The sequence below is a fragment of the Chlorocebus sabaeus genome, chromosome 6 (assembly GCF_047675955.1).
Source record: "Chlorocebus sabaeus isolate Y175 chromosome 6, mChlSab1.0.hap1, whole genome shotgun sequence".
Taxonomy (NCBI): domain Eukaryota; kingdom Metazoa; phylum Chordata; class Mammalia; order Primates; family Cercopithecidae; genus Chlorocebus; species Chlorocebus sabaeus.
Genome location: NC_132909.1, coordinates 59,358,463 through 59,414,119, shown reverse-complemented (window position 1 = coordinate 59,414,119; position 55,657 = coordinate 59,358,463). Strand labels below are relative to the sequence as shown.

At 57.8% G+C, this 55,657-nt stretch overlaps 3 protein-coding genes across 6 annotated transcripts in view; all 3 read left to right on the top strand.

The window, feature by feature from the left end:
* The first annotated feature begins 1,311 nt into the window (after positions 1-1,311).
* On the top strand, positions 1,312-2,957 carry S1PR4 (sphingosine-1-phosphate receptor 4). The gene has a single exon (XM_007994755.3). It carries the CDS (start codon positions 1,418-1,420, stop codon positions 2,570-2,572), a length of 1,155 nt encoding a protein of 384 aa, XP_007992946.1. The 5' UTR covers positions 1,312-1,417; the 3' UTR covers positions 2,573-2,957.
* Positions 2,958-8,243: 5,286 nt separating this feature from the next.
* Positions 8,244-32,582, top strand: NCLN (nicalin). 2 transcript variants are annotated; one of them, XM_007994756.3, is made up of 15 exons: positions 8,244-8,569; positions 14,708-14,898; positions 15,445-15,589; positions 18,620-18,714; positions 21,248-21,328; positions 23,975-24,078; positions 26,202-26,290; positions 26,457-26,596; positions 26,949-27,127; positions 28,260-28,347; positions 29,098-29,136; positions 29,212-29,375; positions 30,166-30,219; positions 30,358-30,436; positions 30,597-32,582. In XM_007994756.3, the coding sequence occupies exons 1-15, from the start codon at positions 8,386-8,388 to the stop codon at positions 30,654-30,656; spliced, it is 1,692 nt and encodes a 563-aa protein (XP_007992947.1). In that variant the 5' UTR covers positions 8,244-8,385; the 3' UTR covers positions 30,657-32,582. The 2 variants fall into 2 exon arrangements, with proteins under 2 accessions (XP_007992947.1, XP_007992948.1); XM_007994757.3 differs by having other exon boundaries at positions 8,279-8,569; positions 29,215-29,375.
* A 13,652-nt stretch (positions 32,583-46,234) lies between these two features.
* Positions 46,235-55,657, top strand: part of CELF5 (CUGBP Elav-like family member 5) — a 75,278-nt gene continuing 65,855 nt past the window's right edge. For 2 of the 3 annotated variants that reach the window (XM_037994569.2, XM_037994571.2), the window contains exon 1: positions 46,282-46,569. In XM_037994569.2, coding sequence (XP_037850497.1) covers positions 46,311-46,569 — 259 coding nt within the window. In that variant the 5' untranslated portion in view covers positions 46,282-46,310. Of the gene's footprint in view, positions 46,570-55,657 lie in introns of all 3 variants that reach the window. The other variant, XM_037994568.2, reaches the window with a different exon arrangement.

Here is a 55,657-nt window from a genome sequence, read left to right as displayed (position 1 = left end):
TATGTCTCCACTTAGACCCACAGCCACCTCACCTCAGGCTGAGTCACGATGAGCCGGCTTCAGCAAGGCCATGGGGGTGGGGCCAGTAAGTCCCTACTTTTCCTATGCACCTCAATCCAGGTGGGGACTGCCCTGGGAGGCCACAGCTCTGCTCCCAGCAGGGTGAGCTCAGGGGCAGGAGAGGCAACCATGCATCCCAAAGTGGGGGCCTGGCCCTGAGACCCTACCAGCTTGTCCCTGGGGCTCCCTCTCCCTGGAGGTACATGTCCTCCCATGGGCGGAAAGTGGGCCTCGGGCTGCCTCTCTGGGCCTCAGTTTCCCCTCCTGTGATGCATCAGGCTCCCTGGGCCTCAGTTTCCCCTTCTGTAACACATCAGGCTCTCTTGGCCTCAGTTTCCCCTTCTGTAACGCATCAGGCTCCCTGGGCCTCAGTTTCCCCTTCTGTAATGCGTCAGGCTCTCTCGGCCTCAGTTTCCCCTTCTGTAATGCATCAGGCTCTCTGGGCCCCAGTTTCCCCTTCTGTAACGCATCGGGCTCCCTGGGCCTCAGTTTCCCCTTCTGTAGCACATCGGGCTCCCTGGGCCCCAGTTTTCCCTTCTGTAACGCATCGGGCTCTCTGGGCCCCAGTTTCCCCTTCTGTAACGCATCGGGCTCTCTGGGCCTCAGTTTCCCCTTCTGTAACGCATCGGGCTCTCTGGGCCCCAGTTTTCCCTTCTGTAACGTATCGGGCTCCCTGGGCCTCAGTTTCCCCTTCTGTAACGCATCGGGTTCCCTGGGCCTCAGTTTCCCCTTCTGTAACGCATCGGGTTCCCTGGGCCTCAGTTTCCCCTTCTGTAACACATCGGGCTCTCTGGGCCTCAGTTTCCCCTTCTGTAACGCATCAGGGCCGATAGTGTATAATGCATCAGGCCCTGTTGAGGGGATCAAGTCGGATGAGTCGGTGCTCGAGGCCATGCAGGCACTTGACATTTATTAAGCACCTGCTGTATGCTAAGCCTGCTTGGAGCATCTGGGGAGACCTCAGTGGAGCAGACGAGTCTCAGGGGTGATCAGGGTTGGCGGGGAGGAGTCGTCCGGCTGCAGAGGGGTGGCCCATCCTGAGTGGAGACCCATTTCCCCTCTGTGACTGACAGCTCTGGGGCTCCCTGCGGGTCTCTGGCTTTCGAGGACAGGAAGAGGGCAGCCAGGGTAGAGGTCGGGGTGGGGGGGTCTCACAGCTGGGGCGGCCCCAGCAGGTTGGCTCCAGGATCCTGGGTGGGGGCCGACCGTTGGGGTGCCCCTCCCTGTCCTCGGCCTTACCTCCACCCTGGAGGGTACCTTGAACATAACAGGAAATTTCAAATAACAGGAAACCAAGACCAGTAAGTTGGGCGGCTCCACCCTGCCTCGGGGCCTCAGTCAGCCCCCGGGGGAGGCCATGAATGCCACGGGGACCCCGGTGGCCCCCGAGTCCTGCCAACAGCTGGCGGCTGGCGGGCACAGCCGGCTCATCGTGATGCACTACAACCACTCGGGCCGGCTGGCCGGGCGCGGGGGGCCGGAGGACGGCGGCCTGGGGGCCCTGCGGGGGCTGTCGGTGGCCGCCAGCTGCCTGGTGGTGCTGGAGAACTTGCTGGTGCTGGTGGCCATCATAAGCCACATGCGGTCGCGACGCTGGGTCTACTATTGCCTGGTGAACATCACACTGAGCGACCTGCTCACGGGCGCGGCCTACCTGGCCAACGTGCTGCTGTCGGGGGCCCGCACCTTCCGCCTGGCGCCCGCCCAGTGGTTCCTACGGGAGGGCCTGCTCTTCACCGCCCTGGCCGCCTCCACCTTCAGCCTGCTGTTCACCGCCGGGGAGCGCTTTGCCACCATGGTGCGGCCGGTGGCCGAGAGCGGGGCCACCAAGACCGGCCGTGTCTACAGCTTCATCGGCCTCTGCTGGCTGCTGGCCACGTTGCTGGGAATGCTGCCTTTGCTGGGCTGGAACTGCCTGTGCGCCTTTGACCGCTGCTCCAGCCTTCTGCCCCTCTACTCCAAGCGCTACATCCTCTTCTGCCTGGTGATCTTCGCCGGCGTCCTGGCTACCATCATGGGCCTCTACGGGGCCATCTTCCGCCTGGTGCAGGCCAGTGGGCAGAAGGCCCCACGCCCGGCTGCCCGCCGCAAGGCCCGCCGCCTGCTGAAGACGGTTCTGATGATCCTGCTGGCCTTCGTGGTGTGCTGGGGTCCGCTCTTCGGGCTGCTGCTGGCCGACGTCTTTGGCTCCAACCTCTGGGCCCAGGAGTACCTGCGGGGCATGGACTGGATCCTGGCCCTGGCTGTCCTCAACTCGGCAGTCAACCCCATCATCTACTCCTTCCGAAGCAGGGAGGTGTGCAGAGCCGTGCTGAGCTTCCTTTGCTGCGGGTGTCTCCGGCTGGGCGTGCGAGGTCCCGGGGACTGCCTAGCCCGGGCCGTCGAGGCTCACTCTGGAACTTCCACCACCGACAGCTCTCTGAGGCCGAGGGACAGCTTTCGGGGCTCCCGGTCACTCAGCTTTCGGATGCGGGAGCCCCTGTCCAGCATCTCCAGCGTGCGGAGCATCTGAGACTGCAGCCTTGCGTGCGGACGGTGCAGCCACCGGGTACGTGCCAGGCAGGCCCTCCTGGGGTGCAGGAAGCCGTGTACACGGAGCCTTGCTTGGATGGGGAGCGGAGAACGGGACAGGCCCCCGTGGTCTTCCCGGTGGCCTCTTGGGCCTTCTGACGCCAAATGGACTTCCCGTGGTCACTGTGGACAAGGAGGCAACTGCCCCACCTCCCTGTAGGAGCAGAGAGTGCCCTGGTGTGGGGGCGAGCGGGTTCCCCACACCCCCGCTTCTGTGTGATTCTTGGGAAGTCCCGGCCCCTCTCCGGGCCTCCGTAGGGCTGCCAGGCTGCAAGGGGTGGACTGTGGGATGCATGCCCTGGCAACATTGAAGTTCGATCATGGTATGTGATGTGGCAGCCTCTTATTCCCCGGTGTGTGCATGTGCGCGGACCGTGGCTCAGGGGGGCTGTGGATCTAGGGGCAGCTAGGTGTGTCTTGGCTAGAGAGGGCCACGGGCCAGCGCCCTGGAGGCGTGGCTGTGAGGGTGGAGGGTGTGCGTGTGTGAACAACCTCTGGGCGTTGCAGGAAGTGGGGGTAACAGTGACAGTTAACCCCACCTCTTCTTGTTCACTTCCCTTTTAGAAATGGCAGGGCCCCTGCACCGGCTCTGGCCTCTGCATCTTTTGGGAACCCAGTCTGGGGGCCGGCAGAGGCAGCCGCCTTGGCTTCCTGGCCTGGGGGATCTTCCCTCACGTCCCCTTCAGCACCAACGGCCTCAGCTTTCCCGGTCTGTAAAATGGTTTAATCACTGAAGCCGAAGCACAAGGTTGCCGGTTTGCACTCAGCACCAGCCACAGAGGCTGACGGCTGCGTGTCCCGTGAAACTCCAGTGGAGACGTGCCAGCTCCACACCATTCGGTACAGGAGACACCAGCCCCACGGGGCTACAGTGCAAGCAGAGAACTGAATTTCGCAGTGTAGGTTGTGTTGAATTTGAATCTGTTTGTATTTCGGTAGCCCCTTGGGGTGGGTAGCCGCAGTTTCAGTGCAGATGTGAATCCGGAAGCTTCCAGCACTTGCAGCTCAGAGACAGTTCTCGCCCACCTCCTCCCAGGACCAAGCCAGCCCCGTCCTGTCCAGTGTCTGGACAGAGGCAGTCAGAATCCACCGCACCCGCCTCCTGGGCTCAGGCAGCTCTGCTTTAAGTCATGATTTCTCCACTGCACGATGGGGAATGTGGTGTGTAGGGGCCATTTACCCACGAATACAGCAGCCATGAGGCACACGTGGCTATTAAAAATTCATGGAACTTGCTGGGCGTGGTGGCTCATGCCTGTAATCACAGCACTTTGGGAGGCTGAGACAGGAGGATTGCTTGAACGCAGGAGTTCGAGGCCAGCCTGGGCAACATGGTGAAACCACATCTCTACAGAAAAATCCTCCAAAATTAAAAAAAAATTAGCCGAGCATGGTGGTGCGCGCCTGTGGTTCCAGCTACTCGAGAGGCTGAGGTGGGAGGATCACTTGAGCCCAGGAGGTCGAGGCTGCAGGGAGCCGTGATCGTGCTACTGCCCTCCAGCCTAGGTGACAGAGACCCTGTCTCTAAAAAATAAAATAAAATAAAAAAGAAAGAAAATTCATTGAAATTAAATGAAATTTAGGCCGGGCGTGGTGGCTCACGCCTTTAATCCCAGCACTTTGGGAGGGCGAGGTGGGTGGATCACGAGGTCAGGAGTTCAAGACCAGCCTGGCCAAGATGGCGAAACCCTGTCTCTACTAAAAATACACAAAAATTAACTGGGCGCGGTGGCAGGCGCCTGTAATCCCAGCTACTCGGGAGGCTGAGGCAGGAGAATCGCTTGAACTCGGAGGGCGGAGGTTGCAGTAGGCCAAGATTGCGCCACTGCACTCCAGCCTAGGTGACAAAGTGAGACTCTGTCTCAAAAAACAAAACAAAAACAAAACCAAAAGAAAAAAAAAGAAATTAAATGAAAGTTAAAAATTTAGTCTGTCAGTGTATCGATTTGCTAGGGCAGCCATGACAGTCTCATAGATGGGGACGCTTGAAAAGCAGACATTTCTGCTGTCATAATTCTGGGAGCCGGAAGTCTGAGATGAAGGTGTGAGTAGGGCTGGGTCCTCCTGAGGCTGACGGGGATCTGCCCAGGCCTCTCCTAGGTCCTGCTGGTGGCATGCATCCTTGATGTTCCTTGGCTTAGAGAAGCGTCACCCCCATCTCTGCCTCCATCTCCACGAGGTGTCCTCCCTGGGTCTGTGTCCAAACTCCCCCAACTCCTTCAACCTTTTTTATTTTAAGAGACGAGGTTCTTAAGTTGCCCAGGCTGGTCTCAAACTCCTGGGTTCAAGTGATCCTCCCACCTCAGCCTTCTGACTAGCTGAGACTACAGGAGTCTACCACCAAGCCCGGCTCATTTTTCTATTTTTAAATTTATTTATTTATGTATTATTATTATTATTATTTGAGATGGACTCTCGCTGTGTCGCCCAGGCTGGAGTGCAGTGGCGCAATCTCAGCTCACCACAACCTCCACCTCCCGGGTTCAAGTGATTCTCCTGCCTCAGCCTCCCGAGGAGCTGGGATTACAGGCAGGTACCACCATGCCTGGCTAGTTTTTGTATTTTTAGTGGAGATGGGGTTTTGCCATGTTGGCCAGGCTGGTCTCGAACTCCTGACTCAGCTGATCTGCCTGCCTCAGCCTCCCAAAGTGCTGGGATTACAGGCGTGAGCACCACGCCCGGCCAATTTCCCCATTTTTCTAAGGCCACCAGCCATATGGGATTAAGGGCCCACCCTGCTCCAATATGACCTCATCTTAACTAATGCCATCTGCCACAACCCTATCTTCCAAATAACATCCTATGCTGAGGTCCTGGGGGTCATGATGTGATCATGTAGATTTTGAGGAGACAGTTCTTTATTTTCTTTTCTATTTTAGAGACAGGGTCTTGCTCTGTCGCCCAGGCTGGAGCGCAGTGGTGTGATCATAGCTCACTGCAGCCTTAGTCTCCCAGGCTCAAGTGATCCTTCTGCCTTGGGTTTCCGAGTAGCTGCAACTACAGGTGCACACCACTGCACCTGGCTAATTTTTATATTTTTTGTAGAGATGGGGCTGGGCGCCGTGGCTCACCCCTGTAATCCCAGCACTTTGGGAGGCCGAGGCAGGTGGATCACCTGAGGTCAGGAGTTTGAGACCAGCCTGGCCAACATGGTGAAACCCCGTCTCTGCTAAAAATACAAAAATAAGCCAGGTGTGGTGGTGCATGCCTGTAATCCCAGCTACTTGGGGGGCTGAGGCAGGAGAATCGCTTGAACCTGGGAGGCGGAGGTTGCAGTGAGCTGAGTTTGTGCCACTGCACTTCAGTCTGGGTGACACAGCAAGACTCCATCTCAAAAAAAAAAAAAAAAAAGAGGGACAGGGTCTTGCTATGTTTCCCAGACTGGTCTCGATCTCCTGGGCTCAAGTGATCATCCTGCCTCAGCCTCCCAAAGTGTTGGGACTACAGGCATGAGCTACTATGGCTGGCCAATTGCAGACAGATGGAACTGTGGCCGGCCATTTCACCAGTGAAGTCCCAAACACCCCTCTGCAGGCATGATGAGCCAGGGTAGTTCTTATCTTTTCCTGATTCCTGTTCTCTGAGTGTGTGGTGGGGACCACAGCAGGCAAGGTGGGGTGTTGGTGGAATTTGGAATGAGTGGAGTCTGGGCAGGCCCGGAGCTCTCTGTCTGCCTTCTGGTCCCATGTTGGCTGACCCTGTTGCCCCTTCTGCCCTGCTTTGGCTGAGCTGAATTATTTCTTGGTCCTTCCCATCTGGGGGCTTTTCGCTTAACCTTTGTTGCCCCTGATAGAGTGGCCTTGTTAGCACACACCTACCCTCATTCGTCACTCAACTTCTGCCTGCTCATTCTTTGTACCTTAGTTTTAGTGTCACCTCCTCCAGGAAACCTTCTTTGATTTCTCCTCCCTAGGTCTCCTCTAGGCTCCCACAGCTACCTGCATTCCCTGCATGACAGTTCTGCTTTTACTGGGCACAGCTTCCCCTCGTTCTTCACTTGACTGCCCCTGCTCATCTTTTGAGTTTCAGCTTAAGTGTCACCTCCTCCAGGAAGCCTCCCTGATTTCCTCTCCTCCCTAGGCCTCCTCTGGGCTTCCCCCAGCTGCCTGTGTGTCCTCTATCCCAGTTCCCATCGCCCCTGGTCACACAATCCATCTCCTCCTTCAGACTTCAAGCTCTGTGTTGGTGGATATTGTGACTTTGCCGGGGTCCTGGCTGTGTCCCCAGCACCCACCACACGGCCTGGCACACAGTAGGTGCTCAGTGATCCAGCAGCACGCTCAGAAACTCCCTTTCCAGCCGGGCGCAGCAGCCCACTCCTGTAATCTGCAGCTACTCGGGAGGCTGAGGCACAGGAATCGCTTGAACCCGGAAGGCGGAGGTTGCAGTGAGCTGAGATCGAGCCACTGCACTCCAGCTTGGTGACAGAGACTACATCTCAAAAATAAATAAATAAATAAATAAATAAATAAATAAACAGAATTATCACACGGTGCTAGAGGGGAGAGTGCTTGATTCTTCATCATTACATGTGAGGAAACAGAGGCTCTGAGAGGTGAAGCGACTTGCCTAAAGCCACACAGCTGGGAAACGGAGGAGTTGGGATTTGAGCCCAGGCTCTTAATCAGCACAAATGCCACTTCTCACTTGGGACAGAAAGGAAACCCTGACTCCTTAGGCAGCTGTACGGAGTCTGGGATGATAATGTGCTGAGAGCCAGAGCTACTGTCTGCTGCACCCTGGGGCTCAGTCTGCCCATCTGTACAAAGGGACATTCCTTAACTACTTCCAGCCCTGAGACACTGGGTTCTCAGGGTTGGCAGCTTAGAAAAAGACCAACATGGAACACCCAGAAATTAACTTTAAATTTCTGATGAGTAACAAATACTTTTTTAGTATAAGTATACCCCAAATATAAATAAAGATAAATATAAACAGCTGCCACCGATCCCTGCACAAACCACAGGCTCCAGACTACAAGTCCCACAACGCACTGCGGCCTCCCTTAGGAACTGACTATCATGACTTTTTATTTTTCATTCATTCATTCAAAAATGGTATAGGCCACCCGCCGTGCGCCAGGTCTTGTACTCGGTGCCGAGGATACATCATATGCACAAAACAGACAAAAGTCTTTGCCCTCGTGGAGTTTGACATCTACATCCTTGGGAGTCCTAAGTGATTTTTGTTTTTCTCAGCAATTTCTGCCAGGAAGACTACAATTCCCGTGACTCTTTGTGTTTGTTTGATGGGACTACAACTCCCAGAAGACCTAGCGCGCCAGAAGGCACTTCCTTTTCCCTTTAGTCCCAACTTCCTTCCAGGTCGGAAGGTTACGTCCTGTACGCACCTTTCGCCCCTCACCCCAATTCCCCCCACGCCAAAGACAGGGTTAAGATAGTGATATCGCGAAATAGTTTTTAAAAGCATTTTATTGCATTTTTGACTTGGAGTTTATGTGAAACCTCAGCAGTATTAGCCGAACAGCCTGCTGCACTCTCCGGGAGTCCCAGAGTGGGCCTACAACTCCCATGGGGCGCCTCGAGCGCCGGATGGACTACAATTCCTGACAGGCAGCGCGGCTGGCGGGGTGGTTCGCGGCGGTGCCCGCAGGACCTCAGTGCTAGTGCGGGCTGCCCGGCGCGGCGCCCGCAGGACCCCGGCGGCTACCCATGCCGAGGTGAGTCCGCGGGAGCTGCCGCCGCCGCCGTCCCGTCCCCGCTGCCGCCCCGCGCGGCCCCGCCGCCGGCCAGGATGCTGGAGGAAGCGGGCGAGGTGCTGGAGAACATGCTGAAGGCGTCGTGCCTGCCGCTTGGCTTCATCGTCTTCCTGCCCGCCGTGCTACTGCTGGTGGCGCCGCCGCTGCCCGCCGCCGACGCCGCGCACGAGTTCACCGTGTACCGCATGCAGCAGTACGATTTGCAGGGCCAGCCCTACGGTGCGTGTCCCCGGCCCACCCTCGGGGCTCCCCGGGCTTCCCGGCCACGCCACTCCGGCCCGGCCAGCCCCAGGCAGATCCCTAGCTCCAGCTTGGGCCGCCCGACCCATGCTCAGGCCCCAGGCGAGGCAGAGCCCTGACGCCCTGGACCCCCGGCTGCCCAGGAACCCCGGCTCTCCTTGCCCAGCGCCCAGGAAACCCCGGCGCTGGCTCCCACAGTCCCCGGCCTCTGCCCAGGGCTCCCTGTCCCAGAACTCGTGGCCGGGCCAAGCGTCTCGCGCACCTGGAGCACCAGGTCTCTCTCCTGTCCCCAGCCGGGCCTGCGTCTACCTGCCTTGCCGAATTTCTCCCTCCTGGGCCCCCTCGGCCCCCTCGGCTTCCCGTTCCGGGCTCACTTGAGCAGACGCTCCCGTCCTGACCTCCAGCGCCCAGGGCCCTGTTCTGGAGACCATCTGGTTGGTCTCCGGATCCCCTGGGTCGCGTCCGTGTTCCCAGGCCTCCCGCCTTTAGCTGACTGTGTTTGGAGTTGAAGGTCCTCGCACTGATTTCTGCCAGGCTGAGCCATCCGACCCGGTGGTCCAGCATTCCCCACTCCCTCCCACGGCCCTGGGTGCCAAGTGCATTTTGTCCAGTGCCCAAATTCAACCCCGCTCTGAGTGTTCTCGCTCTGGTCACCGGTCCCCACGTCAAGGGCCTATTTTTCCCAGACACCTGACGCTCTCAGGGTTCGTAAGTCAGGTTTCAGAATCTGGTAGCCCAGCTTCCCTGGCCTCCTCCTACGTCCCCAGTTCAGTCCACTCGCCTGGGGTTCCCTTTGACCCTCTTTCTGTCCCGCCTTTGATGCACACCCACCCCCTCAGCTCAGCCTCCTCACCCCCGCTTCGCAGAACCCCACTTGTTCCGTCTTTCCAGGATTTCCTTATCCTCTTCCAAATTCGCACCCGCAGAGCCCACCTTGCTCTTGGATTCTGCAGGTCTCCTACTCAACAGCCCCGCCCCCTCTCGTCGTGGCCCTGACCCCAGTGTCCAGACCATTCCACATTCCCTTGTCTTTTCCTGGCTATAGCTGTCCCTGGCATTCCAGAACCTTCTGGTCCCTGGTTTTTCTTTTCAGCCTGGCTCCTCAGGTCCCTGGAAGTCAAGGCCTGGCCTGGCCTGTCCTGTAAAGGAGTCCCGTCCACGTATTCTCCCGGCCCCCTTAGTTCCGAGCTCAGATTCTCCTGGACTGGTCCCTCTTGTCACATCTCAGACTCAGCCTGAGGTGCGGGGACCCCAGCCTCTGCAGCCCTTGGGGAGCCCATCTCTGGAGATGGAACCAGACTTTGGCCTTAGGTCCCGTTTTTCCCGAGAGTTACGATGTTTTCATTTAGAGCCGTTGTTGTCAACCCAGGGGACGCTGGGTGGTGTTTGGGGACATCTGTGGTTGTCACGACTGCGGGTGCTCCTGGTATGGAGTGAGTGGAGGCCAGGGATGCCGCTCAACTCCCTGTAGTGCCCAGGATGGTCCCACCCCAGAGAACGATCCGGTCCTAATGTCCACAGTGTCCAGGGGAAGTGCCCTTGGGACAGAGTGGTGGTGTAAACCCAAGGCCCCAGGCTCTGGAGGGGCTGGAGTGGAAGGCCAGGGGCTCCTAATGCAGTGACCCCGTTTTTCTGTGATGGTTGGGATTTTCCCGGGAGAAGGGTCGTGACCGGGACCATCCTGTAGAACCGCCTGCATCTTTACTGCCTGGCACAGGAGCCAACAGCCAGAGGAGGCTGCTGAGCCCCCGACACGTGGCCTGTGCAACTGAGGGGCAGAATTTCCAGTGCTGCTTAAGGGTGATAAACCCAAGTAGCCACACGTGGCTGCGGCTCTCGTAGCAGCTCTCGTGGGGTTTCCAGGGCAGTCTGTAGTCCAAAGATCCCACTCCTGGAGCTCGAGATACCCTGTTTCTCCAGGCCCTTCTGAGGCCCTGTTCACACTCCTGGCGTCTCCTGCCTGGGCCCCAGCTTACCTGGCCTCCCTCCAGCACCCCGGGCAGGTGGGATCTGGTGGCTCCTACACTGTTCCTGGGTGGGTGTGGGCCCCCTTTCTCTCCCCGCGCGCCCGCCCAGGGAATGCATGTTGGCCGTTGAGTGAGCAGGTGTCCCGCCGTTCCGCAGCGGGACGGACCCCCTCTCCAGCCTCCTGGAGTCCCTTCCATTTCCTTGTGTGGCCTGTTCTCCGCAACCTCCAGACGTTCACCCCATTTCCTTCCCCGTTTCTCTTGGCCCCTTTTTGGCGGCGCCTCCCTCCCTTTCCCCTGCAGTCCTTTCTCTCTTTCCTCGATTCCCGGGGGCCTTTGCCCACAATCCTGGGTTTTCTTCCGAGTCTTCCTTTTCATTGGCCTCTTCTCCCCTGTACTCTCCTCCCTGGCCCCCAGCTTTTCTCTCTCCTGGTGAGGAAGCTGGGCCCAGCTTTCCCTGTATCTGGCATTCGCCCAGCTGGTCCGTGGGCTCTAGGGGTGAGTGGAGGAGCCCGTGGGACTGTCGCCCTGCCTCAGCCTCCGTGCTCCTCATCTGTGCCCTGGGAACCACAGCCCAGCAGGGTAGGCAAGGCCCGGCCAGCACACCTCTCTGTGTCGCTGTGGCCGCTCCTGAGAGACTGAGGGTGGTTTGGACCGAAGCCCTGCTGAGGACAGGCCCTTGAGATGCCCTGGCGTGCTGCGTTTGAGGCCACCCTCCACCACCATCTTCCCAGTGTGCTTTCACCCCTGGGCCCCCCACCGGGAGGAGCTGCAACCCTTACTGGCTGGATTCCTGTCCCAGTGTCCTTCCTGCTGCTGTTGAGAGACGCAGGGTGGGGCGGTGCCCTTTGTGGTTGGGTGTGATCCGGGTCTCATTGGCCAGGTGCGCAGCGCCCCTCTCCTGTGAGTGGACTCTGGCCCTGCTGGGTGAAGGCTTTCTCGGCTCTGCTGCCGTTCACAGCAGGTGGGGCTCGTTGAGCTCATGGCCCATGTGAGGTGGGAACCTTAGCACTCCTTGGAGTGCCCAGCTCCCAGGATCCGTCAAGTCCATCAGACTTGCCAGAACTCTTTCATCTGGCAGCCAGCTAACTGCAGCCTGCAGGTCATGTCTGGCCCTCTGCCTATTGTTAATAAAGTTTTATTGGCATGCAGTCATACCCATCCATTGGCATCTTGTCTCTGGCTGCTTTCACGCAGAAACAGCTGAGCTCAGTGATTGTGCCAGAGCCCTGTGGCCTGAGAGGGGAAAGGTTGGCCGTCTGGCCCTTGATAGAGAGATAGGTGCCCAGGCCACTGTTCAGGTGCAGTCCTGTCACGCGAACTGGTGACTTTTCTCAGGATGCCCGGTGCCCTCCGTGGCGTCCACCACAAGTGGCCTCTGACCATTCAGACACAGGTCTGAGGGAGTTGGTGCTGGTTTCACCTCCACAGAGGGCCGTGTCCACACTAGGTTGTGGCCACATGGCCCGACCCTGGCCCTTGAGGGAGGCTGGGGCCACCCAAGGCCATCTCTGCTCCTGGGGAGATGGGCCTTGGTCACAGAGAGCCCTTGGCATTGGGCCCCAAGCGAGCGGAGGCTGGGATCCGGAGGGCAGCATGGCCTTGGCTGGTGCTGACACGAGGCAGGGCCCAGATGGGTGGGGTTTCATCCTAAAGGGGAGGCCGTGGCCTTCAGGGAGCTCAGGGTGCTGGCGTCCATCCCCATTCCTTTGACTTGCCGCTGCTCCTTCCCTTTTCCGGCCTCACTCGCTCCCTAAAGCGTGTCCTGTGTCCCGCTTGTAGGAGCTCAAGGCCCGGAGAACTGGGGGTGCCTGCCAGTGGGCCTCATCCCCTGGCCTCAAAGAGGTGGCATTCGAGCCGCCCCGGGAGGCCAGGGCACGTGGGGACAGGTGGGGTGCAGGGGAGGGGTGCTCCCAGCACTGCAGGAGCCCCAAGGACTCCCTCAAGGTCTTTGCTGCCACCTCCCTGAGGGGCTTCCCAGGGGAAGAGGAAAGGCCCCCAGCAGGCCTGGTGACATCAGACTCTGAGAGGGGAACAGGGGTGAGGCTGCCGGGCCTGGGGGGCGTTGCCCTCTGTGGCTCTTGCATCCCAGGCCTTGGAGGTGGTTCTCTGTGCCCACCTCCTTGTGCTGCACCCGTGACCCTGCCCATTCCCACCTGGGATCTGTGTCCCTTCCGTGTCCCGCCTGTCCCCCCCCCCCCCCCACACCCAGCTCAGCCCGTCGGATGCCCCGTTGGAGCAGGCTGCTTCCCTCCCGCTGCTTCCCTGACAGCACATTGCTGGACAGCAGAGCTGGGGACTCATGCACGGCCTGGCCCCAGGCCCAAGGCTCAGCGCAGGCCCCGGGAAGAGCTGCGTCTGTGGGGAGATGAGAGAATGAGGGTCCCCCAGCATCCAGCATCCACCTTCAGAGTGGGGCTGGCTCCTACAGGGACGCCGGAGTTGGCTCTGGGCATCGGGATTTTGAGTGCTTCCTGCATGGGTCTCACATGGGAGGCCCCGCTGGCCCGCCCCTGGCCCCCCGTGTCAGGCCTGCACCCGGCCCACCTGCGTCAGATCTGCTTCCGTGCTTTGCATGGCGTCGGGTTGGCCTGTGCGGCGCTGAGACGTTTTAGATCATTGCTTGTCTTTTAACATTTGGGCGATGTGACGTAAGAATCGGGATTTCCGGCTTCCCGTGTGGTCCACTGAGGCCCATGTCCCAGCTGAACACGGGTGGCCCCTTTAGAGGGGCCGGCGCTCTCCAGGGTCCTTCCAGGGCCACTCAGGTGGCTGTTGCGGAGTGTGGCGGACAGCACGTAGATCGTCGCGGTGCTGAGACTTGCAGGGGTGAAGGGGCAGGAAGTGGGGGGTGCACGTGCAGCTCAGGTGCCCAGAGCAGGGACCCCTGAGCTGTGTCTTGTTGGGTGGAGGACGTTTTGCTGAGAGAGGAGGGAAGAGCAGTCCCAGGAAGCAAACGGCAGCAGCAAAACCAGGAGCCCTGGCGAGTTTCCAGAGCGGCGACCGTGGGGACCACCGCCGCAGAAATGAAGAAGCCCGTGAGGGAGTGACAGCCCCAGGCTCTCAGCCACGGCCCGGCCTTCCGGGGAAGCCCCACCTCGCCCCAGGCACACCACAGCCCGAGCTGCTGAGCCTCCTGCCGCCCCCAGCCCCTGGTCTTGTAGAAAGCTTGAATGTCTAGGACCTGGTAGAGTAGACCCAGAGCAGGCGAGCCCGAGAGGGGCTCTGTTCCAGTCTTGTGGCTCAGCGCAGGGGTTTAACCTGGGGCCCATGAACGGGCTTCAGGGGAGCAGTCCCCAGCCGGGACCCCCTGTAACAAGAGTCGAATCCGGCCCACCCTGGGCCTATGTAATAGGGTGTTATTGGCACGTAGCTCCACCTGTTGTACATGGCTGCACCCACCCTGCCGTTTTAGAGCTGGGTGGTCGAGACACAGACCAGAAATACTCACTCCCTGGTCTGTTGCCGAAGAGGTTTGCCGAGCCCTGGTCTAGGATCCTGCGTGGACTTCGGTATGGGGGTGGGGAAGTGTGGGTTTCTCCCGGGAGAGGGGCTCTGTTTTCATTATGTTCTCAAAGGGGACTGGGCGTGGTGGCTCATGCCTGTCATCCCAGCACTTTGGGAAGCCAAGGCGGGCGAATCACCTGAGGTCAGAAGTTCGAGACCAGCCTGGTCAATGTGGCAAAACCCTGTCTGTACTAAAAATACAAAAATTAGCCTGGCATGGTGGCAGGTGCCTGTAATCCCAGCTACTCAAGAGGCTGAGGCAGGAGAGTCCATTGAACCTGGGAGCTGGGGGCTGCAGTGAGCCAAGATTGTGCTGCTGCACTCCAGCCTGGGCACCAGAGTGAGACCCTGTCTCAAGAACAGAACCAAAAAACAAAGATTCTCAAGAGGTCTGAAAATCCCAGAGTGTCCCAGGGTTAGCATGGCACTGAGCCCGTGGGCATGGGCCTGGCACACGTTCACAACCCCCGTCACCCGGTGTGCGGGGTGCAGGCTGGGGGGACCCTGGGAGCTTCTCGAGTCAGGGGTCTTCCAGGTTCTGGGCTGGGGCTGGGGCTGCTGGGTGGGTCCCTGGCCTGGATCTGTCCCCTTCCGTTGGCCTGGCCACCTGCTGAGGCTCATGACCCCGCCCCTGTCCCCACAGGCACGCGGAACGCGGTGCTGAACACGGAGGCGCGCACGATGGCGGCGGAGGTGCTGAGCCGCCGCTGTGTCCTCATGCGGCTACTGGACTTCTCCTACGAGCAGTACCAGAAGGCCCTGCGACAGTCGGCGGGTGCCGTGGTCATCATCCTGCCCAGGGCCATGGCCGCCGTGCCCCAGGACGTCGTCCGGGTGAGGGTCTGCCCTGCCCCGTCCGGCTCGGGTCCACAGCTGGGGCAGGAGTCGGAGGCAACTGTGTGAGCCTAGGCAGGTCGCTTCGCCTCTCTGAGCCCTTTGGAAAGTAGGATGGACTGTTCCCCTGCACCGTTGATCTCCCCGGGGGCGATTCTGTCTTCAGAGGATGCTGGGTGATGACCGGAGGTGTTCAGGGAGGGCCGCTCCTGGTGTGGAGTGGGTGGAGGCCAGGGATGCTGCTCAGCACCCTGCAGTGCCCAGGACGGCCCCACCGCGGAGAGGGGTCTGGCCCCAGGGTCCACAGGGCTGTGCAAGAGACCCTGCCTTGAGTGAACAGGAGCTGGTAGAATCCAGCAGGTGCCCTGGGTGAAGATGCTTTTGCAGATAAGAAGCGGCGGGTGGGATTGGGGGAAGCCCTGGTTTCCTGTGAGTGTCCTGTGGTTCATGCCGTGCTCTGAGGACCTGCCTGCCCTCCAGGGACCCCCTGCTACCTTGCCACCCCTGCCACGCCAGCAGCCCCCTAAGCGTGCGTCTGCTCCACAGCAATTCATGGAGATCGAGCCCGAGATGCTGGCCATGGAGACCATCGTCCCCGTGTATTTTGCCGTGGAGGACGAGGCCCTGCTGTCCATCTACGAGCAGACCCAGGCCGCCTCTGCCTCCCAGGGCTCCGCCTCTGCTGCTGAAGGTGGGTTCCGGGCTGCAGGGACGGAGGCTGTGGGCGTGGGGAGGCGTCCCCATCCCAAGGGCTACGGTTACCCTGGGCTGTTTCCACCCTCAGTGTGTGGCATCCCTTCGCCGGGGTTAACAGTGGAGGTTCCTGGGCCCTGCATGGACCTGCTGCATTACCACCTCTGGGCTGGGACCTGGGACTCTGCATTTTTGCAGCCGCCTGTCCCCGACCCAGCTGCTGACTCTGTGCACATGAAAGACCAGAACCACGCACTCGGGGAGCCTTTCCCATCCTCAGGGCCTCGGGGTTTATGAAAGACATGGGGCATCTCTTCAGTTCTCTACCTACCGAGGACATTCTCAGCATCACATCTCGAGTGGGCGGTGGGGGTGTGCCGGCGGTGTTCTTGCGGAGAAGGGGCACACACCTTTCTTTCCTCCAGCCCTGTGAACGGGGGCGCTAGCAGCGAGTTAGGAGCAGGAGCCCACAGCTCTGTGGTGGGACCTGTGGTGGGGAAGGATGGGAGTGGCCACTGTGGAGAGTGAGGAGAAAGAGGAACTGGAGGAGGCAGCTGAGGGGCCTGCCCAGGGCAGTCGTCAGCTACTGGGGTAGCAGGGTTGAGAAGGGAGGCCCCAGAGCCCAGGGTGGCAGAGAACAGGGCACGATAGGCAGGTGTTTGCCGGCCCAGCCCCAACAAAAGCCGTTTGGTGCTGTGGTTTCAAGTTATGAAAAAGGAGGCCGAGGCAGGTGGATCACCTGAGGTCAGGAGTTCGAAACCAGCCTGGCCAACATGGCGAAACCTTGTCTCTACTAAAAAAATACAGAAAGTTAGCCTGGCGTGGTGGCGACCACCTGTAATTCCAGCAACTTGGGAGCCTGAGGCAGGAGAATCACTGGAACCTGGAAGGCGAAGGTTGTGGTGAGCTGAGATCATGCCATTGTACTCCAGTCTGGGCAACAAGAGCAAAACTCCATCTTAAAAAAAAAAAAAAGAAAGATTCATCCTACACAGCCAGATCAGTGGGATTCTAGATCCAGAGTTGGCTAATGCTGGCCCAGGGGCCACCTGTTTTTGTCGATAAAGTTTTATTGGTACTGGGCCACGTTCATTTATGCACAGTCCAGGGTGGCATTCCCAGCAGCAGAGCTGAGTTGCTGCGGCTGCAACAGAGACCATCCGGCCAGCAAAGCCAAAGGTGTTATCTGGCCCTTTTCAGAAACCGTTCTCAACCCCTGGTCTAGGTTAAAAGTCTTGACAATGGCCATTTTTGTTGTGGCAACAGAAGATTATAGTTCTGTAAAATCTTCAGTATCCAGTTAGAGAAGAAGGAAAGAGGAATCTTTTTCTTTTTTTTTTTTGAGATGGAGTCTCGCTCCTTTGCCCAGGCTGGAGTGCAGTGGCGCGATCTTGGCTCACTGCAACCTGAAGGAGGAATCTACTTGGTGGAGTATTATGCAGCTGGTAAAAATGATGTTGAGGGCTGGGCATAGTGGCTCACGCCTGTTGTTCCAGCACTTATGGAAGCTGAGGCAGGAGGATCGATTGAGGCCAGGAGTCCAAGATTAGCCTGGGCAGTATAGCAAGACCTCTGTCTGTACAGAAAATTTAAAAAATTAGCCAGGTGTGGTAGTGCTTGCCTGTAGTCCCAGCTGCTCAGGAGGCTGAGGTGGGAAGATCCCTTGAACCTGGGAGGAGGAGGTTGCAGTGAGTTGAGATCGCACCATTGCACTCCAGCCTGGGTGACAGTGCGAAACTCCGACTTGAAAAAAATATATATATATTTTACAGAGAGTTCCCAGGAGCACACTTGCCCCAGTGATCATATCTCTCTTTTTTTGAGACGGAGTCTTGCTCCATCACCCAGGCTGGAGTGCAGTGGCGCGATCTCGGCTCACTGCAAGCTCCGCCTCCCGGGTTCACGCCATTCTCCTGCCTCAGCCTCCCAAGTACCTGGGACTACAGGTGCCCGCCACCAGGCCCGGCTAATTTTTTTTTTTTTTTTTTTGAGACGGAGTCTCGCTCTTTCACCCAGGCTGGAGTGCAGTGGCCGGATCTCAGCTCACTGCAAGCTCCGCCTCCCGGGTTTATGCCATTCTCCTGCCTCAGCCTCCCGAGTAGCTGGGACTACGGGCGCCCGCCACCTCGCCCGGCTAGTTTTTTTGTACTTTTTAGTAGAGACGGGGTTTCACCATGTTAGCCAGGATGGTCTTGATCTCCTGACCTCGTGATCCGCCCGTCTCGGCCTCCCAAAGTGCTGGGATTACAGGCTTGAGCCACCGCGCCCGGCCTAATTTTTTGTATTTTTAGTAGAGATGGGGTTTCACCATGTTAGCCAGGATGGTCTTGATCTCCTTACCTTGTGATCTGCCCGCCTCGGCCTCCCAAAGTGCTGGGATTACAGACATGAGCCACCGCACCCGGCCAATCATATTTTACATACCCACGACAGTTACGTTTTCATTTTTGTTGTATTTTTTTTTATTATCCGTTATTTTATTTCAAAAGATTGTGTTTTTAGGCCAGGCGCAGTGGCCTATACCTGTAATCCTAGCACTTTGGGAGGCTGAGACGGGGATTGCTTGATCCTGGGAGGTAGAGGCTGCAGTGAGCCATGATTGCATCACTGTACTCCAGCCTGGGTGACAGCATGAGACCCTATCTCAAAAAGAAAAAGAAAGTTGTGTTTTTAAAACGCTTTAAAGCACAGAAGTGCAGACTCAAAAAGTTGTGTGAACTCACAGGCATTATCGGGCAGGCCCTGACCCTAAGTCCCTAAGTGAACAGCTGTTACTGAGGGTCCAGGAGGAAACGATCAGAACGGCATGGAGGAGAAATTCCCCAGCAGGACGTTCCAGAAAGGAGATGTGAATCATTTTGAGAGAAGGTTGTGCTAGGGGCAGCACGGGTGTCACATGTATCGAAATCTGCTGATCACGTCCCCACACCCGGCTGGTTGACTCCACCCGAACCCCCAACCTGTGGTGTTGGTACTGGGGACGCCCCCTGGCTGGGCCGAGGCTGACGTGCCCTCTCCCTCTCCCCAGTACTGCTGCGTACGGCCACTGCCAACGGCTTCCAGATGGTCACCAGCGGGGTACAGAGCAAGGCCGTGAGTGACTGGCTCATAGCCAGCGTGGAGGTGAGTGCCACCCGCCCCGGAGTTGGCCCCGCGTCCCCAGGGGTCCCTGCCATCCGCCTGGCTCCCCGGCTGAGCCATACTACAGGGGAGCCTCTGATGGGAAACTGGCGTCAGATCTCTCCCCTGCCTGGGCAAAAACCTCCTGTGGCTCCGTTGGCAGCTGAAGGAACCCAAACTTCTCACGTGGCTGGGGAGTCACTCTGTGGAGTGCCCAGGCCCCTGCCAGCCCCCGGTCCATCTCCTTCCTTCCGTCGTGGCCCCCACACACTAAGCCGCCTCCTCCCACCCCAGAGCCTTTGCACCAGCTGCCCCTCCCAGGAAGCCCCCTCCAGGCTGCAGCGTCGCCAGCCTCCCCTCGTCACAGAACCTCACCCGTCAGCCCAGACACCGCGTCCTCACACACCCTTCCGAGCACCCCCTGGTGTCAGCAGAGCGAGAGAGGGTGGGGAGCTGCCGGTGTGGAAGCAGCCGCTCAGATCATCGAGGCAGATCCAGAGGGTGAAGCCTATGTCGCTGCTGCTGCAGCACCAGCAGGGGCCTTAAAACCCGAGAAAGGCCGGACGGGTGGCTCAAGCCTGTAATCCCAGCACTTGGGGAGGCCGAGACAGGTGGATCACAAGGTCAGGAGATCGAGACCATCCCGGCTAACACGGTGAAACCCCGTCTCTACTAAAAAATACAAAAAACTAGCCGGGCGTGGTGGCGGGCGCCTGTAGTCCCAGCTACTCGGGAGGCTGAGGCAGGAGAATGGCGTGAACCCGGGAGGCGGAGCTTGCAGTGAGCTGAGATCCGGCCACTGCACTCCAGCCTGGGTGACAGAGCAAGACTCCATCTCAAAAAAAAAAAAATGAGAAAGCGCCGACTCCCCCAGCATTTCCCCACAGGACGGCGCCGGTGAGGGGCGCAGATGAGTCCACACAGATGTGGAGTTGTCTCATGGTTGGGGGAGCCCTGAACAAGACACGCCTGCTGTTTTAGGGACCCAGGCCTGGGGGGTGGGGGGTGCCGAGTGGAAAAGCACTGGTTTAGGCGGGGGTGGGGAAAGCGTCCTGGAGGCCCTGGATCCCCATACACAGGCCTTGGCGGAGGAGCCCTGGGGCTTGTCGAGGGCGGCTGTTTTGTTTGGTCTGTTGGATTGTACTGTGGGCCCGGGAGGCAGGTCCTGTTCACAGTGCCAGTTAGTCCCCGAGGAGACCCCGTGGCCTGGCCTGCATCACACTCCACAGTGGCATGGGGGCTGGGCTCCAGATCCCATGGGGCCATGTCGACTCCCTTTCCCCTGGCTGTGCCCTTTCTCCTATGAGCAGAGCCTTCTTGGCCACTGGGCTTGGAGTTCAGCCTTTGAAGGATTTCCAAGTGGAAAAGCATGTTGCAAAAACGGCAGGTAGACTCCCACAGCCAGATGGGGAGTCCCCAGGCCACCGCCGGCCCTCTACCTGCTTTTGTAAATAAAGTTTTTGCTTGTTTGTTTTTGTTTTTTGAGACAGAGTCTCTCTCTGTCACCCAGGCTGGAATGCAGTGGTGCGATCTCTGCTGACTGCAACCTCTGCCTCCTGGGTTCAAGTGATTTTCTTGCCTCAGCCTCCTGAGTAGCTGCGATTATTGTCATGTGCCACCACGCCCAGCTAATTTTTTGTAATTCTTTCTTTTTTTTTTTTTTTTTTTTAATGAGATGGAGTTTCGCTCCTGTTGCCCAGGCTGGAGTGTAGTGGCGCAATCTCGGCTCACTGCAAGCTCTGCCTCCTGGTTTCAAGTGATTCTCCTGCCTCAGCCTCCTGAGTAGCTGGGATTACAGGTGCCCACTACCACGCCCGGCTAATTTTTGTATTTTTGGTAGAGGGAATTTCACCATGCTGGCCAGGCTGGTCTGGAACTCCTGACCTCAGGTGATCTGCCCGCCTTGGCCTCCCAAAGTGTTGGGATTACATGCGTGAGCCACCGCGCCCAGCTGTGTAAATAAAGTTTTATGGCTCACAGCCAAACCGATGCATGTGCAGACCACCCATGGCAGTTTCTTTCTTTTTTTTTTTTTGAGTCGGAGTCTCATTCTGTTGCCCAGGCTGGAGTGCAGTGGCCGGATCTCAGCTCACTGCAAGCTCCGCCTCCCGGGTTTACACCATTCTCCTGCCTCAGCCTCCCGAGTAGCTGGGACTACACGCGCCCGCCACCTCGCCCAGCTAGTTTTTTGTATTTTTTAGTAGAGATGGGGTTTCACCATGTTAGCCAGGATGGTCTTGAACTCCTGACCTTGTGATCTGCCTGCCTCGGCCTCCCAACCCGATTTTTAAAGATTTCAACCTGAGGGCCAGAGCAGGGGTGGGTCTCTGTTCCCGGCTCCACCTCCTCCCTGGAGGAGCTCCCTGGGACTCCCAGAGTCAGAGGCTGGCACCTCCTGTGGGCCTCAGTGCTGAGGCCGATGCTGGCACCCAGTGGACGGGCCCCACGTGGTCCAGAGGGGAGGGGTCTCCAAGCCCCACACTTGGGTCACCTGCCCCAGGAGCAGCCAGGCCATTCCCCCGCTGTCTTTCCACAGGGGCGGCTGACGGGGCTGGGTGGAGAGGACCTTCCCACCATCGTCATCGTGGCCCACTACGACGCCTTCGGAGTGGCCCCCGTACGTATGTGTGTCCCCATCCCCCCCACCCCACAGGGTTTAGACTCCGGCTCCAGGCAGTGCCGAGGCAAAGCGCCTGTGGGGCATGGCGGTCGGGGTCAGTGGTTCACCCTGTGACGGCCTTTGCCAGTCATCCCGGTCCCCACAAGGGCCTTAGGGTGGGTGTCGTAGGACTGAAACAGGCCCGGCTCTTGCCCCGGGGTCCCAGGTCTCAGGGTGCGGCGGTGGCTGTGTCAGAGGCTGAGCCCGGAGAGTCTGAGTCAGGCCAGCGCTGGGTACCATGGCTCCGCACGAGGCCTCCTTGTGGCTGTGGTTTGTCCCAGCGAGAGGCCACAGAGCGGGGAGCAGAATCCACGAAGGGAAAGGCGTGTGCAGCGGGTTGGGGAGGCCAGGCCCGGCTTCCAGGCCTCCCCGTGTGTCCCGTGGGACATGCCTCATCCCCAGCAGTGAGCTGGGACGACAGCCCAAAGCACCGTCACCAGCAAGGCTCCCAGAGACCCAGCACCTGGTTGCTATGGGGGCTGGTTCTGTGGGCCCCGCTGCCTGGCCCATGCCGGGATTCCAGACTCCAGAGGGAAGCAGGGCCTGTGCGTGAACCATGGTGTTTGCAGGAACAGCTTTGGCCCCAGACAGAGCCTGTCCTGTCAGCGGGGGTCAAGGGCGCTGGTGCAGGTTCCTGGTCTCAGGCCTGCGGCACAAACTCTTCTGCTCAGCGCGGGTTGGGTGGGAGCGGGGTCGGGGCGTGAACCACTGTGTCAGCCAGCACCCTGCCTCCTTTTTTTGTTTTTTTTTTTTTTAAATTTAGACAGAGTCTTGCTCTGTTGCCCAGACTGGAGTGCAGTGTCGTCGTCTCGGCTCACTGCAAGCTCCGCCTCCCGGGTTTAAGCGATTCTCCTGCCTCAGTCTCCTGAGTAGATGGGACTATGGGTGCCTGCCACCATGCCCAGCTAATTTTTTGTATATTTAGTAGAGATGGAGTTTCACCATGTTAGCCAGGACGGTCTCGATCTTCTGACCTCATGATCTGCCTGCCTCAGCCTCCCAAAGTGCTGGGATTACAGGCGTGAGCCACCACACCCGGCCCTGCCTCCTTCTTCGAACACAAATCAGCTGAACCAGGCAGAATGCAGAGGGTCAGGGCAGATCTGCTACCTGGCTGTGTTCTGAACCCGTTGGAGGGCCAGGCCCCCAGCCTTGAGAATGCGTGGTCCTGCTGGGGCCCACACAGAAACTCAAGCTGCTCAGGGCAGTGCCTCTTGAACTCCTGACCTCAGGCGATCCACTCGCCTCAGCCTCCTAACCTGCTGGGATTACAGGCGTGACCCACCGCGCCCGCTGCCTTTCTCTGTCCTCATTGTCCCCTGTGAAGCTTTTTTTCTTTTAAATTTTATTTAATTAATTTATTTATTTATTTATTATTTATTTATTTATTTTTTTTTTTGAGACAGAGTCTCGCTCTGTCACCCAGGCTGGAGTGCAGTGGCGCGATCTCGGCTCACTGCAACCTTCGCCTTCTGGGTTCAAGCGATTCTCCTTCCTCAGCCTCCCGAGTAGCTGGGACTACAGGTGCCTGCCACCATACCTGGCTCATTTTTTGTATTTTTAGTAGAGATGGGGTTTCAGCATGTTGGCCAGGATGGTCTCGAACTCCAGACCTCAGGTGATCCGCCTGCCTCGGCCTCCCAAAGTGTTGGGATTATAGGCGTGAGCCACCGCGCCTGGCCAAATTTATTTTTTGAGATAATCATAAAACATAAAGTTCACAACTTTAGAGTGTACGTGTGGGTTTTAGTACATCCAAAGTGGTACGGTCTCCACCTCTTTCTAATTCCAGAACATTCCATCACCCCAGAAAGCAGCCCTGCCCCATCAGCTGTCACTCCTGGTCCCCTCCCCAGCCCCGGGACCCCGGCACGTGCGCGTCCGTCCCAGCACCTGTGGGCTGGCCTGTTGGATGGGTCCTATGAACGGATCCTACACTGGGAACAAAGCCTTTTGGATCTGGCTTCTCTCACTGAGGAGGGTGTTTTTTGTCCCCATGAATTCAGTGTCACTGAGGTCCCCTTTATATGCTGTGGCCTTGGGACGGTCCCAAGCCATTGCAATGTCCAAGAAGCAGTGTGGCCTTACTGAGAAGGCCGCTTTAGATCACAAAGGTGCATCCGAGGGCGGGAAAGGCATGTGGTCGAGCTGTGCAGGTCTCCCCACGGCCGTGGCTCGAGGGTGGAAGGGCTGGTCCCACGGAGGGGATCCCACACAAAGACCGGGGCTGGACAGACGCGGCCTCCGTGAGTGAATCCGGCCCGGCTCTGGGCTCCAAACTCTGCGTGTAGCTTCTCCTGGGTGCGGGCCGAGCCGAGGTGGACGGGGAGAGTCCTGGGTTCAGCGGGGCCCTGCAGATCCCAGGCCATCAGTTGGGGATTGAATACAGGGGGGGGAACGATCCCAGCTGCCTGCTGGACGTGGCAGAGGGGTTGGGGGACAGCACAGAGATGATCGAGGCTGCTGTGGGCAGTGAGGTGGTGGGGTTGTGGGAGCAGGGTGGGGGTGACCGAGAGATGACCGTGACTGCTGTGGGCATTGAGGTCATGGGGCTGCGGGAGCGGGGTGGGGATGACCGTGACCATGCCTCTCCCACCCCTGCAGTGGCTGTCTCTGGGCGCAGACTCCAATGGGAGCGGCGTCTCCGTGCTGCTGGAGCTGGCACGCCTCTTCTCCCGGCTCTACACCTACAAGCGCACGCACGCTGCGTGAGTGCCAGGGGCGGGCAGGGGGATGGGCGCGGGGGCCATGCTGCCAGACAGCGCCACCCACCGGGCGCCTCTGCAGCTGTTTTTGTGAAGCCTCCTGGCCCTGAAGTGGGCCTTAGCCCAGGAATTGGGGTGCCTTGTTTTTCGAGGGCTAAGCTGAGGTCTCACAGGTTCTCTTGGAAGAACCTTCTCTTGGAGGCCCACGGGGCCTGGCTGCTGCTTGCCCAGGAGCCTGCTGGGGATGCTGTCAGCTGCAAATGGTAGAGACTCCCGGCTAAGGGCCCTGGAACCGGGGGATCCCCTCAGCCCTGTGTGGGCAGGGCCGGATTTTTTGCAGGGGTGCGGCCATCCTGGGCACTGCAGGGTGCTGAACAGCGTCCCGCCTCCACCCACTCCATGCCGGCAATACCCCATAGTCGTGGCGGTCACAGGTGTCCTCAGACATTGCCCACTCTCCGCTGGGGGCAGAATCAGCCCTGGTTGAGACCCCCCTGGGTTAAGGGATTCCATGGAGCCCCAAGAGACTGTCCCAGGCTCATCTGGCCCGCTGAGGTCCCAGGAGGCTGCACATGTTGAAATCCACACCCTGAGTAGGAAGGGAGAGAGGAGGTGAATCCCAGGAGCTGGAGGACCCCTGGTTTATACCATCTGCCCAGTCGGGAGTTTATCCTGGTGTCTGGTGTAAGCAGGGGGCAGACTCGATTTTTCCCCAGATAATGAATGCAGGCTTCATCCCCCGTGGCCCTGTGGACGTCTTTGGTGGATGACTCTGTCCTGGGCACCACCCACTCCATGCCAGGAGTGCCCCCAGACGTAGCAACCACAGATGTCTCCAGACATGACTGTGTCTCCTGTGTGGGGTGGGTAGAATCACCTCCAGGTGAGACCCAGACAGTCGCTCGCTCCTGAGACGGTACTGCTGTCATCATTGTGTCAGCAGCTCAGAGAGGCCAGGGCCACTGTGGCTGAGACGTTTCTCAGCCTTCTTACAGTCACAAGGCGCTGGGAGCCACGTCCAGGTTTAGGCAGGAACTTGGACTCGAGCTCCTGGCCTCAAGCAATCCTCCTGCCTCAGCCTCCTAAAGCACTAGGATTACAGGTGTGAGCCACCACGTCCAGCCAAAACTTTTTTTTATTGAAACTGCAGAACTGCTTCCCCCAGCCCCCCACTGATGCCTTTTGAGAAGCTCATGGTTTCAAACACGTGTGAACAGGGCCGGTTTCTGCCAGGCCCGGGGCTTCTTGGCAGCTGGGGCAGAGGTTGGGTTTCCGGGGCAGAAGGGACTGGGTTGGAGAGAGTCCAGGGCGGATGTGGGAGGATGAGGGTAGGGGACATGCTGAGCAGTTTCCTTCTCTGACCCTGGTGACTCTTCTAACAGCCCAGGCTGTGTTCCATTAGAATTCTTGGCCCGGCTGGGTGGCTCATGCTTATAATCCCAGCACTTTGGAAGGCCGAGGCGGGTGGGTCACCTGTCAGGAGTTCAAGACCAGCCTGACTAACATGGTGAAACCCCGTCTCTACTGAAAATGCAAAATTAGCCGGCTGTGGTGGTGCATGCCTGTAATCCCAGCTACTCGGGAGGCTGAGGCAGGAGAATCGCTTGAACCCGGCAGGCAGAGGTTGCAGTGAGCCGAGATCGCACCATTGCACTCCAGCCTGGGCAACGAGTGAAACTCCGTCCTAAAAGAAAAAAAATCATCCTCTTTAAGTGAATAGACTTTATTTTTTCGGCTGCCTGGTGTCTGTTGACTGTTCGGTCACCCCGGTTCCTCTTGGGCTCAGAGAAGCCTCTAGAGTTGGGGTCTAATGTGGGGAGGCCCGGCTGCTGGGAGACACTGCGTGATTTATGGTTGTCATTGGGGGAATCTCCCAGTTTGGGGTGGGTGAGGCCAGGGATGCCGCTCAGCACCCTCAAGTGCCCATAACAGCCCCACCCCCAAGAACCATCCGGCCCTGGTGTCCACAGGGCTGAGGGGTCATGCCCTGCCCTAAGGGACTGGTCAGGATTTCCTACTTTGGGGCGGCCTTCGTACCCCTCCTCAGGGACCTGTGACCTGGCCTGGTCCCTCCTCCACCCCAGGTGCTTGCCTGTCAAAGCTAACGCCAGGTTTTCCCCCGCCAGGTACAATCTCTTGTTCTTTGCTTCTGGAGGAGGCAAGTTTAACTACCAGGGAACCAAGCGCTGGCTGGAAGACAACCTGGACCACACAGGTGAGCGGCCCTGGGTGGGGGTGGGGGTGCCGCAACGGTGGTTGGGAAGCACGGAGGGTGGGGGGGTGGGGATGCCACAGGGGTGGTGCTGTGGGGAGGCATGGAGGGAGGGCCGGGGGCCACTTCCCAGTCCCCACCTGCCCCGTCAGCTCTCGGTGCCCTGCAGACTCCAGCCTGCTTCAGGACAACGTGGCCTTCGTGCTGTGCCTGGACACCGTGGGCCGAGGCAGCAGCCTGCACCTGCACGTGTCCAAGCCGCCCCGGGAGGGCACCCTGCAGCACGCCTTCCTGCGGGAGCTGGAGACGGTGGGTGCCCCTTTGACGGATGGGCCCCAGGCTCTGCGGGGCACACACATCGGGGCTGGGTTGGGGCGTCTTGTCCCGGGGTGTCCTTGCTCTCCGCCCTTGGGGCTCTGAGGGGCACACTGCGTCGGGGCTATGCTGGGACCTCCTGTCCCGGGGTGTCCCCCTGTCCCTCCTTACCCAGCGCTCACCGTCCATCAGGGTTCTAGCTGGCCTCACGGGACCCCAGGGGCAGGTGGGTTTCTCCTCGTTTTGCACCCTTGGGGGTTCTGGGAGGCCCCTGAGGCATTTGGGGAGTGGGCCTGGGTGGCCACCACCCCCACCTGCTCTCTGCTGATGGCACCTCCGGCTGCAGGTGGCCGCACACCAGTTCCCTGAGGTACGGTTCTCCATGGTGCACAAGCGGATCAACCTGGCGGAGGACGTGCTGGCCTGGGAGCACGAGCGCTTCGCCATCCGCCGGCTGCCCGCCTTCACGCTGTCCCACCTGGAGAGCCACCGCGACGGTCAGCGCAGCAGCATCATGGATGTGCGGTGAGCATGGCAGCGCTGCCCAGCCCATCCTAGAGCTTTCCTGGGGGCTGAGCCACAGGTCACAACTCCAGGGGCCATGAGAGCCTGGAGGGAGCGGCCCCCACACACAGGCCGTGGGGAAGAGGCGGGTGCGTGGCCGAGGCCGGCTATTCGGTCAGGCTGTTCTCAAGCTCTTCCTTACCAGGGCTAGGGAGGGCAAGGCCAGCAGCCTGGGGTCATGGCCCTATGTGGGACCCCCAGACCCCATCACCTGTTGAGTTAGGAGAAAACAGCTCCTGCCTCTGGGCTTCTTCAGGGCCCTGGCGACTGTCTCGGGGAGCCGGGCCCCCCACCGCACCCCAGCTCTTCCTTGCCCAGCCTCCCTCTGGGGCACTGTCTCTCTGGCTTCCTGTGTCCTCTGACGCTGAGTCCTGCCTGTCTCCCTGCTGTCATGTGAGCCCCTGGGCAGGCTTTTGTGGAGCCTGAAACAGTCTGGCCACCCCGGCCGGTCCTGGCACCAGCAGGTGGGCGCCGTCTCCTCCCCCAGCACCCGCAGGCCTGGCATAGACCCTTCCCGTTCATCCGCTCTGCTCTGAGGTCACTGGGCCCTCAGGAGAGGTGCGAGCTCAGCCATCGGAGGCCTGCAGAAGCCCGTGGCGGGAGGGAGGGGCACGTCCCTGTGTGATCTCAGTCCTGGAAAGGATGGAGGTGGCGGTCGCCCACCAGCCGGGAGAGTGCCAGGAAGTGAGGGTGGGCACATGGCTGTGCCAGCTGTGCTGAGCGCTCTCAAGTCCACCAGGGGTCAGCCCAGGAGGGCCACCTGGGTCCCAGAATGGATTCTTCCACCGGGACGGAATAGTCCTGTTTAAATCCCAGAAAAGCAGAAAACGGAGTCAGTAGGAACCAAGGCCTCGGGGCACGAGCCTCACCTGCGCACAGGGGCGGGTCAGGGCCCGGGGCCTGGAGGTGGGGGGCCCCTGGTGAACCTGCGTCTGCATGTCAGCTGAGTAGTTAAAGCTAAGCCTAATTTTTTTTTTTTTTTTAAGACAGTCTCACTCTGTCGCCTAGGCTGGAGTGCGGGGATTACAAGCGTGAGAACTAGAATGCTTGGGTCCAAGTCCACATTTTAAATAATTGTTTTTGAATTGTGAAGGTCCCGGGTGGATTCTAAGACTCTGACCCGTAACACGAGGATCATCGCGGAGGCCCTGACTCGAGTCATCTACAACCTCACGGAGAAGGTAAGCCCTTACTGCCACCAGCGCCAGCGCCAGTCCCAGCCCCAGCCCCAGCCCCAGCCCCGACCCAGCCCCGACCCCGCCCCGCCCCCGCCCCGCCCCCGCCCCAGCCCCGCCCCAGCCCCGCCCCAGCCCCAGCCCCGCCCCCGCCCCAGCCCCGCCCCAGCCCCAGCCCCGCCCCAGCCCCAGCCCCAGCCCCGCCCCAGCCCCAGCGCCAGCCCCAGCGCCAGCGCCAGCCCCAGCCCCGCCCCAGCCCCAGCGCCAGCCCCAGCGCCAGCCCCAGCCCCAGCCCCAGCGCCAGCCCCAGCCCCAGCGCCAGCGCCAGCCCCAGCCCCAGCCCCAGCCCCGCCCCAGCCCCAGCCCCAGCCCCAGCGCCAGCCCCAGCCCCAGCCCCAGCCCCAGCCCCGCCCCAGCCCCAGCCCCAGCCCCAGCGCCAGCCCCAGCCCCAGCCCCTGCCCCAGCCCCTGCCCCGCCCCAGCCCCGCCCCAGCCCCAGCCCCGCCCCCAGCCCCAGCGCCAGCCCCAGCCCCAGCGCCAGCCCCAGCCCCCCAGCCCCAGCCCCAGCCCCCCAGCCCCAGCCCCCCAGCCCCTGCCTCCGTCCCCGCCCCCATCCCTGGCCCGCCCCAGCCCATCTCAGCCCAGCCCCACCCCAACTCCTGCCCCGCCCAAGTTCCAGCCTCAGCCCCGCCCCAAACTCAGCCCCAGCCCCGCCCCAAGGACGTGGACTCAGGGCTGTCCCCTCCTTTCTCCGCAGGGGACGCCGCCAGACATGCCGGTGTTCACGGAGCAGATGGTAAGGGGGCCGGGCTAGCGAGTGGGCGGACAGGCACGCGGGGCCGGGCTGTGACCACTGTTGCCGTCCCTACAGCAGATCCAGCAGGAGCAGCTGGACTCGGTGATGGACTGGCTCACCAACCAGCCCCGGGCCGCGCAGTTGGTGGACAAGGACAGCACCTTCCTCAGCACGCTGGAGCACCACCTGAGCCGCTACCTGAAGGACGTCAAGCAGCACCACGTCAAGGCCGACAAGCGGTGAGGCTGGGGCTCCGCAGTGGCCCGGTTCAGCCTGGGGCCTAGGGGGACCTCCCCATACTGCATCTCCTACCCCCTCACCCCTGGGGCATGCCAGGTGGAGCAAATACAGAGAATGGGACGAGGGTCGGGCGCGGTGGCTACGCCTACAATCCCAGTACTTTGGGAGGCTGAGGCAGGTGGATCACTTGAGGTCAGGAGTTTGAGACCAGCCTGACCAACATGGTGAAACCTCGTCTCTACTAAAAATACAAGAAGTAGGCCTGTGTGGGGGTGGATGCCTGTAATCCCAGCTACTTAGGAGGCCGGGACGGAAGAATCGCTTGAACCCAGGAGTTGGAGACCAGCCTGGGCGACATAGCAAGACTCCATCTCTACAAAATTAAAGCGTTAAGTTTTTATTTATGTATTCATTTATTTATTTGTCTTTGAGACGGAGTCTCGCACTGTCACCCAGTTTGGAGTGCAGTGACGTGATCTTGTCTCACTACAACCTCCATCTCCTGGCTTCAAGTGGTTCTCGGACCTCGGTCTCCTGAGTAGCTGGGATTACAGGCACCCACCACCATGCCCGGCTAATTTTTTTAAAATTCTTAGTACGAGATGGGGTTTCACCATGTTGGCCAGGCTGGTCTCGAACTCTTGACTTCAAGTGGTCTGCCTGCCTCAGCCTCCCAAAGTGTTGGGATGACAGGTGTGAGCCACCACACCCAGTCTCCATCTCTACACACCCTTTTTTAAGAACTAGCTGGGCAGAGTGGTGCCCCCTGAGAAAGTGCTCTCTCCCCAGGGACCCAGAGTTTGTCTTCTACGACCAGCTGAAGCAAGTGATGAATGCGTACAGGTGAGTGGCGGCCAGCGGGGCCTGGAGCCCTTCACCCCTATGGGTTACAGCGGAGGGGACCACGGCCCACGGGGGTCTAGGGGGCCACGTTGCTGGCCCGCACCGTCCTCAACCAGAGGAACCCTGCTTTCTCCACAGAGTCAAGCCAGCTGTCTTTGACCTGCTCCTGGCCGTTGGCATTGCTGCCTACCTCGGCATGGCCTATGTGGCTGTCCAGGTGAGCAGTGCCCAGGCTCCGGCGGGGCAGGGGGCCGCCCGCCTGGAGGAGCTGGGCTGGGTGTCTCTGAGTACATCCTGTCCCCTGGCTCAGCTTAGAGTCACATGGCCTGGGGCCCCAGCCCCGCCCACGCCCTCACTCCCTCCTGCTGTGTCCCCAGCACTTCAGCCTCCTCTATAAGACCGTCCAGAGGCTGCTCGTGAAGGCCAAGACACAGTGACACAGCCACCCCCCAGGACACAGTGACACAGCCACCCCCACAGCCGGAGTCCCCGCCGCTCCCCAGTCCTTGGGGCCGAGCACGAGTGAGTGGACACTGCCCTGCCCCAGGCTGCCCCGCGGGGACAGGGGCCCTCCCCCTCCCCGGCGGTGGTGGAAACACTGAATTACAGAGCTTTTCTCTGTTGCTCTCCAAGACTGGGGGGATTCTTTTTTTTTTCCTTGTCTTTGAACTTCCTTGGAGGAGAGTTTGGGAGACATCCCGGGGCCAGGCTACGGACTTGCGAACGAGCCCCCCAGTCCCGGGAGCCGGCCGCCCTCGGTCCGGTGTAAGCACACATGCACGATTAAAGAGGAGACGCCGGGACCCCCTGCCCGATCGCGCGCAGCCTCCGCCCACCACCTCCTGCCGCAAGGGGCCTGGACTACAGGCCCGACCTGCTCCCTGCTCCGCGTCTCTCCTTGGACGTCCCCTGCCGCTCCCCGATGGTGGCGTGGACATGGTTATTTATCTCTTCTCCCTATTGCCTGGAGGAGGGCAGTGCCAGCCCTGGGGTTCCAGGATTCCAGCCCCACTGGAGCCTTTTGTCCCCCGTGTGGTCTCAGTGACCTGTCCCCTCCACAGTGGGCTCTCGGGGAGCTGCACCACCCGGCCTTCCCCTTTTCCGACTGCAGGGTCTGACGCCATCATTGACAGCCTCTGCTTCGTGGGGGGCTGGCAGGGCCCCTGCCTTCCCGACCCCTGACACACTGCACACCCCCATTCCCCCGTGCTCCTCTCCTCCCAGGCTGTCCCGCCGGCCCCTGTGCTTCTTCGGCCCCAGCCCGGCTCCCAGGGGCCTCACCTGCTTGACCCCGGCCCAGCTCCCTGCCCTGAGTCCTGAGCCAGTGCCTGGTGTTTCCTGGGCTCGGTGCTGGGCCCCCAGGCCCACCAGGCTTTGCCACGGCCGGCCGGTCCTCCCTGGGGAACTGGGTGCAGGTGGAGGACTGGGAGGCAGGAGGTGGCCTGGGGTGGCCTGGGGAGGCCTGGTGGCTCCTCTCCTCACTCCCTGCCCTGGGCCTCAGCTTCCTCATTTATCGAAAGGACGTGTTCAGGGTGGGGGTGTCAGGTGAGAGCATTTGTTGGGAAGGAGACACTTGGGGCATGGCCTCTGGGGCCACCCTTCCTGGAACTCAGAGAGGAAGGTCCGGGCCCCCAGGAAGCCATGGACAGAACCCTCCACCCCGCAGGCCAGGCGCCGTGTGTGAGTGTGGGAGGGAAGGAGGCCCGCATTGAGCTCAGGGAGACCCCGGCGTGTCCGTTCTTTAGCAATATAACCCACACAGTGTGTGCCGAGCAGACTTGGGGAAGAAGGGGCTTGAGCTGGGTGAGTCCTGGCCTGGACACCCACAGCCATCTCCCTTCCATGGCCCAGGGAGGTGTTTGCTGTCTGAGGGACCTGGGCCGGCCCATGGGAACCTGGGGTTCTGTCCAGATAGGACCAGGGGGTCTCACTTTGGCCACCAGTTCTTCGGCCAGCACCTCTGCGCTCCTGAACCTGCAGCCTGGAGGGGTGCGGGGATAACCACCCCTCTTTCCTCCAGGTTAGCAGGGGACCCTCCCTCTTCTTCCCTGTCTGCCCTGCGGGTTGCCCGCCTCCTCCAGAGACTTGCCCAAGGGCCCATCCCCGCTGGCCTCTGGGCACTTGTGCTGGGACTCTGGGACCCTGGCAGCTGCTACCTTGTCACCATGAGAGAATCTGGGGAGTGCTTGCGTGCTAGCCAGCAGGCTTCTGTCTGGGTGCCGCCGGGCCAGCGTTTCGGAGGGAGCTTCCTTCCTTCCTTCCCGGACAGGTCGTCAGGATGGATGCACTGACTGACCGTCTGGGGCTCAGGCTGGTGTGGGATGCAGCCGGCCAATGAGAAAATAAAGCCATATTGAATGATCGCCACCAGTGTCTGGTCTGGGGGCTGCGAGGATTGTATTGTGACAACTGTTAGGGGTTCTTGTTCCTCTAGGGGATGACAGTAGGGTCAGGGCTGTGTGGAGAGCGCGTCACTGACTTGCTGTCTCCTGGAGTGAGGCGTCAGCCTGTCGTGGGCCAGGCCTGTGCCCGAGGCTGCTGGGCCGTGCGGGAGAGTGAGGCTCTGGCCAAACCCGCTGTTGCTGGGCCGCGCAGCCTGGCCTCCTCCCGCCTCCCCTGGGAGGGCCTGTGTGCACGGTCTTGTGGGTGATGGCTGGAGCTGTTTCCTGGGCCACCATCACAAAGCACCACCAACTATGGGGCTCAGAACACCAGAAATCCACCCTCGGCGTCTCCGAGGCCCCAAATCCAAAGTCAAGATGTGGGCAGGGCCCCCCAGGGTGAGTCCTTCCTGCCTTTCCCAGCTTCTGGGGCTCCCCGTGTCCTCGGCTTGTGGCCACGTCGTTCCAGCCCCTGCCTTGTCTCTGTCTTCCAAGGACCTCCCTCAAGTTGGATCAGGGCCCACCTTGCTCCAGGAGGATGTCCCTCCCCTAACTAATGACCTCTGCCGAGATCCCATTTCCAGTTGAGGCTAAAGACTGAAGTTCTTTTGGACATGAATCTGAGGGAACTCTGCAACCCTGGACCACGGGCAGTGGGCTGTGTGAAGTCGGCTTCCAACCCCAACTCCAGGTTCAGAGGTTTACTGAGAGCCTACACAGCAGGTGCAGAACTAGGGTTGGTCCCTCCCGGTCAGAAGCCCTGGGGACCCTCCCAGGTTCTGCCCAGTGTCCAGGCCCCTTCCTGGCCTGCCCAGTTGTCAGACTCAGTAAACACTGGTGGAACTGCCATGTGTCCCTGGCCTGAGATCCGTGCTCTCGGGGAAGGAGGACAGGCAGAGATGTGCCGGTGAGAAGATGAAGCAGGGAGAGGTGGCAGCGTGGGGAGGCCGGAGCAGCTGAGGAAATGGCCCCGAGGGAGGCAGGAGCCTGTGGACTGTGGCTGGAAGGGACGGTGTCTGAGCTGCAACCTGAACAATGAGGCAGCTGGGGCGAAACCTGGAGGAGGGGATTCCAAGCAGAGGCACAGCCCACCTGTGCAAAGGCCCTGGGGCAGGACGGGGCCTGGCGTGTTGGAGGAACAGCAGGAAGGCCCGTGTGGCTCAAGCAAAGGGAGTGAGGGTGGGGAGGGGAGGGGACGGGGCAGGTTGTGCAGGGCCTGATGGGCCGTGGGGAGGATGGGCTTTGACCTCGAGGCAGGTGGGAGCCATGGAGGGCTGTGGGCAGAGGAGGGACAGGCCCTGACTTGGGTGTTCCCGGGCACCGTCTGACAGCTGCTTCGGGGAGGGGAGAAGGGGGTGGCAAGGGTTTAGCCTAGTACCAGGTAGAGGTGACTGGGCTGGCACAGGTGGGCGATGCTGGGGTTGGGCCAGGTGGAGGCAGAGAAGGGTGGGTTCCTCCTGTTCCCCCTCCACCGCTGTGTTCCTGGAGTGCAGAGAACGGGCTACAGAGATGCTTCCAGAACCAGTGTGTGGCCTGGACCGAGACCTGGACTGCTGGGGGCTTCCTGAGCAATACCCACATCCCTGCAGTCAAAGCTGCCGCTTCTCAGACCAGGGAACTTCAGAGACCGACAGGGGCGCCATCCCCTTGCCACGGTCTAGGAATTGGCAGTCCTCTAAGAACTGGTGACAGAGCCTCAAACGCAGCATGGGGTCTCTGCCTCCTCAAAACACAAGGCAGGGGAAGCTTGTTCAGCGTGGAGGGGAGGGATGCGATGGACCTAGAGCGAAAGGAAGGCAGGGCAGGGCTGCAGGAAAAGAAAGAGGCTCACCTGACCCCGGAGCATGGGGCCGTTGGCCACCGGGGACGGAATGGTTGGGGACAGTACTTGGGCTTCCCTGGGCAGTGGATGGAGGCCAGGCTTGGCCCCCACATGCTGCGTGGCCCTGGGGCATGGGGGCTGTGCCTCTCTGGACCAAATGTTACCAGTTCAGGGGGCTATAGGGCCCAGGGCTTTGACCTTCTCGGGGTCCTGTGTGATCCTCCAGGAGCTTACCAAGGCTAAGAGTGGACAGTGGCAGCCCCCCTCTGTGCAGACAGAAGGTGGCTTTGGCTCCATTGTGGACTCAGGCACAGCCCCTTTCAGAGGAAAAGCCAGCCTGTCATCTTCCCTGTTAACATACACAGGTCATTCTTTTTCCTTTTTTTTTTAGAGACAGGGTCTCACACCGGGCGTGGTGGCTCACGTCTGTAATCCCAGCACTCTGGGAGGCCGAGGCGGGAGGATCACTTGAGGTCAGAGTTTGAGACCAGCCTGGCCCACATGATGAAAACCCGTCTCTACTGAAAATAGAAAAATTAGCTGGGGGTGGTGGTGCGTACCTGTAGTCCCAACTTCTTGGGAGGCCGAGGCAGGAGAATCACTGGAACCCGGGAGGCAGAGGTTGCAGTGAGTCAAGATCATGCCACTGCACTCCAGTCTGGGTGACAGTGCAAGTCTGACTCAAAAAAAAATAAATAAAAGAGGGTCTTGCTCTGTCCCCCAGGCTGCAGTGCAGTGGTGCAGTCATAGCTCACTGCAGCCTTGACCTGGGCTCAAGTGATCCTCCTGCCTCAAACCTCCCAAGTAGGTGGGACTACAGGCAAATGCCACCATGCCCGACTAAATTTTAAAAATACTTTTGTAGGCCGGGCATGGTGGCTCAAGCCTGTAATCCCAGCACTTTGGGAGGCCGAGACGGGTGGATCATGAGGTCAGGAGATCGAGACCATCCTGGCTAATACGGTGAAACCCCGTCTCTACTAAAAAAAAAAAAATACAAAAAACTAGCCGGGTGAGGTGGCGGGCGCCTGTAGTCCCAGCTACTCAGGAGGCTGAGGCAGGAGAATGGCGTAAACCCGGGAGGTGGAGCTTGCAGTGAGCTGAGATCCGGCTACTGCATTCCAGCCTGGGCGACACAGAGAGACTCCGTCTCAAAAAAAAAAAAAACTTTTGTAGAGATCAGATCTTGCTCTGTTGCCCAGGCTGGTCTTGAACTCCTGGCCTCAAGCAATCCTCCCACCTCGGTATCTGAACGTACTAGGAATACAGGCATGAACCATTGCGCCCGGCCGGATTCGTTTCATTCAACTCTCGATTCAGCGAATACTGGAACTCTGTTCTGCCAGGTCCTGTGCCAGGCTCGGGGATGCAGGCGTGTGCAAGAGACGCTGGCCCGGAGGCCATGGGGCTCGCAGTCCACTGCGGGAGATGGATAATTGGTTAAGTGGATGGGCTGCCTTCAGATGGTGATCAGTGGATGGATACTGTTTTACAATTGAGTCCACGCTGGAGGCTCCCTGAGGAGGGGCTTTGAGGGTTTTTTTTTTAATTATTGTTTGTTTGTTTTTTTGAGACAGTCTTGCTCTGTCACCCAGGCTGGAGTGCAGAGGCCCTATCTTGACTCATTGCAACCTTCATCTCCCGGGTCCAAGCGATTTTCCTGCCGCAGCCTCCCCTAGTAGCTGGGACTACAGGGGTGTGCCACCAAATTTTGTATTTTTAGTAGAAATGGGGTTTTGGCATATTGGCCAGGCTGGTCTCGAACTCCTAGCCTCAGAAGATCTGCCCGCCTCGGCCTCCCAAAGTGCTGGGATTACCGGCATGACGCCACGCCCGGCCTGAGTCTCGCTGTCACCCAGGCTGGAGTGCAGTGCTGTGTTCTCAGCTCACTGCAACTTCCTTCTCCTGGGTTCAAGCAATTCTCATGCCTTAGCCTCCCCAGTAGCTGGGACTACAGGCACCCGGCTAAATTTTTTATTTTTAGTAGAGACAGGGTTTCACTGTGTTGGCCAGGCTTGTCTCCAACTGCTGACCTCAGGTGATCCCCCTGTCTCGGCCTCCCAAAGTGTTGGGGTTATGGGCGTGAGCCACCGCGCCTGGCCTGGAGGGGGCTTTTGAGTGAAATTGGGATGACAAGGATTATTATGTCATGTGGAAATCTGGGGACAGTGATTCAGGCGGTGAGCACAGCAGGTGCAAAGGCCCTGGGGCAGGATCGCGCCTGGCGTGTTGGAGGAACAGCGAGGAGGCCCATGTGGCTGGAGCAGAGTGAACCAAGGGGTTGAGGGGAGAGAGGAAGAAGGGGGAGAGGGAGGAGGGGGAGAGAGGAAGGAAGGGGAGAGGGAGAAGGGAGAGAGGGGAAGGAAGGGGAGAGGGAGGAAGGGGAGAGGGAGGAAGGGGAGAGGGAGGAAGGGGAGAGGGAGGAGGGAGGAGGGGGAGGGAGAGGGAGGAGGGGGAGAGAGGAGGGAGAGGGAGGAGGGGAAAGAGGGAGGAGGGGGAGAGAGGAAGGAGGGAGAGGGAGAAGGGAGAGGGGAAGGAAGGGGAGAGGGAGGAGGGGGAGAGGAAGGAAGGCGAGAGGGAGAAGGGGGAGAGAGGAGGGAGAGGGAGGTGGGGGAGAGAAGGAGGAGGGGGAGAAGGAGGAGGGCGAGGGAGGAAGCCGGGAGGTTTCAGGCCATGCTGGGCCTCCTGGGGGAAGGGGAGGGCAAGGAGAGCAGAAATGGTGTCTGACCTTCACTGAATTTGGAAAGGTCACCTGTAGCCAGAGGACAGTTAGGAAAATGAAATGAGGCTGGGTGCGGGAGCGTACGCCTGTAATCCCAGCACTTTGGGAAGCTGAGGCAGGTGGATCACAAGGTCAAGGGATGGAGACCAGCCTGGCCAACATGGCGAAAACCCGTCTGTACTAAAAATACAAAAATTTTTTTTTTTTTTTTTTTTTTTTTGAGACGGAGTCTCGCTCTGTCGCTCAGGCTGGAGTGCAGTGGCGCAATCTCGGCTCACTGCAAGTTCCGCCTCCCGGGTTCACGCCATTCTCCTACCTCAGCCTCCCCAGTAGCTGGGACTACAGGCGCCCGCCACTGCGCCCGGCTAATTTTTTTATATTTTTTAGTAGAGACGGGGTTTCACCATGGTCTCGATCTCCTGACCTTGTGATCCGCCCGCCTCGGCCTCCCAAAGTGCTGGGATTACAGGCGTGAGCCACCGCGCCCGGCCTAAAAATACACAAATTAGCTGGGCGTGGTGGCACATACCTGTAATCCCAGCTACTGGGGAGGCTGAGGCAGAAGAATCGCTTGAACCTGGGAGGCAGAGGTTGCAGTGAGCTTAGTGCCACTGCACTCCAGCCTGGGTGACAGAGCGTGATTCTGTCTCAAAAAAAAAAAAAAAAAAATGAAATGACATCAAGCTGCCCGTGTCGGGCATATGTGAGGCCTCTTTCCGGGGCTCTCTCGGTGCCCTCAGGCCTCACCTGCCCCCCTCAACCCTGGGCAGCAGTGAATGAGGAGGACAAGATGTCCCTCCAACAAGGACGTTGTGCCGTCTCCCACGACCCCAAAGAGGCCAGGTCCAGGGGCCGGGATCTCTTCCTGGAGGTCTTTTAAGTTGGTAAAACGTCAGTTAATGTCCCTGGAAACCAACACAGTTTCTCTCCAGAGGTGCTGTCCACTCTATGTATCTTTCTCATTTTTTATATTTTTTGTAGAGATGGGGTCTTGCTATTTGCATAGGCTGTCCTCGATCTCCCGGCTTGTTTTTACATTTTTGTAATTTTATAGAGATAGAGTTTCTTTGTTGCCCAGGCTGTTCTAGAACTCATGGGCTCAAGCGATGCTCCTGCCTCGGCCTCCTAAAGTACTGGGATTACAGGTGTGAGCCACCACGCTAGCCACCTGGCCAAATTAAGCATTTTTAAAAGATTGATATTATCAAGGAAAACATCAAATAGTACTGGTGCCTCTCACACCCATTAGGATGGCTACCATTAAACAAAAAACAAAAAACAAACAAAAGCCTGTAATCCAAGCACTTTGGGAGGCCTAGGCAAGTGGATCAGTTGAGGTCAGGAGTTCGAGACCAGCCTGACCAACATGGTAAAACCCCGTCTCTACTAAAAATACAAAAATTAGCCAGGCATGGTGGCATGCACCGCACCTGTGATTCCAGTTACTCAGGAGGCTGAGGGCAGGAAAATCACTTGAACCCCAGAGGTGGAGGTTGCAGTGAGCCAAGATTGTGCCACTGTACTCCAGCCTGGGTGACAGCAAGACTGTCTCAAAACAAAAATGAAAACAAATTTTAAAATAGAATTGCCATAGGAGCCAGCCTTCCCGCTCCTGGGTATATTCCCAACAAAGTGGAAAGCATGAGCTGCATCCTACAAAATTCCGGGAGCCTCGACTTGCCCCTCTGAGAAATGGGGATGATAGTCCCTGCTGTGTGTATGGCAGACACCGTGCCTGGTACATGGCAAATGAACAGTCAGCGTCACCATGAGCAGGGACACAAAGAGATATTTGTACACCCATGTTCACAGCAGCACGACTCACAATAACCCAAAAGGTGGGAACAACCCAAGGGGCGGTGGACAGAAGAATGGATCAGCACACTGTGGTCCATTCACACAGTGGAATAGTACTCAGCCATGAAAAGGAAGGGAATCATGTCACAGGCTGCAGTGTGGAGGCATCTTGTAGACCTCAGGCTCAGCGAGAGAAGCCAGACACAGAAGGGCAAATCCTGGGTGAGTCCACTCCTAGGAGGTCCCTGGCGTCGTCAGATTCACAGAGATAGAAAGTAGGATGGGGGATGCCAGGGGCTGGGGAGGGAGATGGGGAGTAAGTGTTTCATAGACTCAAAAAGTTTCAGTTTGGGAAGATGAAAAAGTTAGGGAGAAGGTGGAGGTGATGGTTGCACAGCCACATGAATGTGCTTAATGCCGCTGAACTGTGTACTTAGAAGTAGGTCAGGCCGGGCACGGTGGCTCACGCCTGTAATTCCAGCACTTCGGGAGGCCAAGATGGATGGATCACCTGAGGTCAGGAGTTCGAGACCAGCCTGGCCCACATGGTGAAAGCCCGTCTCTACTAAGAACACAAAAATTAGCCAGGCACAGTGGTGGGCACCTGTAATCCCAGCTACTTGGGAGGCTGAGGCGAGAATTGCTTGAACCCGGGAGGTGGAGGTTGCAGTGAGCTGAGATCATGCCACTGTACTCCAGCCCGGGTGACAGAGCAAGACTCTGTCAAAAAAAAAAAAAAAAAAAAAAAAAAGGAAGCCAGGTGCAGTGGCTTATCCTTGTAATTCCAGCACTTTGGGAGGCTGAGGCAGGCAGACTGCTAGAGTTTAGGAGTTCAAAACCAGCCTAGGCAACATAGCAAGACCCCATCTCTACAAAAAATAAAAGAATTAGACGGCATTGTGGCTCGAGCCTGTAGTCCCAGCTACTTGGGACGCTGAGGTGGGAGGATCACTTGAGCTCGGGAAGTTGAGATTTCAGTGAGCTGTGATTGTACCACTGCACTCCAGCCTGGGCAACAAAGCGAGACCTCGTCTCAAAAGAATAAATGATTAAGTGCATTATTTTATGTGTATTTTATCACTGTTTTAAAAAGAAAAAATAATAAGCCAGGAGTGGTGACTCATGCCTATTATCCCAGCACTTTAGGAGGCTGAGGTGGGTGGATCATCTGAGGTCAGGAGTTCGAGACCAGCCTGGCCAATGTGGTGAAACCTCATCTCTACTAAAAATACAAAAATTAGCCAGGCATGGTGACGCACGCCTGTTGTCCCAACTACTCAAGAGGCTGAGGTGGGAGAAGCGCTTGAATCCAGGAGGCGGAGGTTGCAGTGAGCCGAGATGGCACCGCCACACTCCAGCCTGAGTGACAAAGCGAGACTCCATCTCAAAAAAAAAAAAAAAAATAGCCCCCGGGGCCCACAGCTCTGGCAAAATTCGTGAAGGTAGAAAACATGAGCTGCGTCCTGTGAAATTCCGGGTGCCTCGACTTGCCCCTCTGAGAAATGGGGATGACAGTTCCTGCTGTGTGTATGGAGGACACGGTGCCTTGTACATGGCAAGTGTCACCATGAGCTGTACGGGCCTGGGGGCTGGGGGGGGCGGTTCATGTGCTGGCCGGCAAGGCAGAGACTCCGTGACGCCGCATGGCGTGGGTTTGAGACCAGGCAGCCGGTGAGCCCAGTTGGCTTTCAGAAGCTCTGAATTCCTTTGGGCACCGAAGAGAGAAGAATAAACTATGTTGGCTTCGATGCCCAAATCCTCCATCTGACAGCCGGGACTGCTAAATCAGCTCTGCTTCCCTTCCTGTTTTCAAGTTTTAGACTTTCTCGATTCCAAAGTGATTCACGGTTGTCGTGGGAAGATGAGAAAAATTCAAACGAAGAAGAAAGAAAAACCCAAGGAGAAGGAAGAAGAACAAAAGGCTTGCAGATTCCTTTTCTTTTTTTTTTTTTTTAGACGGAGTCTCGCTGTCACCCAGGCTGGAGTGCAGTGGCTGCATCTCAACTCATTGCTACCCTGCAACCTCCACCTGCCAGGTTCAAGCAATTCTCCTGCCTCAGCCTCCTGAGTAGCTGAGTTTACAGGCACCCACCACCACGCCCAGCTAGTTTTTGTATTTTTGGTGGAGACAGGGTTTCACCATGTTGGCCAGGCTCATCTCGAACTCCCGACCTCAGGTGATCTGCCTGCCTCGGCCCCCCAAAGTGCTGGGATTACTGGTGTGAGCCACCGCACCCTGCCACTCCCACGCTCTTTACTTCCTCAGTAACAGCCGTGGCACGGGCATCCTGCAGTGACCATCGCTCACCAGACTGCGTCCACTAACAAGTCAGGGAGCCAGCCTGTGGTGTCCAAATGTACCCAGGCTCACGGCCTCGCTGTTCTCCGTGCTCACCCACCTCCTCAGCCCTGCGAGGGAGGAAATTCAGGAGGCAGAATGCTGGATTTAAGCGCCCAGAAGTCAGACCCGAATTCAACTAGGCTCTTGTTTTGGGTGGAAGAAAGAGGAGGAAGAGGCTGAAAAAAGTACCTCTTTGGCTCCTAGGAGTTTGTGAGTTTTTCTTTTGATTTTCTTCTATTTTTGAGACAGAGTTTTGCTCTTGTTGCCCAGGCTGGAGTGCAATGGTACAGTTTTGGCTTACTGTAGCCTGGCCCTCTCTGGGCTCAAGCGATCCTCCCACCTCAGCCTCCCAAGTAGCTGGAACCACAGGTGCATGCCACCACACCCGGCTCATTTTTGTATTTTTTGTAGAGATGGAGTCTTGCTATGTTACAGCTCAGGCTAGTCTGGAACTCCTGGGCTCAAGCAATCTTCCCAGCTCGGCCTCCCAAAGTGCTGGGATGACAGTCATGATTTTTTTCTTTTTTTTTTTTGAGATGGAGTCTTGCTCTGTCGCCCAGGCTGGAGTGCAGTGGCGCAGTCTCGGCTCACTGCAACCTCCGGGTTCAAGCGATTCTCCTGCCTCAGCCTCCCGAGTAGCTGGGTCTACAGGCACACACCACCATGCCCAACTTTTTGTATTTTTAGTAGAGATGGGGTTTTACTATGTTGGCTAAGATGGTCTCAATCTCTTGCCCTCGTGATCTGCCTGCCTCGGCCTCCCAAAGTGCTGGGATTGCAGGTGTGAGCCACCGCGCCTGGCCAAATTTTTTATTTTTAGTAGAGACGGGGTTCCACCATGTTGGCCAGGCTGGTCTCGAACTCCTGATCTCAAGTGATCCACCTCCCTTGTTTTCCCAAAGTGCTGGGATTCCAGGCATGAGCCACTGCGCCCGGCCAGGCGTGATTTTTAAAAATTCTTATTAAGGACTCTCCCAGAACGCTGGAGGCTCGTGGGGCTCTGAGCATCCTGCTTGAGTCTCCATGGAGACAAAGCCTGTGTCTCCTGGCCGACTCCACCAGCCCCAGTGCCACGCTGTGCCCGGCCAAGTCTCAACTGAGTCTAAGCACCTGCGTCTGTGCTGGGCCTAGCGGCAGGATGTTGTGGGAGGACCCCTGACCCCTTGCCCAGCTCTACTCCTCACCCAGTCCTGATGTTCTGTTCCATCTGGGGGCGGCCAGCAGGCTGCCAGTAATAGCAATAATAAATAGCCATTCTCTGAGTGCTAAGGAGCTCCCAGACTCTCTGCTAAGCCTGCATTTTAGCTCAGAATCCACACCAGACTGGGGCCTTCACCATATCCTCTTTTACTTTTTTTCGAGATGGCGTCTCACTTGGTGGTCCAGGCTGGCGTGTAGTGGTGCGATCTCGGCTCACTGCAACCTCCGTTTCCCGGGTTCAAGCGATTCTCCTGCCTCAGCCTCCCAAGTCGCTGGGATTACAGGTGTGCGCCACCACACCCAGCTAATTTTGTATTTTTAGTAGAGACAGGGTTTTGCCATGTTGGCCAGGCTGGTCTCGAACTCCTGCCCTCAGATGATCTGCCTGCCTCGGCCTCCCCAAGGGCTGGTTTTACAGGTATGAGCCACCGTGCCCAGCCCCTCTCCTCTCTCTCCAGTCCTGCTTGGCAAGGAAACTGAGGCTCAGCTGCCTGGTGTGTGGGGAGATGGTATGGGATGGTGGGAGGTGTGTGCACGCCAGAGTCTGGCTTCCCGGGTTCACATCCCAGCTCTCTTACCGTGTGGTCTTGCACCAGCCACTGGAGCTCTCTGCGCCTCAGTTCCTTGTCTAACGCGGGTGGACATTTCATACAAATGGCGTCACACACTGTGTGGTCGGAAGTGTCTGACGCCTCTCACCAAGCATGATGTCCTCAAGGTGCACCTGCACTATGGCCTGGGTCAAAGCCTTATGTTTTTTTCATGGCTGAGTCATGTTCTGTTGGCTGGAAGGACCACAAAATGTCCTCTAAAGCTGGGCGTGGTGGCCCACGCTTGTCATCCCAGCACTTTGAGAGGCTGAGGCGGGAGGATTGCTTGAGCTCAGAAGTTTGAGTCTAGCCTGGACAACATAGCAAGACTCCATCTCTACAAAAAATTTAAAAATTAGCCAGGCCTGGTGGCATGCCACATCTGTGGTCCCAGCTACTTGGGAGGCTAAGGCAGGAGGATCACTTGAGCCGAATAGGTCAAGGCTGCAGCGAGCTATGATCATGCCACTGCACTCCAGCCTGGGTGACAGAGCGATACCCTGCCTTATAAATAATTAAATAAATAAATAAATAAATAAATAAATAAAATTGTAAATTAGCCAGGCATAGTGGTGGGTGCCTGTCATCCCAGCTACTCAGGAGGCTGAGACACGAGAATCACTTGAACCCAGGAGGCAGAGGCTGCAGTGAGCCAAGATTGCACCATTGCATTCCAGCCTGGGCAATAGAGCAAGAGCTTGTCTCAAAAAATAAATAAAATAAAAATTAAAAATTAAATTTTAGGCTCAGTGTGGTGGCTCATCATGCCTGTAATCCCAGCACTTTGGGAAGCTGAGGCGGGCACATCACTTGAGGTCAGGAGTTTGAGACCAGCCTGGCCAACATGGTGAAACCCCATCTCTACTCAAAAAACAAAAATTCGCCAGGTGTGGTGGCGCACGCCTGTAATCCCAGCTACACCGGAGACTGAGACAGGAGAATCACTTGAATCCGTGAGGCGGAGGTTGCAGATCACGCCACTGCACTCCAGCCTGGGTGACAGTGCGGGAGTCTGTCTCATAAATAAATAAATAAGTATGTTAATAAAATGTTACACTAGCTGGGCAGCTACTCAGGTGGCTGAGGCAGGAGAATCACTTGAACCTGGTAGGTGGAGGTTGCAGTGAGCCAAGATCACACCATTGCACTTCAGCCTGGGCGACAGAGAGACTCCATCCTGAAACAAAAGAAAAATGAAAATGAAAATAAAATTTTAAACGGGTGTAACTCCATGGAGGGAAAAAGAAAGCTGAGAAAGGAGGTAATGGTGAGTGAGTGGTTTTAGATAGGGTAGATGGAGAAAGTGATGGGGAATTAAGGAATGAGCCACACATCGTCTGGGGAGAGGGCATCCGAGGCAGCGGGCACAGCCCGTGCAAAGGCCCTGAGGCAGGACCGCACCTGACAAGTTAGAGGAACAGTGAGGAGGCCTGTGTAGCTGCAGCAGTGAGGAGGGGGAGAGAGGGAGCAGGGGAAGGTGGGGACGAGACAGAACAGGACATGAAGAGCCTTGCGGGCCTCAAGGAGGACTTGGGCTTTAATTTTAGGACGTCTTCGGGGAGTTTTTTTTTTTTTTTTTGAGACAAGATTTCACTCTGTCGCACAGACCAGTGGCAGTGGTGTGATCCTGGCTCACTGCAGTCTTAATCTCCCAGGGCTCAACCCATGCTTCCACCTCAGCCTCCGAGTAGCTGGGACCAAAGGTGCACACCAACCACCCCAGCTAATGTTTTTGTTGTTGTTGTTGTTGTTTGTTTGTTTTCCAGACAGAGTTTCACTCTTGTTGCCCAGGCTGGAGTGCAGTGGCTCAATCTCGGCTCACTGCAATCTCCACCTCTCAGGTTCAAGCAATTCTCCTGCCTCAGCCTCCTGAGTAGCTGGGATTACAGGCATGCACCACCACGCCCGGCTCATTTTGTGTTTTTAGTAGAGACAGGGTTTTCTCCATGTTGATTAGGCTAGGCTGATCTTGAACTCCTGACCTCAGGTGATCCCCCCGCTTCAGCCTCCCAAAGTGCTGGGATTACAGGTGTGAGTCATCGTGCCTGGCCTGTTTTCTTATTTTTTGTAGCAATGGCGTCTCACTATGTTGCCCAGGATGGTCTCCAACTCCTGGGCTCAAGTGGTCCTCCTGACTCTGCTTCCCAAAGTGCTGGGATTACAGGTGTGAGCTACCACAGCCAGCACTTATTATTATTATTAATACTATTGATGAGTTTCATACATAAAGGATCATGGGCACTTTAGAGCTGGGAGATACTTTCAGTATTTCTCCTATCCTGTCATTAGCAGTGAGAGCCAGCATCCCTTCTTGTTGATGGCATTATTGATGAGTTACATACTTCAAGGGCCAAGGACACTTTCTATGTGTAAGCACCGTATAGAATTGGAAATACTTTTAGCATTTCTCCTGTGCTGTCGTGATTAGTGGGAGCACTTTCCCTCTTGCTCTTGATTCATTATTATTAGTGTTATTATTATTAGTGGTTTTTTTTTTTTTTTTTCCTGAGACGGAGTGTCCTTCTTGTTGCCCAGGCTGGAGTGCAATGGCACAATCTTGGCTCACTGTAACCTCCACCTCCTGGGTTCAAGTGATTATCCTGCCTCCGCCTCCTGAGTGGCTGGGATTACAGGCGCCTGCCACTGAGCCCAGCTAATTTTTGTATTCTTATTAGAGACGGGGTTTCACCATGTTAGCCAGGCTGGTCTCGAACTCCTGACCTCAAGTGATCCACCCACCTCGGTCTCCCAAAGTGCTGGGATGACAGGCGTGAGCCACCGCGCCCAGCGATAATATTAGTGTTATTAATATTATTGATGAGTTACCTACTTTAAGGATCACGGGCGCGCTCTACGGGCAAGTCCCCTACAGAACCTCCAGCAACTTCTGACATTCTTCCTGCCGTAGCCCTCCACGGGAGCCGGCGGGGCCCCCTGGGAAACCGGCTAAGGCCCGTCCCGCCCGCAGCTCCGCCCTCGCCCACCTGTAGGCGGGGCCCGGGGCCTGCCGGCCTCAGTTTCCCCGCGCGGCCCGGGGATGCGGGGAGGCGCCGGCTGCCCCGCGCGGCACGGCCGCCAGGGGCCGCTGCGGAGCCGCCTTTGTGGTCCCGATGCCGGGGCGGGCGCGGGCGGGAGGAGGGCGCGGGGGCCCGGGAGGGAGGCGGGAGGCGCGGCCGCCGCTCCAGCTGCGAGTCCGCCCGCCGCCCGCCGCCGCCGCCGGCTCGGTCCCGCGCCCGCCATGGCCCGCCTGACGGAGAGCGAGGCGCGCCGGCAGCAGCAGCAGCTCCTGCAGCCGCGGCCCTCGCCCGTGGGCAGCAGCGGGCCCGAGCCCCCCGGGGGGCAGCCCGACGGCATGAAGGACCTGGACGCCATCAAGCTCTTCGTGGGCCAAATCCCGCGGCACCTGGACGAGAAGGACCTCAAGCCGCTCTTCGAGCAGTTCGGCCGCATCTACGAGCTCACGGTGCTCAAAGACCCCTACACGGGGATGCACAAAGGTGGGCGTCCGGCCCCCTCCCCCTCCCCCTCCCTCCGCCTCCCACCCCACCTTCCGGCATCTTCTCTCCCCCATCCCCATCCCTCCTCTGCTCACCTCCCTCCTCTGCCTGCCTCTGCCGGAGCATCGGTTCTTACCCCCTCCCTCCCACCCACCCCTCCTCCCCCCTCTGGGGGTGCAGCTGACAGATCCGAGCGGGCCCCCTCCCCTCCTCCGCCCCCTCTCCCTCCCTCCCCACCTTCCGGCATCTCCTCTCTCTCTCCCTCTCTCTCTCCCTCTCTCTCTCCTTTTCTGTTCTCTCCCAGCTCCCTCGACCTCTCATCCTTCCCCCCACAGCACCCTCTCTCTCCCTCCCTCCCTCCCTCACCCTTCCATCCCCCAGACCCCCACCCCTTCCTCCCTCCCTCACTCCACTCTTTCCTGCCCATTTGCCAGGGGAGCCTCGGGAACGCCGGCACCCCTCCCTGCACCCCCCATTCATTCAGCTTCCCCAGGCCCCGTCGGGGAAGTTTGCACCTGCGGACTCCATTGCTCTGGTTATTTTCACAAAGCCAGGCCGGCGGGGCAGGTCCGGCCGCGGGGGACACGGATGCCCAGGACCCCAGGCTAATCGGTAACTACAAAGGAAGACGGGTTGGGGGCGCCCGGCTCGGGGGGACGCGCCCGCCTCGCCTGCCACGGGTGGCGGAGAGGCTCCCGTCTCTGCCCACCCCCCGGCCCCACCACCTCCGCGTGGATCAGCATTCTCTCCTCCATTTCTCTGCCCTCCCCCTCCCCCGCCTCCACCTTCGGCTCAAGTTGAAATTGGCCAAGCCTCTTAGCAATGTGTTGGGGTCTCAGGTCCAAGACAATGAGCTTGGACGTGTCCATCTGGGCAGAGCCCAAATTCTGGGGTGGACAGGGAGGAGGAGGGAGGCGTGGGCGGCCTCAGGCCTGTCTGCCTCCCTCCCACCGGATTCTCCCTCCGATGGCATCCCGGGTGGGGGTGTCCAGCAATTGTGTCCCCAGCCCTTGGTTCCCATCATGGGCCCAGCGTCTGAATTGGGGTGGCTTTGACGGCCTTTCCGTCAGGTGTTGGGGACTGGGGGTGGCACTTCAGAGGCTTTGTGCTGGACACCCCCAGCCTCCCCCACCCCATCCTCCAGGAAGACCCTGGAGAGGCCTTGGGGAAGGACCGGGCCGTGACCTATTTTAGACCCACTTTTTCCCCAGCCCTGCGTGCCCAGTAAGCAGGAAGGCATGTTTATTGAGTGAATGAATGAATGAACGAATGAATGAATGAATGGTGGGTTCAAGAAGGCCCTAGGGAGGGTCTGGTGAGATGGAGCCCAGGCCTGTCACTTCAGCTAGACCCTCCAGCTGGTTATTTTGAGGGAGAGGAAAGAAACCCCTCCCCATTCCCCATCTCTTTTCAAAACCAACCATCACACACACACACACACACACACACACACAGGGCCTGAAAAATCTAACTCCTCCGTGTGGCCTAGGAGGGCAGAGGGGCTCCCATGCGGTCCCCGTAAGTCAATCTCTGGAATCCAGAGGTGATACGTGGGGTTTGCCCACATGCCCCCAACCCCTGGTACACCCAGAGCACCCATTTCTAGGATTCCCGTGGGAATGGGGGAGTCCACGTGGCCCCCCAAACGGTTGCATTGAAAGGCCTCTGGTTGAGCTGTAGGTGGGAGAGACAGTTGGGGGTGCAGGGACTGGAGAGTCCTGGTTGACTCTTCTTCATCTTTTTTTTTTTTTCTTCTTCTAATTTTTAAATCTCTGGGAAACCTGGGCACAGGAGAAGCGAGGGGTGAGGGAGGGGCTGGGGCTGGGTTTTCACCTGGTCCTGAGCCTCAGTTTCCTTGCTGTCAACAGAGCAGGACCATGACACGTCCCCAGTTATTTTTTTACAGGTTGGAGAGTGTTGGGGTCCTTGGGGTAGGTACCTCGGGGATATTTCCTATCTGCGGGCTTTCCTTGGAGAGTGAGCATTGAAAAGCTATGTCCACAACAGCCGACAGTCACCCTCCACATTTTAGGGGTCCCAGGTCTGTCTGTGTGTGAGATACAGGGGCTTCACCTCGTATTGAAAATGGATCCAGCCCCCCAGTACCCTCAGGGCAGTCAATCCCCACCTGTGTGGGGCCTGGCTGGACTTTACCTGGTCTTTGCCTGCGGGTGCTTGGCACAAAGGGGTGGGGGGAAAGGAGGAGGTGGTGGGGGGTGTCTTCAGAATCAGCATCTGTGATCCAGGCTTGCGTTTGGGGTTCAGCTGTGTGACTTCTGGCTAGTGACTGCCTCTCTCTGGGCCTTGGCCAAAGGGAGGTGGAATGTTGAATGGAAAGTCAGGATTCTTGGGGAGAGGAGTGAGTTCAGACACCTGCCACCAGCACTGACCTTATTAGGGCTGTTTCTGGGAGCCCTGGCGTGGTATAATGTGCCTGTTCAGAGGAGCAGGGCCGTGGGGTGTGGACCTCACGCCTGGAGAGAAATCCCTTTCCCCGGATGCCGGCAGGACCCGTGAGACTGGGCATAGGAGATCTGTAAGGAGCAGAGTGAGGTGGGATGAGAACGTCCCAGAGGGGCACCCGGCTCCTGACACAAACCCAGAGGGGTACAGCTGGCACCACCTCCAGCCCTTCCTTGGTGTCCAGGCCACAGGGACTTGATTTTCCCACGGAAGGCATCGCCATGGAGGTGGGCTCCAAGCGACAGCACATTTCTGGGAAACTGAGGGCTGGAGAGACATATCCTGGGTCCCACACCTACCAGAGCTAGGCCCCCATTACCCCCCTGCCTTCCTTCCAGGCCAGGGGGAGCAGCCATGCCTATATCTGTGTGACATTAGGGGTGACAGGTTCCCCGAAGCCGAGAGTGAGGCCCCTCAAGATAGTGCCAGGGACAGAGGGGCCTGTGACACCTGACAGCCACAGCAGGCCTGGCCGAAGGTGGCCTGGGGGCAGTCAGATTCCTAGAGGCCGTGCTGAGACCCAGAGGAAGGCTGGAGGCCTCATCCAGGAGCCCAGGAGCGGGGCAGGGGTAGGGGGAGAGAAATGCATCAAGGTGGTCCCCCGAAAGAGGGCAGGCCCCGGGTCGCTGGGTTTGTTTTAATAGAGAGAGAGGAGAGAGAGAAATATGCAGGGAAAGAGAGATGGAGAGACCCACAGAGAGACAGAGACGGAGAGACAGACAGGGAAGGGAGATGGAGGCCCCAGGAAGACCACAAGCCTTCTCCTGCCAGAGCTTCTCATCCAGAGAGAGGGGACCTCCCCCAGGAAGGGCCCCCACCCCAGGCCAGGGGCTCAGGCCAGGAACTGGAGGCTGGGATTGGGGCTCCCGCTGGCCCCCCTGCAGTTCTCTGCCCCAGGGACCCTCCCTCCAAGTCAGGCGCCTCTGGAGCGGCAGCTTCCCCTGTCTACGGATGGTGGCTGCCTGGGTGCCCACCCTGCCAGGGGAAGGTGCCCACAGTGGTGCTGGTCCGCCGCTGCCACTGGGCCCCCGTTTATGGTAATCGCATATATATTTGCATGTTAATGACAATATTTGTCTTAAAGCGGAGGTTGCGCTGGGGGACGGTGCAGGTGGGGGGGGCCCGGCAGGGGCCCGGGTGGGGGCCCGCGGTTTCCATGGGAGCACCAGCTGCCGGCTCGGCTCGGGCGGGGGGAGGAGGAGGCTGTAGCAGGCTGAGCTCTGAGGCGTGAGATTCCGTGTGTGACGCACCAGCCCCAGGGAGAAGGCGGGCTGGGCGGCCTGGCGGGGGGACTGCCGGAGCAGTTGGCTCCTGGTGGTGGCGGGGACAGTGGCAGGGGGCTGGGGGCGGCTGGCAGGGTTGGCCGGTGTGTGTGTGTGTGTGTGCGCGCGCGCGTGCCTGGAAAGGACCCCTGCCCGGGTGCTGTGTGACTTCAAGCTGGGCGCGCCCCTCTCTGTGCCTCGTTTTCCCCTGCTGCCCATTTTCTCATTTATTTAACAGACTTTCATGAGGCCCCGGAGCCTCACACCTGTGACTGTGACATCGTATCTGCACCTCCCTCCCCCCGCCGCCCCCCCCCCCCCCCCCCGCTTCAACATTTATTGAACGCCTACTGTTTTCCAGTATTTATGCAGAGCTGGGCATTTGGTGTGAACAGAATTCCTTGTAGGATTCATGAGAGAGTGGGCTAGATGTTAATCCGTCTACCTGTATGACCAATATTTATTGAGCGCTTGCTGTGTACCAGGCCCTGTTCTAGACCCTGGGCTACTGGGTTGGGCAAAACAGGTAAAATTTGCCATCCCTACTCCCCATCCAGAGTTCCCCTCCTGCCAGATTCCAATTTACGGGAGAGAGACAGCTGAGGAACTGGGCTTACAAGGCACGGAACTCAGGAATGTGATGGCGAAACACACACCAGCAGTGACAACCCAGAGGAGGGTCCTGCCTCCACAGGAGTGGAGGCCAGGAGGGCTGCCTGGAGGAAGCGATTAGTGTAGGAGAGTCGTTGAGAGCTTGGAGTTGAGATGAGCCTGGTTTCTCTGCATCTCGTGGCCTTGGGCAGGTGTCTTCATCCCTCCAAGCTGCAGTGGGTCTTCCCGTTTCAGAGGAAATGAGGGAGATGACGGTAGAAGTGGCAGGGAGAGCAGAGAACAGAAGAGGCCCTTGGCATGGGGCCGGGCACAGAGTATGTGCTTGGTCAGTGGGAGCGGGCTTATTACGTGACTATGCTGAGACCTGAAGCATGAGGAGGATGCATTGATGGGGAAAGGTGTCCCTGACAATGTGCAAGGGCCCAGAGGGGCACTAACTCCTGAGAAGCTCAGGTGCAGTGAGGATGGAAGTTTTGTCCTGGTACGAAAGGAGCAAAGGGTCTTGGGAGTCCCAGAGTCCCCTTCTTCTGTGGGGCTCACCTGCTGGGGCTCTTCTGAGGGGACTTAGTTTGGGGCTGGACCCAGGAGGTTATCTCTGAAGTGGGCTGTGTCTCTCTCTTTCACCCCTCAAATTGGCAAGTGAGCCCTTGGCCATTGGAAACACCTGGTAGGACTTCATTCATTCATTCATTCATTCATTCATTCATTCATTCACACAACACTTCTTGAAAACCCTTTGTGGCCTTACCTCGTACTGAGCAAGAGAGGTCTGAGGCCAGAGCTAGACATTGGCACCTATAGTCCAGTGGTCTGGGTTGGGTCCGAGGGAGGGATGCAGGGTTGAGGGAACTGGATAATGAAGCAGGAGCTCTGCCTGGAGGAGGGGCATTAGAAATGGGGCTCTGAAGGATCAATAGGAGCTTTCCAGGTGGAGAAAGAGTTTTATTTATGCATTCACGGAAACACTTACTGTGTTCCAGGCCCTATGATGGGCATGAAACACAGCAGTGAACAAGACAGGTACACATCTTGACTTCCTGGATGTAGGGAGGGGGAACTGGATCTGTGAAGGCCTGGAGGCGTGAATGATTTGCACAGCTAGGGTAGAGATGGGATTAGGTGAGACGTGGGAGATGAGGCTGGAGAGTCAGCATGGGCTGGACCAGGAAAACCTCTGATGCTAGACTGAGCTTGGACACTTTCCTGAGGGCACTGGGGAGCCATGAAAGACTTTAGAGCAGAGAGGAACTCAGGCAGACTGGCATGGGAAGCAGGCTTCACATCCTGTTAACTCCCATTGCCACCACCAGCCTCTTCCCAACCTCCCAGCCTTGCTCAAAATATGCTCATTTCCTTCACACCTGGATGGACAAAATAGAAGCTTCCAGTTGGGGTGAGGCCCACAGTGTGGGAAGAGAGAAATACAAAGAAGCAGATGTGTGTTCCGATTACATTGGCTCTTAGAGAACCAAGTTCCCCTCTTGCCTGTGAACCACAGGAGGAGATCGGAGCCCAGAGAGGGGCAACACCCAGCCCAAATCATACAGCAGCACAGCTGGGCTTCACGCCTCCCAGCCTGAGCTTTGGCCTGCTCTGGAAGGAGAGAAAGAAACATGATTTTGCAAACATAGACAAGGGTCAGAGCCATCCAGGAAGGCTGACTGTCCTTGAACTTAAGATGACCAGGGCCAAAGGGAGGAGCTGTTAGGTTTGGAAGACACTGGTCCAGCAGGAGCCCAGTTGGTGTGGGGTCATAGTCAACATCAGTGACATGTAAGCTCTAGGAGGGCAGAAACTGTGTCTTGTTTGCCATTTGGAAGTGAGCTTGTGGATGAACAAGGGCATGAGGAAATGAGAGGATCTGGGGATGGGAGAATGGATGGGCTGGCTAACGGGTGGAAAGATGGATATGTGAATCAATGGATGCAGACATGGGTGGATGGATGAATGGGTGACAGTGACTCTAGATATGAGTGAATTTGATGGGTACAAAAGTGGGTAGGTCAGTGGAAGGTTTGAATGGATTGAAGGATGGGTGAACAGATGGATGGATGGATGGATGGATGGATGGGCGGATGGATGGATGGATGGATGGATGGATGGATGGATGGATGGGTGGATGGATGGATGGGTGGATGGGTGGATGGGCGGATGGATGGATGGATGGGTGGGTGGGTGGATGGGCGGATGGATGGATGGATGGGTGGGTGGGTGGGTGGATGGATGGATGGATGGATGGGTGGGTGGATGGATGGGCAGGTGGATGAATGGATTTATGGATGGATGGATGGATGAGTAGCGGATGGATGGATTTGTAGATGGGTGGATGCATGGGTGGGTGGGTGGATGGATGGATGGTAGATTGGTGGATGGATGGATTGGTGGGCAAATGGATGAGCAGGTGGATGGATGGGTGGATGGATGGGTGAGTGGGTGGATGGATGGATGGTAGATTGATGGATGGATGGGTGGATGGATGGATGGATGGTAGATTGATGGATGGATGGGTGGGTGGGTGGATGGATGGGTGGGTGGGTGGATGGATGGATGGTAGATTGATGGTTGGACGGATGGGTGGGTGGGTGGGTGGATGGATGGATGGTAGATTGATGGTTGGACGGATGGATGGATGAATAGATTGGTGGATGATAGGTGGGTGGTGGATGAATGGGCAGATGGAAGGATGGGTGGATGGGTGGATGGATGGGTGGGTGGGTGGATGGACGGATGGTGGATTGATGGATAGATGGATGGATTGGTGGGCGAATGGATGAGCAGGTGGATGGATGGATGGAGGGATGGGCGGGTGAATAGGTTGGTGGATTATGGGTGGGGGGGTGGATGGATGGGCAGATGGATTGGTGGTTCAGTGAGTATATGGATGGATGGATGGATAGGTGGGTGGATAGATGAGTGGATGGATGGATGCATGAATGAATGAGTGGATGAATAGATGGATGGATGATGGGTAGATAGAGAAATTAATGGTTGGATGGATGGATGAAAAGATGGATGGGTAATTGGTGGATAGAATACTAGATAGATGTGTGGGTGCATGGATGAATGGATGGATGGATGATGGGTAGATGGAGAAATTAATGGTTGGATGGATGGATGAAAAGATGGATGGGTAATTGGTGGATACAATACTAGATAGATGCGTGGGTGCATGGATGAATGGATGGATGGATGGATGGATGATGCATAGAAGATGGGATAGGCTGAAGGATGGAAGGATACTTTCTCAACCTGTACTACCTTCCTCCTCACCTGGTGAATATGAATGTTCAAAACCTTTGCTCTCAGACAGGTTTGGTTCCAATCCTAGCTCCATTTTTAAATTTCTGTGTAATCCTGAAAAAGTCACCTCATCTTTTCTGAACCTTAGCTCCTTTGTAAGAGAGAAAGAATACAGATAACTAGCTCACAGCGCAGTTGTCAAAATTGGCATTAATTTATATGATGTGGCCAGACGTGGTAGCTCACACCTGTAATCCCATTGCTTTGGGAGGCTGAGGTGGGAGGATCCCTTGAGCCCAGGAGTTCACGACCAGCCTGAGTAACACAGCAAGATCCATCTCTACAAGAAATAAAAAAACGTATCCAGGTGGGGTGGTGTGCACCTGTAGTCCCAGCCACTCAGGAGGCTGAGGTGGGAGGATTGCTTGAGCCCAGGAGTTCCAGATCAGCCTGGGAAACATAGCAAGACCCCTTCTCTACAAAAAATAAATTTAGGCCGGGCGTGGTGGCTCACGCCTGTAATCCCAGCACTTTGGGAGGCTGAGGCAGGTGGATCACCGGAGGTCGGGAGTTCGAGACCAGCCTGACCAACATGGAGAAACCCCATCTCTGCTAAAAATACAAAATTAACTGGGCGTGGTGGTGCATGCCTGTAATCCCAGCTACCCGGGAGGCGGAGGCAGGAGAATCGCTTGAACCCAGGAGGCGGAGGTTGCGGTGAGCTGAGATCGTGCCATTGCACTCCAGCCTGGGCAACAAGAGTGAAACTCCGTCTCAAAATAAATTAAATTTAAATAAATAAATATATTTTTTAAAAAACTGCACATGGTGACATGAGCCTATAGTCCTAGCTACTTGGGAGGCTGAGGTGAGAGGATGGCTTGAGCCTGGGGAGGTGGAGGCTGCAATGAGCCATGATGGTGCCACTGCACTCCAATCTGGAAAACAGAGCTAAACCCTGTCTCAAACTTAAAAAGGCAACAACTTTATTAAGTCTGTATTGTGTGCCAGCCATTGAGTGAGGCTTGAGGTCATAAAGCAATTCGGGGGTAGGAGAGACTGGCAATAAACTAGTAAATAAAGTTGAGATAGGTGTGAGTTGCTGTGAACAGACTAAAGGTGTGTGTTGGGAGATGACAGCTTTTCTTGGAGGCCAGAGATGGCCTTTCCAGGAGGTGAAGTTTGAGATGAGACCTGAATGACAGGTGGGAAGGCTGTTATTCTACAACCAAGGGAAAAGCATTCCAGGCAGAGGGGACAGCCCATGCAGAGGCCCTGAGGCAGGACCACCACATCTGGTGTGTTGGAAGAACAGCAAGGAGGCCTTTGTGACTGGAGCAGAGTGAGGAGGGGAGAGAGGGAGGAGAACAGGGCAGGGAGAGAGTGGGGTAGGTTGTTGAGCGGGTCCTGTGTGTCTTGGAAGGACTTTTTTTTTTTTTTTAATTTTTCTTTTGAGATGGAGTCTCACTCTGTTGCCCAGGCTGGAGTGCAGTGGCGCGATCTCGGCTCAC

What these genes read in the sequence shown, in the direction of transcription:
- S1PR4 (XM_007994755.3), top strand. Translation starts at nt 1,418, where the DNA reads ATGAATGCCACGGGGACCCCGGTGGCCCCCGAGTCCTGCCAACAGCTG.
- NCLN (XM_007994756.3), top strand. Translation starts at nt 8,386, where the DNA reads ATGCTGGAGGAAGCGGGCGAGGTGCTGGAGAACATGCTGAAGGCGTCG. An exon ending in GGCTCATAGCCAGCGTGGAG is followed by an intron (nt 18,715 to 21,247) that starts GTGAGTGCCACC and finishes GTCTTTCCACAG; the next exon opens with GGGCGGCTGACGGGGCTGGG. An exon ending in CACGTCAAGGCCGACAAGCG is followed by an intron (nt 29,376 to 30,165) that starts GTGAGGCTGGGG and finishes CTCTCTCCCCAG; the next exon opens with GGACCCAGAGTTTGTCTTCT.